The following is a 72,089-nucleotide window of genomic DNA, read 5'->3' on the forward strand; positions in this document are numbered from 1 at the left end:
GTATAGCAAAGTGATTAAGTTATACACGCTGTGTGCTGTGCTTAACCTTTCAGTCGCATCTGACTCTTTATGACCCCATGGACTGTAGCCGGCAGGCACCTCTGCCCATGGAATTCTCCAGACAAGAATACCGGAGTGAGTTACCATGCCCTCCTCCAGGTAATCTTCCCAACTCAGGGATTGAACCCAGGTCTCTCACATGGCAGGCGGATTCTTTACCATCTGAGACAGTTATATATATATGTATATATAAACATATACTTTTTCAGATTCTTTTCCATGATAGTTTATTACAAGATATACGCTATAGAATAGATCCTTGTTGTGTATCTGTTTTATACACAGTAGTGTCTGTTAATCCCAAACTCCTAATTTATCCTTCCCCCATCCCCTTCCCCTCCTTGGTAACTGTTTCTTTTTTTTTGCCTGTGAGTCTATTTCTGGTTTTTTGGCTAGGCTATTATTTATTTATTTATTTGAGACTGTGCTGGGTCTCGGTCGCTGCCCCAGCTTTCCTCTAGTTGTGGAGGGCCGGGGCTAATCTCTAGCTACGGAATGTGGGCTTCACGTTGCAGTGGCTTCTACTGTTGGGAAGCACAGGCTCTAGGGTGCACAGGCTTTAGTAGCTGTAACATCTGGGCTCAGGAGTTGTGCACGCAAGCCTAGATGCTCTTCGGCATGTGAGGTCTTCCGGGATCAGCAAACCTGTGTCTCTTGCCTTGGCTGGTAATGCTTCATTTCAATTATTCATGGTAGAATTTTGCAGGAAAGCAGCTAATATGCTCTAGGAAGCTGCGTTAAGGGGACACAAGGAGCCAAACGGCAGCCTGTGAGCTCACAGTTCCACACACAAAACCCTTCCCCGGGGTGAGATACGGAAAATGGGAGGGAAGGATGGAGTCCTTCGTGCAGTCAGGTAGTTGGCATCTTTTGTGTTAATCCTTTTAAAATTAGCCAAGGAGTATATTCTCTTCGCCTTCTTAATTTTTAATGTCTTTATATATGTCTTAACATATATAGAATTTTTTCCAGATGCATAAATGTGATTGTGCGTGGCTCCTCTTTTTCTTTTCCTTTTATTATTGGCTCCCCTTTCCCTCTCTTGTCCTCCCTTTACCACCCAGTTTCCACCCTTGACTTACTCTTCCCCAGAGCCTATGATTACAGCCAGGTGTGTCCATCTCTTTCTCTGTCCACACGTGTACTGGGTGAAGCCAGAGCCAGGCCTGCCCATGGAAAGCTCCTAGGGGGATCTAAAAAGTAAAGGCCTGGATCCTGCAAATGCAAGACATCACACAACCTGAGACGCAGGCACCAGGAAGGGGAGCCCCCTCAGAGCGGACCAGCGAGGGTCAGCTCCCAGGCCCTGGCCGCGCAGACAGGGCTTGTGGAGGAACAGAATTGCTGACTGATGCGTGTATGACATAAGAAGATGCTGGAGGGCTTTCAAGGGGGTAGAAAGCCAAAGCCCAGGAGAGCAACCTCTTCACCTGGATGGAGCCCTCTGCAGGAAGAAAAGAAAGTGACTCCAGAAACAGCCCTGTTTCAGATGTCCCCTCTGTCTGGGCTGTTCTCATATACTTTGTAGGCTCAGTGGAGCTTGTGAGTAGGACTAAGAGTATTCAAGGGTTTCATTCTGCCATCTTTTTTATTATTATTATTATTAATTTATTTATTTTTGAAAGTAAAAGTCTTAGTCGCTCAATCATTTCCAACTGTATGCAACCCCATGGACTGTAGCCCGCCAGGCTCCTCTGTCCATGGGATTCTCCAGGCAAGAATACTGGAGTGGATTGCCATGCCCTTCTCCAGGGGATCTTCCCAACCCAGGGATCAAGCCCCAGGCTCCGGCACTGCGGGCAGATTCTTTACTGTCTGGACTTCCCTTGTGGCTCAGCTGGTAAAGAATCCACCTGCAATGCGGGAGACCTGCGTTCGATCCCTGGGTTGAGAAAATCCCCTGGAGAACGGAAAGGCTACCCACTCCAGTATTCTGGCCTGGAGAATTCCATGGACGGTATAGTCCACGGGATCACAGAATCAGACACAGCTGAGCGACTCTCACTTCACTTCACTTCTTTCCTGTCTGAGCCACTAGGGAAGCCCCAACTGGAGGTTAATTGCTTCATGCTGTTGTGTTGGTTTCTGCCACACATCAACATGAATTCTTCTGCCATCTTTGAACTCAGTTTAGGTCTTCTCAGATTCAGTCATAAAGCATAAATTGAGAGTATTTTTAGAATTAATTTGCATATCAAAAAGTGCGTTAGAATATAATGTGTATTCTTTTGTATCTTCCTTTTTCTCACTTAAGCAATTCCCTCTGATGCAACTGGCCTGGCTCCCATGCATCCTTCTCTAGCTGTCGCATAATATTCCATGGTGTGTGTATTCTATTCCTGCTCATGAGTGTCTGCAGCATTTCCAATTTGTCTTTTTTAACGGTTATAAAAATTTCTACAATAAACGTTCTTGTACATCTGTCCTGAGGCACAAATGCTTTTATTGCCATGTAGTGGATTCCCAAGAATAAAATTACTGCACCATAGATTAACCTTGAAAAACACCATTCTAAGCGAAAGAAGCCAGTCACGAAGGACCACATGCCGAACAATTCCATTTACGTGAAATGTCCAAAAATAGGCAAATCCAAGGACACAGAAAGTAGATTGTTGGTGGTTGTCTAGGGGTGGGTGGGGAGAGTGGTGGTAGAGAGCTGGACTTTGATTGCTAATGGATTCGGTGTGGGGGGTTCTTTTGGAGTGATGAAACTTCTAAAATTGGTTGTGGTAATGGTTACAAACTGAATATACTGAAACCACTGGACTCTATACCTTAAAGGGACACGTGAACTATACGTGTGTTTTTCCTGTTTTGTTTTGTTGGGGTTTTTTAGTTGAACTGTGCAGCATGCAGAATCTTAGTTCCCTGACCAAGGATCAAACCCATGCCCCTGCAGTGGAAGCATGGAGGCTTAACCACTGGCTCGCCAGGTAAGTTCCAATGATGTGTTTTTATTGTAGTAGATGCCACCAGACTACTTTCCAAAAAGGCTATATAGCTTTTCCCATTTCTACTGAATGAGAATAAGCAAAGATAGTGCTAAGTGACTCTTGCAATCCCACAAACTGTAGCCTGCCAGGCTCCTCTGTCCATGGGATTCTCCATGCAAGAATACTGGAGTGGGTAGCCATTTCCATCTCCAGGGGAACTTCCTGACCCAGGAATTGAACCCAGGTCTTCTGAACCCAGGTCTTCCCATTGTGGGCAAATGTTTTAACAACTGAGCTACACAGAAAGCCCTGATACCCCCTCCCCTCTATTGCCACCAGCAAAATGTTTACACATTTTTCCAATTTCACTGATCTTGATTTATAAAGTGATATCTCATGTTTACTTCAATTTGTATCTCCTGGGTAGATTCTCATTATAAAAGTTCAAATAACACTTCAGTGCACAAAGAGAAGGCCATGGCACCCCACTCCAGTACTCTTGCCTGGAAAATCCCATGGACAGAGGAGCCTGGTTGGCTGCAGTCCATGGAGTCACGAAGAGTCAGACACGACTGAGAGACTTCACTTTCACTTTTCACTTTCATGCATTGGAGAAGGAAATGGCAACCCACTCCAGTGTTCTTGCCTGGAGAATCCCAGGGACGGGAGAGCCTGGTGGGCTGCCGTCTCTGGGGTTGCACAGAGTCGGACACTGAAGCGACTTGGCAACAGCAGCAGCACAAAGTAACAAGTACAAAACTCTTTTCATCTCTCAGGTCTCCCCTGAAATAATGCTTCTCAACAGTTAGTTGGGTTTCCAGGCAACTTTTGATTGCTTTTAGTGTATTTATAAATACACTAGACATATCATTGTATAATTGATAAGTTGACTCACACTATAATGCTATTCTATGACTTTTTTTTCATATAAGGGTATGTCTTGGGAGACCTTTCCAAATCAGGATGTATAGCTCTAGCTCATTCTCTGCAGTGGTTGAATGAGACAGCACGCTGAGGACAGTCCTAAAGGATTGCTCTCGTATCCTGCTCTGTCCCGCCAAGGCAGCCTCCCAGAGAAAAACTTCAGCGGAAACTTTCCACCTTGCCCTGACCTGGGCAGGAGAGAAGGCTGGGGGACTACAGCTGATGGTGTCCCTCCTGGATGACGGGCTGGGGCGCGTGCCCCGGGGCGGGAGGGAGACGGGCGCTGAGCCCAGGGCGCGCAGGGACCGCTGAGCGCCCGGCGTCTGTCGTCTGTTAGCAGAAGTGCGTCTGGCTGTGACCTCAGCGGCTCCACCGAGGCTGGAAGCCCCCAGGACGGGTGGGAGCCGGTGCACTTGCCCGCCCCTCGCCTGGGTCAGGAGAAACTTCTCCTGAGAGACCGAAGGCCCCACCAGCTCGGGTGGAAGTGGGGCGAGCCCCAGAGACGGCTTACCCCACTTAGAAGATCCCCCCGCGGGCCCTTAGTGGGTCAGCGCTGTGGGTTATTTTTGACCGTGGCTCGGGTTTCAGACGCCCTTTATCCCACGGTCGGAACAAGCCCGGCGGGCAGACGGCCTGGCGGGTGGAGCTGGCAGGAGAGGGCGGGCCAGCTGCGGCCGGGCCAGGCTGACACGCGGGGAGCCTCCAGCGCCTCTGGCTAAAGTGCAATTAGCGCCGGCAGGAACTTCAGAAACGACCAGGCCCTCCTCGGGGTCCCCTTTCTCCTCGGGAATTTCACTTTTAATAAGAAAGGCATCAGAGGGTTCGACTGCTGAAACGGGAAGGAGCAGGCGTCATCACACCTGCAGTGCAGGACAGGGGCGCACTAGGGCCAGATCTCAGGTGCTCCCTGGGGGCGGCCTCTGGCCCATCTCAGCAGACCCGGTCAGGGGCCGAAAGAGTTTATAAGCAAATAAGCAAAGGGCTGCGGAAGCAAGTGTGGTGTGTGGAATGGGGGCGGGGGAGGGACTTGTGGCTGGGAGACGCGAGAAAGGGGCTTGAAAGCTGGACCTTGGAGGGTGGGTAGAATCTGCCAGGCAGATAGTGAGCAAGAACGAAGGAAGAAACAGCCCGAACCAGAAATGGGAGGGATCAGGACCCCTGGGGGACAGTCAGAGTTTCCGTATGTTGTGTTTAAGGGAGTAGTCCTGGAGAAAATGCTGCAAGGGTAAATTATCAAGGAATTTAAGCCAAAGGCAAATGGAATCAAAGGGTTCTGAACAGGGAGTAATGTGATCTGAGTTATTCTTTTAAAATGTTTCTTGGATGACTGTGGATCAGGTTGGGCTGGAAGGGGAAAGCTGGATGCAGGGAGACCAAGCAGGAAGCTAGCAAGCGAAGAACAGCCCAACCCAAAGTTTTTATAAGCAGAAATGTAACTCACTAGCTCACCAAACTGTAAAGGCCAGGAGTTCTGGCTTCAGGCACTGTTTGATCAGGGGCTCCTGTTTTGTCTGTTCGAGCGTGCATGCCAAGTGGCTTCAGTGTGTCCGACTCTTTGTGACCCTGTGGACTGTAGCCCACCAGGCTCCTCTGTCCATGGGATTCTCCAGGCAAGAATACTGGAGTGGGTTGCCATTTCCTCCTCCAGGGGATCTTTCCAACCCAGGGATCGAACCCAGGCCTCCTCCATTGCAGGCAGATTCTTTACTATCTGAGCCACCAGGGCTCAATTTATGTAAAAATCCTTAGGAGGCTTACATAAATCAACATTTATGAAGTACTTAGAACAGGGCCGAGCTCAGGATATGCACCATGTACATATTTATTGAACAGATATGTTGACTGGGCCTGAGTCGCAAGTCTCCTGTGGCCACTCCCTTAGGCCACGGTGACTGTGGGGGAGGAATAGCAGGTGTGGGACAAAGGGGAAACAGACCCAAGGCAGGCAAGAGACTGTGTTCTCCAAAGGGCTGGAGAAAGGGGAAAGGAAGGACTCATGGTTGCATATCGTGGAAGGACAGATTAGGGAGGAGGAGTGGTGACTGTGATCAGACAGGGGTTGGAGGCCTTAATGTTCCCTGAAACTGGGCTCACCTCTCGGTGGGTGTCGAGCCAGTAGGCACAACCAAGCCAAAGCTCAGGAGAAGGGAGGATTTATTATTACTTTAAGCAAGTAAGAAGAGCACTGGGGATCTTGCCCAAAGAAACGTCTCCCCAGACGGCAAACTTGCAGAAACTTTAAGCTAAGGGTACCCATTCATGAAGGGCTTGAGCAGAAGAGAGTTCAACATAGAAATGGGGCAAAGGTCCAGAGTCCAAGCTTTAGTGGATTGAAGTCACAGACTTATTGTTGTGTAAATATATCCCTTGAGGAGGAACTAGGGCTCTGCACCAAGGTCTGACTGCTTTTTTTTCTTTTCCTGCATTCCTTTGTTCCTTTGAGATTATTCCTTTGTTCCTTTGAGATTATTCCTTTGTTCTGAGACTTGTTCAGAGGCAAGTACTTCGGCAAGGCTTAGATTACAGAATGGTGTGTGTGTGCTCAGTCACTTCAGTCGTGTCCGACTCTGCGACCCTATGGGCTGTAGCCCGCCAGGCTCCTCTGTCCTTGGGATTTTCCAGGCAAGAATACTGGAGTGGATTGTCGTACCCTCCTCCAGGGGATCTTTCTGATCCAGGAATTGAACCCGAGTCTGTTATGTCTCCTGCATTGGCGGGCGGCTTCTTTACCAGTAGCGCCACCTGGGAAGCCCTAGATCACAGAATGGCTTAGGCCAAAATGGATTCTCTTTTGTCGAGAAAGGCATTTCTGGTTCTTTTCCCCCTAACTTATCTGCTTAATGTTAATGATGTTGCAATTCCATGATGAAGAGGATGCAAGAGTGGAGATGTTTTGGGTTACAAAGCAGAGTTGGGAGGTAAAGACAGCCATAAAGCCAGGTTTTTGATGATTTAATCTGTGATAATCCCTGGGGAACTTTATCAACTCAGGCTGAATTTTGTTCTAAAAACGATATTTTCAAAGATTTTTTTTAATACTCTAGGTTCTAAATATAAATATTTGAGGTTAGGATTTAAATAGCTCAAAGTTTCTTTTTTTTGTTTTTTCTTTTGTAAGTGACCGGTCTTTCTATACTTTTTTCCCTCTAAATCAATTTCACAGAACTTTAGAGCCCAAAGATGTCTAAGAGCCCACATCCAGCTCCTTCAGGTCTTGAGAGTCAAGGGTTTTAATAGGATAGTGGCGGTGGTGGTTTAGTTGCTAAGTTGGGTCTTACTCTTGCGACGCCCTGGACTCCAGCCCACTAGGCTCCTCTGTTTTGGGGTGGTGGGGAGGATTTACTAGGGTGCTGGACCCAATCCCTGGCTGCTCACTCCCCTTCCTCTCCCACTTCTGGGCTTTGGCAGATAGACAGGAGGAACCACAACCAGCAAATTAAAACATCAGTTTCATTACAGGTGAAATGAAACCTAAGAACTCAGAGGATACTCGGAGTGGAATTGGGCTTCTTTGAACGTTTCCCTCCAGAGCAGATGCTGCAGGTGGGTCCGTGGCTCCAGGGCAGTGCAGGTAGGTCTATCTGGATTCTGTTTTGGTTTTGTTTTTAATATGTATTCATTTGGCTGTACTGAGTCTTAGTTGAGGCACACAGGAGCTTCAGTGTTCATTGCTGCTTGTGGGGTCTTTCACTGTGGCATGCAGGATCTAGTTCCCTGACCAGGGATCAAACCCAGGCCCCCTGCATCGGGAGCTGGAGTCTCAGCCCCTGGACCACAAGGGAAGTCCCAGGCCTATGTGGATTCTGAGGCAAGGCTGGAACCAGGAATAAAGTGATCACAGGACTGGGGATTGCCAGGAGAAATATCAATAACCTCAGGCAGACGACAGCCTTATGGCAGAGAGCAAAGAGGAACTAAAGAGCCTTTCGATGAAGGTGAAAGAGGAGAATGAAAAAACTGGCTTAAAACTCAACATTCAAAAAACTAAAATCATGGCGCCTGGTCCCATCACTGCATGGCAAATAGATGGGGAAAATATGAAAATAGTAACAGACTTCATTTTCTTGGGTTCTAAACTCCCTGTGGACGGTGACTGCAACCATGATGTTAAAAGATGCTTCCTCCTTGGAAGAAAAGCAACGACAAACCTAGACAGTGTGTTAAAAAGTAGAGACATTACTTTGATGACAAAGGTCTGTATAATCAAAGCTATGGTTTTGCCTGTAGTCATGTACAGATGTGAGAGTTGGACCATAAAGAAGGCTGAGCACCAAAGGATGGATGCTTTCGAACTGTGGTGTTGGAGAAGACTCTTCAGAGTCCCTTGGACAGCAAGGAGATTCAACCAGTCCATCCTAAAGGAAATCAACCTTGACTATTCAGTGGAAGGACTGATGCTGAAGCTGAAATTCCAACTTTCACATCTGTACATGACTATTGAAAAAACCATAGCTTTGACTATACAGACCTTTGGCCACCTGATTCAAAGTGCTGACCCATTGGAAAAGATCCTGATGGTGGGAAAGATTGAGGACGGGAGGAGAAGGGGGCAACAGAGGATGAGTTGGTTGGATGGCATCACAGACTCGATGGACATGAGTTTGAGCACACTCTGGGAGATGGTGAAGGACAGGGAAGCCTGTTGTGCTGCAGTCCACGGGGTCACAAAGAATTGGACTTGACTGAGCGACTGAACAACAACTATGAGGACTGGGGCACAGGCAGAACAGCTGCTCATCTCCAAGGGGAGCCAGAGGGAAGGAAGAGAAGGTTGAGTTTGCCAACTCAAGCATCCCAGCACTGCTGTATTTGTGGGTCTCATCCTCTTAAACCATGTATCTATGGAGAGTCCTTGGAAAACCCAGATTATTCTTTTGCTAAAGCATTGCAACTTTCTTGCATTTTGGTTTAGAAATCCGATTTGGGAGATTTCATCCTCCTTCCCACTTGTATTCCTGCTCTGCTTTCTCTCAGTGTTAAAACTTGACTAAAGGGGTAGGGCCAGGGAATTAGAAGCTGGGGCTTTGTCATTGCACACCCGGACTGAACCCTAGCTGCTCCCGAGCCTTGTGACTCGGGAGAGACTTTTCTGGGGAGAGATCCTCTGGTCATCAACTTCCCTATGTGTAAAATGGGGGTCCTGGCACCCCACTCCAGTACTCTTGCCTGGGAAATCCCATGGATGGAGGAGCCTGGTGGGCTGCAGTCCGTGGGGTCGCTAAGAGTCGGGCATGACTGAGTGACTTCACTTTCACGCATTGGAGAAGGAAATGGCAACCCACTCCAGTGTTCTTGCCTGGAGAATCCCAGGGACGAGGGAGCCTGGTGCACTGCTGTCTATGGGGTTGCACAGAGTCGGACACGACTGAAGCGACTTAGCAGCAGCAGCAGCAGTAGCAGCAGCAGCAGCAGTTACTTCATGGGGCTAGGCAGGGGGTGGAGGAATTGGGGGGTGGTTAGATGGAATAATATCTGCAAAGTGCCCCCAGTGGACCCCAGTATGTAGTAATTAGTCAATAAACGTGAGTGATCATTTTATTTCCTGGAAGATCTGTAAGAGATTCACACGGAGGGTTCCTCTTTGTTTCGGTCCTGCCCTCAGCCTCACTGGGAGCACTCTCCTGAAACCTGAATCTTTGTTTTGCAGAGAGTCCCGGTGGTTTAGTTCCCAAGTGAGCTCACAATTGTTGTGTATCCTCCAAACCACTTCCATAGCAATCTTGCTTGCCCTCGTTCATCCTGTTTTTAAGCAGTTGCCTCTAGTGATTAAAAAAGAAAAATATTGCAAGAGCAAATTGGAAAATACATGCTACATCAAAAGCTGTTTTGAGGTATAGTATTTCTTCTTGAAAATTATTTTTTCATTTTCACATTTCAAGATTTGATAGTTGGGACAATTTAATAATAAAAATGTCTGTGAAATAAAAGTGTAGTCACCATAATCCCATAATCCCTGATGGCTCAGAGGTTAAAGCGTCTGCCCGCAATGCGGGAAACCTGGGTTCGATCCCTGGGTCGGGAAGATCCCCTGGAGAAGGAAATGGCAACCCACTCTAGTATTCTTGTCTGGAGAATTCCATGGACAGAGAAGCCTGGCGGGCTACAGTCTGTGGGGCTGAACAGAGTCGGACATGAGTGAGGTGACAACATGCACACACGCTCTCTTAGTCTGCAGCTAGACTCAGCGCCATTCCACTACGTTGGTTTTTTGGCTATTTATTTAAAAAATAACCTTTCCTTTTTCTGACTGAAATATAATCAGTGCTTTTAAGGCAACTTGAAAAACAGCATTACCTCTCTCATTAAAAAATTTTGTATTGGAGTATAGTTGATTTACAGTGTTGCGTTAGTTTCAGGTGTATAGCAAAGTGGTTTAGTTCTACATGTGTCTATATTATTTTCCAGATCCTTTTCTCATATAGCTTATCACAGAATATTGAGTAGTTTTCCCGGACACGACTGAGTGACTTCACTTCACTTCACCATAATCCAGTATAATGTCCATAAGACAAATACACTTAGAACCTAAAAATAGAAACATTTAGAGGGCTATTTTCTTACTTGATTTCATTTTTAATCTGTCAAACCTGAATTTATTTTAGATTTTACCTTGTTTAAAATGTATTTTATGATGCTATAAATTTTAAAAAGTCCTATTTTGAGGCTTAAGATGGAAGTTTTTCCTGGGCGCAGATTACTAGGGAAACAGCTTATTTTACTTTGGCATTTTCTATGGCTATGAACTTAAATCTAGTAGCTGGCATCCACGTTCTAAAAACCAGAATATTCTTTCTACTTTATTTTATTTTTGAACTCAAACTATTTAACTTTTATACAAATGGAAAAAATAGTTCAAAAGCAACATCCCTTCTTTAGTGTTATATAACAGCAATTAACATCTAATTTACAGCTCTAAGTGGAAAGAAAAATCAATCCCTCCCTCAAATATTAGAGCCAGGTCTCTTATGCTGCAGGGGCTTCCCAGGTGGTCTCGTGGTAGAGAACCCACCTGCCAAAGCAGGAGACACTGGAGACACAGGTTCAATCCCTGGGTCGGGAAGATCCCCTGGAGGAGGGCATGGCAGCCCCCTCCAGTATTCTTGCCTGGAGAATCCCATGGATGGAGAAGCCTGGCGGGCTACAGTCCATGGGGCTGAACAGAGTCGGACATGAGTGAGGTGACAACATGCACACACGCTCTCTTAGTCTGCAGCTAGACTCAGCGCCATTCCACTACATTGGTTTTTTGGCTATTTATTTAAAACATAACCTTTCCTTTTTCTGACTGAAATATAATCAATGCTTTTAAGGCAACTTGAAAAACAGCATTATCTCTCTCATTAAAAAATTTTGTATTGGAGTATAGTTGATTTACAGTGTTGCGTTAGTTTCAGGTGTATAGCAAAGTGGTTTAGTTCTGCATGTGTATATATTATTTTCCAGATCCTTTTCTCATATAGCTTATCACAGAATATTGAGTAGTTTTCCCTGTTCTCTACAGGAGGCCCTTGTTGGTTATCTATCTTCTATGTAGTAGTGTGAATGTGTTCATCTCAAGCTCCTGATTTATCCCCCCGACCAAAAGCAGAGACGTTACTTTGCCGACTAAGGTCTGTCTAGTCAAGGCTATGGTTTTCCCTGTGGTCATGTATGGATGTGAGAGTTGGATTGTGAAGAAGGCTGAGTGCTGAAGAATTGATGCTTTTGAACTGTGGTGTTGGAGAAGGCTCTTGAGGGTCCCTTGGACTGCAAGGAGATCCAACCAGTCCATTCTGAAGGAGATGAGCCCTGGGATTTCTTTGGAAGGACTGATGCTAAAGCTGAAACTCCAATACTTTGGCCACCTCATGCGAAGAGTTGACTCATTGGAAAAGACTCTGATGCTGGGAGGGATTGGGGGCAGGAGGAGAAGGGGAAGACAGAGGATGAGATGGCTGGATGGCATCACTGACTCAATGGATGTGAGTCTGAGTGAACTCCGGGAGTTGGTGATGGACAGGGAGGCCTGGCGTGCTGCGATTCATGGGGTCACAAAGAGTTGGACACGACTGAGCGACTGAACTGAACTGAACTGATGTTTCCCCTTTTGTAACTGTAACTTTGTTTTCCATATCTGTAAGTCTGAAAAATAGCATTATCTCTTGATAATTTTGAAATAATTTGTCTTTTAAAAATCTTTCCTCTAAGTTGAGGACAAAAACAATATGTGGCTCCTAAAGCAATGATTTGAAACACAGGTAGAGATTTAATCCAAAGATATTGTTTCATTACAGCAAGATGATGGAATAAACACATTTTTCATTAATTGCGATGAAAAACTTCAAGCCACCTAGATGTTAGGAAAATATGGTCAATCCATGTAAAGTGTACCTACTAGAAGTAATTGTTGAACTCCAATACTTTGGTCACTTGATGCAAAGAGCTGACCTCATTGGAAAGAATTCTCAACCTGGGAAAGATTGAGGACAGGAGGAGAAGGGGTGACAAAGGATGAGAGTGGATGGCCTCACCAACTCAATGGACATGAGTTTGAGCAAACTCTTAGAGATAGTGAGGGACAGGGAAGCCTGGCATGTTGTAGTCCATGAGGTTGCAAAGAGTGGGACATGACTTAGTGATGAATAACAATATAAAAAATACAGTGTGTAGCATTTTTCCTTTTCATGAAAGCTTCTTTTTATTTATAAATTAATTCCATACAGTACACGAACAAGCTTCATAACACAAAGGCTGCAAAGAAAAACACATTTTTTAAGGACTTAGAGAAATGCTCACAATTCAAATGGAAAAATGAAAACATAAAATTCAACACACATCTTGATTTTAGTTACAGGCCTAGTGGTGATATACCATAAATAAGACAGGCTTTCTCTGGCTGGCAGAATTCAGATAATTTGTCATTTTCTTTCCTTATTTTACTATTTCACGTATTCCCACCCTTATGGCAGAAAGCAAAGAAGAATTAAAGAGACTGTTGATGAAAGTGAAAGAGGAGAGTGAAAAAGTTGGCTTAAAGCTCAACATTCAAAAACTAAGATAGTGGCATCTGGTCCCATCACTTCATGGCAAATAGATAGGAAAGCAATGGAAACAGTAAGAGACTTTATTTTGGGGGGCTCCAAAGTCACTGCAGATGGTGACTGCAACCATGGAATTAAAAGATGTTTGCTCCTTGGAAGAAAAGCTATGACCAACCTAGACAGCATATTAAAAAGCAGACATTACCAACAAAGGTCCGTCTAGTCAAAGCTATGGTTTTTCCAGTAGTCATGTATGGTTGTGAGAGCTGGACTATAAAGAAAGCTGAACACCAAAGAATTGATGCTTTTGAACTGTGGTGCTGGAGAAGACTCTTGAGAGTCCTTTGAACAGAAAGGAGCTCCAACCAGTCCATCCTAAAGGAAATCAGTCCTGAATATTCATTGGAAGGACTGATGCTGAAGCTGAAACTCCAGTACTTTGGCCACTTGAGCAAAGAACTGACTGAGTGAAAAAGACCCGGATGCTGGGAAAGATTGAAGGCAGGAGGAGAAGGGGAGGACAGATGTTGAGATGGTTGGATGGCAGCACTGACTCGATGGACATGAGTCTGAGGAAGCTCCGAGAGTTGGTGAAGAACAGGGAAGCCTGGCGTGCTGCAGTCCATGGGGTCACAAAGAGTCAGACATGACCGAGTGACTGAACTGAACTGATATTCCCAAATCTCTATAATAAGCAATGTATACTTTTATAATCAAAAGGTAAACTTTTTTAAAAAAGTGTATTATAAAAATGATAAAGAAAATACAGAAGCCAAAAAAATGTTTAGACATTAGGGCCACAGGCCACACCAGTTGATGAACATGTTTTGCACTACACGAACAAACCTCAGCCCAGGGATAGTTTCTGCTGTCAGTAACAAGCTTCATTCCACCAGTAATGTTGCTCACATCTTGGCCCAAGTACAGACATGCCTAGCTACTTCATCCTCAAGACCTCAGTTTCCTCTTCTGAAGGGTCCATATAGTGTTAAAGTCCTAAGATTCAATTTGATAGAATTTAATACTTATTTTTATAACACCATCTATTGAAAATATTTCCGTTTGGCTAAGAGGGTGGCATTCAGTGGAACAAACTTGCTGGGATGAGCTGGGAAGGAATATCCCTGCTTTAAAGACGTTTCCATCTGACAAGAGGGCTGGCTGTGAATAGGTGGCAGGACCTGTCAGAAATACTCAGGGAGCTGAGAGCATGGAGATGTGAGTCTTGACCAGCCCTGGGTTTGGAGAGTCAGGGGAATCAGAGACGTTCTCCTGGAAGGGAGGACACCCAAGTTCAGTTCTAAAGGGAAAAAAAGGTAGCCAGAACAGGGAAGGTACAGCATACTGGCAGTGCTTACAGAGTGAGAGTGATCAGTTTAAAATGTTAAGGAATTCGAGGCAAAAAGACTTTCCAGTGGTTGCCCAAAAAGAAAGCCACAGTGACCACAAATAACAAACGTTGTGAGGATATGTCAAAAAGTAGGAACCCTCATACACTATTGGTAGGAATGTAAATTGGTAGAGCCACTTTGGAAAACAGTATGGAGGCTCCTCAAAAGACTGAGAATAGAATTACCGTATGATCCAGCAATCCCAAGAGTAGAACATTCAGAAAAAAATGGAAGCTCTAATTTGAAAAGACACATGCACCCCAATGCTCACAGCAGCATTATTACAATAGCCAAGATATAGAGGTAACCAAAGTGTCCATCAACAAATGAGTGGATAAAGAAGATGCGATGCATGTCTAAAATGGAATACTGCTCCGCCATAAAAAATGATGTTTTGCCATTTGCAACAACACGGATAGGCTTGGAGGATGTTATGCTAAGTGAAAAAAGTCAGAAAAACAAAGACATACACAGTATGTTATCACTTATATAGAGAATCTAAAAAATAAACTAGTGAATATAACCTAGAGGGAACAGACTCAAAGATATAGAGTACAAACTAGTGGTTATAGGTGGGGGGAGGGAGAATATAGGGGTAGGGGATTAAGAGGTACAAACTTTGGGTATAAAATAAGCTGTGTGTGTTCATGCCCAGTCACTTAGTCGTGTCTGACTCTTTGCGACCCCATGGACTGTAGCCCACCAGGCTCCTCTGTCCATGGGATTTCCCAGGCAAGAATACTGAGGTGGGGTGCCATTTCCTCCTCCAGGAGCTCTTCTCCACCCAGGGATTGAACCTGAGTCTCCTGTGTCTCCTGCGTTTTCTGCACTGGCGAGTGGAATCTTTACCACTGAGCCACCTAGAAAGCCTGCCTCTTTATTCACCTCCAAATAAATTCAGATATGTCAAAGATTTTTCTTATTGCCTTGAAGTAGGGAGGGCCTTTCTAGAAATGATTCAAAACCCAGAATAATCAGTCTGATGACATAAAGATAAAACACATCTGCATGGGGAAAAAAAATAAGCATAGTGGAAGAGAAATGACAAGCTGAAACCATACCCAAAGAACTAATTTCCTTAATAAATAAAGAACTCCTATAAATCAATAAGAAAAAAAAAACCCTAACAAACTGAAATGGCCAAAGGCTACAAATAGTTTCCAGAGAAGAAAATACAAATGCCTTTCCTTTAAACATTGAAAAGATGCCTAACTCAGTTAAATATAAATTAAAACTATAGATACCAATTTAAAAGCTTTCAAATTGGCAAAGACCAGAAAGTGTGACGGCAGCATTAGTGAGGGCGTAGGGAAACAGACCTGTATATATATGTGTTGCTGATGGGAGTGAAACCAAGTTACCCTTTATGGAGAGTAATCTGGTAATTCTGTCAGAATTTAAATTTCCTGTACCCTTTGATATAGTAGTGCCCCTTTATGAATTTAAGGGGCACAAATAAAAGGATGGTTAGTTAAATTATGATAATGGCATATAAGTGAATACAGGGTCAACTTATATATGCTAATATGTAACATTTCCCAAAGTAGGAAAAAAAGGACTGTATGCATTTACAGTGTGCTCTTCTCTTTGTTTTTAAAGAGTAAGTTGTATCATTTCCATGGACTTTCCAGGTAGCTCAGTGGTAAAGAATCTGCCTGCCAAACAGGAGACTCGGGTTCCATCCCTGGGTTGGAAAGATCCCCTGGAGGAGGAAATGGCAACCCACTCCAGTACTCTGCCTGAGAAATCCCCTGGACAGAAGGAGCCTGGTGGGCCACAGTTCATGAGGTCACAAAGAGTCAGACACAACTAGTGAGTAAACAGGAGCAGCAGCGGTATCACCCCCATTTTACAATTGAAGAAAGTGAGGTTTGGAAGAGTTAGGTAGCTTGCCAGAGTCTGGGCCAGGCCAAGAATGTCTGGTCTCTTTGGCAATAAAATCCAGGTCTTTGGGGTTTTGTTTTGTTTTGCTTTTTTTTGGCTGTGCTGCTCGGCTTGCAGGATCTTAGTTCCTCAACCAGAGATGGAACCCGTGCCCTCTGCAGTGGAAGCGCAGAATCCTAAGCACTGAACTGCCAGGGAAGTCCTGAAATCCAGGTCTTTAACCACAAGCATTAGAGCCTCCCCTGTCGTAGTATGCAAGAAACTCTCCTACACCATTTTCTGCTTCTCCCCTTCACATACCTTTCCATAAGCTAACCTGAATTTTTCCACATTCCTCCACACATCTCTTTTCCCCAAACCTCTACATCTTGGTTCATGCTGCTTGAGCCAGATCAAATGCTACCTCCTCCAGGAAGCCTTCCTTTGTTCTCCCAGGCGAATTAATCTTGCCTCCTCCAAATGCTTGAGCACTTCATCTCTTTCAAGGAAATCTTTGGAGGGTAGAGTCTAGAGAGAATAAAAGAAAGGGAAGGAGGAAAGAAACAAGTATTTATCGTGGGCCTGTGCCCTTTGGACTGTAGCCCACCAGGCCCCTCTGTCCATACGATTTCCCAGGCATGAATACCAGAGTGGGTTGCAGTGCCCTTCTCTAGGGGACCTTCCCAACCTACGGATCGAACCTGCGTCTCTTGCGTCTCCTACGTTGGCAGGATGATGCCAAATTACCGCTAGCACCACCTGGGAACCCAATCATGGGCCTACTTTGTGTTAAGCATAATGCCACTGCTTTCACATGAGTCTTCTCATCTGGTATTTAAGTATTTATCATTGGGTCATATGTTATTGGTGGCAGGATCCATGTCTGATGAACGTGGATATCTCACTGAAGGCCTAGCACAGTTCCATTCCTCATGCAAACAGTTTTTTTTTTTTTTTTTTTTTACTTTTTTCTTTGGGGACTTCCCTGTTGGCTCAGATGGTAAAACTTCTTATTTTATATTGGGGTATAGCTGATTAACAGCACGGTGATAGTTTCAGGTGGACAACAAAGAGACTCAGCCATACACACACAAATATCCCTTCTCCTCCAAGCTCCTCTCCCATCCAGGCTACCACGCAACATACGCAGAGTTCCCTATGGTATACAGTAGGTCCCTGTGGGTTATCCATTTAAAATATAGCAGTGTGTACATGTCCATACCAAACTCCCTAACTGTCGCTCCAGCAGCCATAAATTTGTACCCTAAGTCTGCGAGTTTCTTTCCGTTTTGTAAGTTCATTTGTATCATTTCTTTTTAGAGTCCCCATATAGATGATGTCATATGATATTTCTCCTGTCTGACTTACTTCACTCAGTATGACAATCTCTAGGTTCATCCAAGTTGCTGCAAATGGCATTATTTCATATTCTTTTTAATGGCTGAGTGATATTCCATGGCGTAGACGTACCACATCTTCTTTATCTGTTCCTCTGTTGATGGACATTTAGGGTGCTTCCATGTCTTGGCTGTTGTAAACAGCATGCAGACAATTTTTGAGACGCTGCTATCAGGTACTGTGTGTAGTGCTGGGAATACCAAGATGAGTACGATGAGCAGAGCAGAGTCTCAACTGTCTGTCTAGGAGGGAAGCCAAAGTATGACCCAGTAAATCACATTTACTGTTAATAAGGTGGTGGAAGAGGTTTGTTGGATGAATGGATATGTGCTTTTGAATGCGCCCCGTCTTATCCCTCCTTTCACTTCAAAACTTGCTCAATTCATCTTGTATCCACCCTTTTCATGCACAGTCCTGGGGTTGTAAAGTGTTCACGTTGTCTCTCTAGAACTGTATGGTCCAATACCATAGCCAGTATCCACATAGGGCTGTTTAAACAATGACAACTTCAGAGAGCTGGAGAAGTCAAAGAGTTGGGTGGCAGCATCGCCCTTGTCTGTTTTCCAGCACACCCACAATCACAGAGAGCTGTAGCCACGGCCTAGAGTAGGGGGCAGGGCAGCAGGCTCTGGGGTCCCCCGGAGAAGCTCGCCTAACAGGAAAACATTGCCTCCGCTTGGGATTGCCCCGATCTTTCCTCCTTTCACCAGGAGGGAAACAGAGACTCATGAACGCAGGGCCTGCCAGCAGCCCAGCTGGGTGACCCCGTGAACGCGGGACATGCGGCCACAGAGGACTTTCCATTCTCATAGCATGCCCAGAGGCGTGCAGCAGGGTGAGGGCTGCCCTGAGGTCTCAGGGCCGCTATGTTCGTGTTCCACCTGCAGCATGGAACCTCGAGGCAAGGGAGTTTCCACACTGCCTCCCCGGTGTGCGCCAGCCTTCCCTTCCGACCTCCCCAGGGCTCAGGGCCCCCTGGTTTTTCTGTCTGGGAGTGGGGAGGGCACCAGAGGGGCTGGCACCCCGGTGGGAGGCATTTTCCTTTCTCCCTCTCCTTCAGCTCTGGGGACCTTCTTTCTCCCTCTCCCCTCTCTCTACTCCATGGCTTCTGCCAGCTACCGGGACCAGAGCCGGCCACTAGAGGGTAGCAAAACCCCTCTTTTTAATTCTGAACTCAGTGGTTGAGGACAGCTCCAGGGCGTTCATGGCTCCCCAGCCCTGCGGGAGTGAAAATAAAACAGCAAACATTTAAGGAAAGAAAAAAAAAAAAAAAGAATGCAAACCCTATTTTCATGTTTCACAGAAATTTCCAGGTAGACATGAATCAAAAGAAATCCCTGAGGAACCAAATAAGAAATCTCCTAAAGCAAGATGTTCTGTGTCCAATTATTATTGTGGGATCTACAGTAATAAATTCCTCTAATAACGGGTTCTCCAAAGCCCTGGCAACTTAATAACTGCGATATAATGCCGTGTGTACTTAGAAGGTATTTTACACAAGACCAACATGCAGGTTTTTCTTTCCCTTGGCATTCTGCAGTCTCTTTTATTATATTTGTCACTTAGTTTAAAAACTAAATTTAGAAATGAAAATTCAACACCTGCCTCAGCCTAGTTCTTGACAATTAGCTCTGTTCTGTCGCTTGGAACTTCTGCAGGGAAAGCAGAATCCCTTTGCAGTCCTGTGTTTTATTTCTGCAAACTGATGCCTCCTAGTGGCAACACCAAAGCCCAGATGTTGACATGACCTTTAACCTTTCACCTGGCAAAGTTGGTGTGTTTTTTTAATCAATAGAACTGAAAAATTCATCCAACTACTTTACTGTCTATCTTTTAGGTTATACTATGTATCCCTATTCCGGAGAGGGCAACGGCACCCTACTCCAGTACTCTTGCCTGGAAAATCCCAGGGGCAGGGGAGCCTGGTAGGCTGCAGTCCATAGGGTCGCTAAGAGTTGGATACGACTGAGCAGCTTCACTTTCACTTTTCACTTTCATGCATTGGAGAAGGAAATGGCAACCCACTCCAGTGTTCTTGCCTGGAGAATCCCAGGGATGGGGGAGCCTGGTGGGCTGCCGTCTATGGGGTCGCACAGAGTTGGACACGACTGAAGCAACTTAGCAGCAGCACCAGCATCTCCTGTTTGTTTGCAGATCTTTGTTGTTGTTTACCCAGTAAGTCACATCTGACTCTTTTGCACCCTATGGACTGTGGCCTGCCAGGCGCCTCTGTCCATGGGATTCTTCAGGCAAGAATACTGGAGTGGTTTGCCATTTCCTCCTCCAGGGGATCTTTCAACCCAGGGACTGAACTGGTGTCTCCTGAACTGCACGCAGATTCTTTACCACTGAGCTACCAGGGAGAGAAGTAAATTCTACCCCTTATGATGTGGTTCCATGTCTTCTTGACAGTCAAAGCAAAAGAAAAAAATCTTACTGTGTAAATCCTGTTAAAGAGAAAAACCATAGGCCCCAAACTGTGTTGCTTGTGCCCATGATACCAAACCTAGACCCACCTGCAGCTTCAACCTTTCCCAGGTACGTAGTCTTTTTTTTATAATTTTTATGGGGAATATGGTTAATTTACAGTGTTGTATTAGTTTCAGGTGTACAGCAAAGAGAATCAGTTAAAACTGGGCAGTCTGGAACCTTCTGGCCCACACCACAGAGGGCCCCACAGGACTTCTCCACCATCAGCACCAAGCCCCACTCCAAGGGAAGAAGAGGTAACCTGCATGGTAGACCCTGTCCTTCTTCCAAAACAAGGTGCCAGACCTGAAACAGTCCTTTTTTTCTCTTGCCAGTACCTTCCTTGCTGCACCCTCTTTCTTCCTATTGAAACCTCCCATTTTGTACTGCCCCTTGGAGTGCCCTTTACCACCATCACTGGATAAAGCTGGTCAGATCTTTGAATTTGCTTAGCTGAATTGTTGTTAACAATCCTAAGAGCTAGATTGTACTGCGTAATTTTCCAAAGGGCCCTGAAGGCACATATTATTCTCCCTCTTTTGTAGATGGAGAAATGGGTGCCTGGACATGTGTTGGCCAAGGCCATCCAGCTATTCCCCGGTGACATCCAGGTTTGAAACCTGATTGCTTTGCTCTCCACTCTGATGAACTCTTTGTAGGAAGAGTGTGTTGGGTCAGAATATCTGAAACCCATGGCACCTGGCCGCCCAGCTGGTACCTCCTAAGCCCTCAGAGCATGTGGATTAAGAGGAGGGCCTGGCCAGTATGGAATGAGGGAGAGAGATCAGAAATCACCAGAACCCTAGGGCCTTGCAGGACAGTCTGCTTTGGTGAGTGCACTGGTCGGGTAGAGTACGTGGTCTGCGGTCTGCGGCCCCTTCCGATGCTGATTTCATTTTGCAATTCTCAGCTCCAGCCTAGTCCTCAGAGAATGAAGGATATGAAACGATGCCCCAGTGTGGGCAGGGAAGAAGGCAGAGGAAGTCCAGGGACTTGCCTGGTCATGTCCCAGCTGATGCCAGCCCCACTGTACCTGGAGATACAGGGCTTTCTCACCTTCAGCCAGAACCAGCGTTTACTGAGGACCAGCTTGGTGTCTAAGGTGCTTAGCAGAGTTTGTTTAGCGCTTTCAAAACCCAGCAAGGTCGTATCCTTGTTACAGTAAGAAAAGGAACCCTCAGAGAAGCTAGTTGCTTGTCCAAGAAGTAGGGAAACTTTTTTATTTTAACACACGTTTTATTTAAATGTGCTACTTAAAAAGAAAAGCAAATGAGAGACAAGGAAATGGAGAAAATGTGGATGTTCTGTGGCTGAGAGGCAAAGGGTGGAGGAAGGAGCTGTTGTGGTTCTGTTAAATCAGAGCCTCTGGTCAGTGCACTGCTACAGCGAGAGAGGAAGGAGGACCCAGCCCGAGGCAGGCTGGGGGTTGTGGGCTGGCGAGCAGGAGAGGGGACAGACTCTGGTGCCTGGGAATCAGCTGGGCTCCGCAGGGTGCAGGCAGGAAGCCACTTACTTTTTTTTCTCCCAATTGCCTTTTTCACCCACACTGTAGGCAGTTCCTTCCAGGCCCTGAGTAAGGTCTCAGGCAGATCCCACGGCTTTTCAGCTTATCTTGGGTGGGGGGAAAAAAAAATCTTACTGTGTAAATCCTGTTAAAGAGAAAAACCATAGACCCAAACTGTGTTGCTTGTGCCCGTGATACCATGATACTGGTTTGTGTGCTCCAGTGCTCTTGTTTCTAAGGGTCACCTGCAGTAGAACATGGCCTCCAAAAATACATGCCTTTGTAGTAGAGAATGTCAGATTGTTGTCCAAAAGTTTTAGCAACTTACACTTTTACCAGCAAGAAATGAATGTGCCCTCTTAACCGCAAGGCAGAGTAAAATAGTGCAACTCTTTATGGTGTAAGCTAATTTGACGTGTGAAAAAGAGTATGCCGTTAATGGTTTAGTTAGCGTCTCTACAATGACCACAGGGGTCAGGGTGTTTTTGTTTTTTTTTCTTGTCCATTGACCACTTACATTGCCTCTTCTACAAATTGCCTTCTTTATTATTTTAAAATAAACTTTCTCTTTGACTGCACTATGTGGCCTGTGGGATCCTAGTTCCCTGACCAGGGACTGAACCCAGGCTCTGGGCAGTGAAAGTGTGGAGTCCTAACCTCTGGACCACCAGGGAATTCCCCAAATGAACTTTATTTTAGAGTACAGTTTTAGATTTACAGAAGAATTGTGAAGACAGTACAGAGGTTCCCACAGAGCTGCGCCCACTTTCCCCTGTTAGTAACATCTTGCATTACTTTGCTACATTTGTTATAGTCCGTGGACCATTACTAATACATTATTATTAATTAAAGACCTTCAAATGTCCTTAGTGTTTCACCTAGTGTCTCCTTTCTGTGCCAGAAAGTGAACTAAAACATTAACGGCATACTCTTTTTCACCACATTACACTTAGTTATTTCAGCTCCTTGGGCTCCTTCTGGCTTTGATGACTTGTCAGACACTGCTTATTTTCCATGACCTGGACAGTTTTGAATAGTGCTGGTCAGGCATTGTGTATAGTATGTCCCTATCTGGGTCTTGTCTTTTTCTCCTGACTAAACTGGTATTAAAGCCCAAATTATCAGCCTGGCCTTGGCATCAGCCTTGCGTGCCTGGCAAGGCGGTGTTTGTCAGATTCTCCCCTGCAAAATCACTCTCTCTCCACTTTTTCCATACTCTGCTCTTTGGAAAGTAGTTACTATGTATGAAAGTGAAAGTCGCTCAGTCCTGTCGGACTCTTTGCGACCCCATGGACTATACGGTCCATGGAATTCACCAGGCCAGAATACTGGAGTGGGTAGCCTTTCCCTTCTCCAGGGGATCTTCCGAACCCAGGGATCGTACCCAGGTCTCCCGCATTGCAGGCGGATTCTTTACCAGCTGAGGCACCAGGGAAGCCCAGGTCCTATGTATTACCCACACCTATGGAGTGGGGGTTGTGCCTCATCTCTTTTAGGGTAAAGTATTTACATGAATGATTTTGAACCCTTCTATATGAGAGAGTTGTCTGTTTCCCTTTGTTTACTTAATTATTCATTTACACGTATCCATTTGGATGCCTGGATATTTACCTTATACTTTAGGTTATGATCCAATACTACCTTACTTATTTTCTTGCTCAGATTGTTCCAGCTTGGACCATTTCAGATGATGCCCATGACCCTCTGACATACTACCATCAATGTGTGTGTGTGTGTGTATTTAGTTTATCTATTGTTTATTGGATTTTTGGCCACCCCCTGTATCATGTGAGATCTTAAGTTTCCCGACCAGGGACTGAATCCACCCCCTCTGCATAGGAAGGCTGCGTCTCAACCACTGGACTGAGACGGAAGTCTGGGTTTTGTTTTGTTGATCGCACCCTTGCTTTCTGGCATTTCAAGGTGCTCCAGGTTCTTCTTGTGTCCTAGAATCAGCTTGCCCTACCCTAGAATCAGCCTTTTCTCTAAATAGTTTTAGTTTCTTTTATGAGAGAATGGTATTAGAAAACAAGGTCTGGGTACAAGATTGCTCATTGCTATTGGGGTGTTATTGCTTCCAGTTTCTTTCAGCACACAGAGCAAGGGAATGTATGTGAACTTATTAACCAGTGTATCTACACACATTTACAAATATTTCTATATGAATATGAATTCATTCCTATATCCACAGCTCTATGACTGCATGGAATAGTCTCGCCTCCTTTCCGTTCTTGTTTGTAAATGCCCACTCCAACAGTGAGAATCCTGGCTCCCTACAATATTTGCTTCATTGTTGATTTTCAGTACACATGTATATCAGCATCAGAATCATTAACCCCACCCTGATGGGAAAAACTTCATCAAACAGAGAACAGTTTTATGTGCAGTTCTTTTTGCCTTTAGTCTTATAGCTCCATTCATTTCCAAGGTTCCCTCAGTCAGCACCTATCCCCTCACCTCCTGCAGGGAGGTGTTTTGTTACATTTCCAGTACAGATTACTTCATCGCAGTGTGCATTCAATCCTGGAGTCCCTTAATCGCCTAGGTGACTTACTTTAATGTGTATGCATTGGTTCACTATGTGCGCTGTGAAGGTCTATGGATTTTGACAAATACACAGTGTCCTATATTTACAAGTACTGTATCATACAGAATAGTTTCACCATCCGAAAACAAAAATTGCATGCTTCTTCTGTTCAACCCTCTACCCCACTCTTATCAAATTCCTGCCAATCACTGACGTTTTTACTGTCTCTATAGTTTTGCCTTCTCCAGATTCTCATATAGTTGGAATTATACAGTAGGTAACTTTTTTCAGATTAGTGTCTTTCATTTAACAATATGTATTTGAGGTTCACACGTGTCTTTTCCTGACTTGATAGCTTATTATTTTTTTAAATCACAGAATAATATCCCATTGTGAGGATGTACCACAGTTTATCCATTCTATGTTCTATTGAAGGACATCTTGGCCACTTTCAGTTTTTAGAGATTATGAATAAAGCTGCTATAAATATTCTTCTTGCCTATTTTTACATTGTCCTTTGCTTTTCAAATTGTTTGCTGAGGACTTTGAACTTCTTCAGGTTTCAACTATTTTTTTCCCTAGTCTATTATATCTCCACTGACTTCATGATTTTTGCCTCACAGTATTAAAAAATGTCATTGACTAGATCTGTAATTTTTGTTATGGCTTCTGGGTACCCTGACTTGCCCAGATTGTTTTTCTCCATCCCAAGGTTGAAAGATGTTTTCCGAATCTGTCTTCCATTATGTATTAAGGAAGAATGCCTAGGTTTAAACAGGAGATAGATGCTGGAGAGTTACAGAGGGCCTGGGGTACTGTGACTTGGGGCTGAGAAGCATTCTGCCTCTGAATTCCGAGTGGTCAATTACCTGGGCTTCCTAGGGTGATCCCCGAGAAAAGATTTTCATGGGGTCCCTTCAGACACACGTAGTTCTGGAAGCAAGAACCCATATGGCCTGACTTTGGCAAAGCAAAACCAGGCCCCAGAGTTCATTTCCTGAGCTCATTCACCCTTGTGTCCCCTTACTTTGTTTCCTTCCTAGATTGTAAGCACCATAAAGTCGAGGGCCAAGTCTGGCTTACTGATCATTCCTCAATGCCTGGCATGATGCCCTGTGGGTGAGAAGGTGAGAAGGAAGGAAAGAGTGTGGGTGATTTCCGTTAACTCTGAAGTTCCACACGAAGATCTGCTGTAGGCCTGGGGTGGCTAACCTCACTGGACCACTTCACAGGCCCCCTCACCTCCAGCTCCCCCACTGGGGGTGGCCAGTGGATACCCAGTCAGGGGTTTGGAGGCTTGGAGGGAGGGGAGGTGGGTACTGATCGCTGTCCCTCCTCACGGGCTGGGCAGGCCTGGCAGCAGTACGTTCTTTTTTTTTTTTTTTTTAGCAGTACGTTCTTATGTAGTCACAGCTCCCATCCTGCGGTCCTCCTCCCAGGATGCCAGCTTTTACCTGGGCACCCATACCATGCGTCTTCCTCAGCTTCTGCCGCTCAGGTGGGCGAGCCCCTTCCCTCGGTGGGCAGTGGCTGTGGGCATCAGCATCTCTTACTACTTAGAGGAAGCTTCCCACACCTCTGTAAATAGTCACTTCACTAAGAAGCGTTCTCATAACCCCCAACTGAGTGTGCTCTCTTTGCTGCCTGGACTCTGATGAGGCCTTAAAGGGGGAGAAAAATAGCGAAAGAAGCAAGAGGAGCCTGGAAGGATAAGAGGTTCCCTCAGAAGCACTTACACAGGCCCAGGAGAAGCAGTTCTTGTCATTCCCTGTGCTTACTCCACTGCGGGAAGAGAGGACTTAGGACCGTGCGAGGCAAAGCGATGGCCGGCCTGAGTCAGCCCAGCTCCCCCCGGCCCGTGGCTACTGGCTCTATCCTCTGTTCCCTCAGCGCTTGGTTCTATCTAGACAAGAAACCTTGATAAAGTGAAATTATAACTTACCCTTTTATAGGCCTATCTCCCTCACCGGACTGGAACTCCTCAGAGGCAAAGATTTGGGTTTTGGCCATTTCTGGATCCTGCCCATTTCTTGTTTTCTTTTTTTTAATGTTTATTTTTAAGGATAATCGCTTTACAGAATTTTGTTGTTTTCTGTCAAACCTCAGCATGAATCAGCCATAGGTATACATATATCCCCTCCCTTTGGAACCTACCTCCCATCTCCCTCCCCATCCCACCCCTCTAGGTTGACACAGAGCCCCTGTTTGGGTTTCCTGAGCCATAGGGCAAATTCCCATTGGCTATCTACTTTACATATGGTAATGTAAGTTTCCATGTTACTCTTTCCACACATCTCACCCTCTCCCCCCCTCTCCCCATGTCCATAAGTCTGTTCTCTATGTCTGTTTCTCCATTGCTGCCCTGTAAATAAATTCTTAAGTACCATTTTTCTAGATTCTGTATATATACATTAGAATACGGTATTTATCTTTCTCTTTCTGACTTATTTCACTCTGTATAATAGGTTCTAGGTTCATCCACCTCATTAGAACTGACTCAAAGATGTTCCTTCTTATGGCTGAGTAATATTCCATTGTGTATATGTACCACAACTTCTTTATCCATTCATCTGTTGATGGCCATCTAGATTGCTTCCATGTTCTAGCTCTTGTAAATAGTGCTACAGTGAACAATGGGATACATGTGTCTTTTTAAATTTTGGTTTCCTTAGGGTATATCTAGGAGTGGGATTGCTGGGTCATATGGTGGTTTTATTCCTAGTTTTTTAAGGAATCGCCATACCATCTTCCATAGTGGCTGTATCAGTTTACATTTCCACTAGTGGAAACATTTTTGATGCCGAATATCATCATTCATGTTGTTGTATTGTTTTCAATAAAAGCTGTTATTTATATGTATAATAAACTGTGACACTTTGTATACCATTGTAAGATTTTTCATCTGAAATCCCAGCCCAGCCCTGGAATCATCCCAGCCTGGTGCCAGATGGTGAAGAAGCCTCTAGAAGACTCCAGTCACCTAAGTTTTCCCAAATGGAGCAAAGACAAGGCATCCTACCACACCCTTCCTAAATTTCTGACCTACAAATTCATGAATGTTAGAAAAATGATTGTTTTATTTTTAAAAAATCACAAAGTAGACTAAAACTCTTCTCTGGTCATTTCTTTTTTTTTTGAACATTTTTCTTAGAGTATGAAAACTCAGTTTTCACTGAAGTTTTAGAAGAAAAGGAATATTGCCGCCCCCCGCCCCCGACCCCGAACCTTCCAGATTGAACTTTCAGATATTCTGATGCTTGGTGGTCCCTATTCCACCAAGAGCAAAAGTTATTCCAGCCACACAGGGTCATGCCTACATCCCTGGGGCACTCTCTATAGTGCAGAGAGAAAGATGACCTGCTGGAAGGAATTCTAAGTGGTAAGACCAGTTGTCTATACAACAGTGAATGCTGGATTTCACATGCCCTGTCTGGCATCCTGGCTCCAGGACCCTTGCTGTTACTGACTTGTCTGAAGCACACCTAAAGCCCTTGACAATTATATCATGGTGTTAGTCTTGCCTTCACTGAACAAAGCTCCTAGAAATGTACTTCTCATTGACAACAGCTCCTGGCACTATCATTGCAGGTACTCAATAGACAAACCCTTGCCTTTATATCAGTTTTCCCTGTGAGGATGATGAGCAGATTCAGGCAATTAACCCACCACCACAGGCCAGGCTTCCAGCTGAGGGGTGGCCTCTGGCTTCCCTGAGGGATCCTGCCAGGCGGTGATGTAAATCAATGCATTTTTCAGAAATACCCAAGTTGCATCCAGAATGCCCCTCCAGCCTCTCTTAGTCCTTGTAAATTCAGTTTCTTCAGAACTCCCTCCTCTCCCAATCTCTCCAAGCACCTTCTTGAATTTGAGGCATTGGTTAAGAGTGTATAGAACACAGTACCTGGTATTTAAATGGATAAGTCTGGCTTGGCATGTTAGTAAATGAATGAATCTGGACCAACAAGAGGGTGAGCAGGTGGGTAGGTGAATAAGAGCATGAACTGTCACCAGGCATGCCCTGGAATGGCACCCTCCAGAGGACAGGGATTCCCGCTTATTCAAGACCCCAGCCGGATTCCCCTGACCCAACAGCATGAAATTTTTTCAAAATCCATTTTAAAAACGTGTTACTTAGAAACTAGAATATTTATGAACATGTAATCAAAGCGTGGCAAGACACTTATAAAGGTAACTCTACCATTTGGTACACACAAACATTCATTTATACCTAGTTGCTAGGTAATAAATTTTTGAAATATTCAATATTTTATATCTACCACCTGTATTAGTGGGCCATTATGTCCCTCAACTAAAAGCAAACTATGTTTTCTATCACCACCAATATTCTTTAACCTTGAAGGAAACTTTTAAAGAAACAGGGATGGGAGAGCTTTAAGATCCCATCCAGGGTTTCTCAACCTTCCCTGTGTGATTCAAAGTCTTACCTGGGAAGACTTCTAAAAATCTCAGTGTATTTTTTTTTTCCTTTTTTAAAACATTTTCTTGATTTTTTTTCTTTTGTGCATTGTGTGTGTGTGGTTTGTCTTTTTTCTCTTTATGGTTTGGCATCCATGTTTTTAAAGGTTCCTAAGTGATTCCCATGTGGAACCAAGGCTTTAACCCACATGCAGCTGAGACTAGTAAAGAGACTTACTCTGCAAACGTGTAGGCTTTATGTTCCTTGTAAAAATCAGACGTGAAATCAGCCCATGTCCTCATTCTGAGCCTGCCTCGTCATCTCCCTCTGCTTTACACTTATTTCTGTCTTGGTGGTCGAGTGACTCATGGGCCGTGTCCGTGAGGATCCAAGTTCAGGTAAACTATGCTATCATTTTGTGAAAGCTGTACCTTCCACTCGTGAACGTTGGACTGAACTTCTGTGCCTTGAAGTAGTTTTAGGGACTGAGGAAAGCATAGTTGAAATAAATCCTGAGGAGTTTGCAAACCACCCCGAGCCACAGCTGGCCCTTCCCCCAAATCACAGGAATGTTGAGAAACAGCAGCTGTATGGCCACCCTACCCTCTCTCAGTGGGTTTTCTCCCCATACATTTGTACTCTGTTCGTTGCCCCCAGTCAAAACCCAACCACATGTCCCTTGGGGAGTCACTTTCTCTCCAATGCTCCCTACCATAGCAGCTTTGAAAAAGTGCTTGTCTTCAACCCTAACTAGTCTCCTTTTCTGCTTTGATTGTTTAATTTCTGGACGAGGTCATGTCACTGACTCATTTGGAAAAGCAACATGTGAGGATGCCCACCCACAAAATCTCTTTTCCCGGGCTTTGGCATTAGTGGGGTGTGAAGTAGCACACGGAAGGGCAGACTTCACCATTCACCTTCCATGCCCATCTCTTCATCCTTCTGATGCCCACTAACCAGGTGGGGCTCAGGAGTGGGGTTTGAACCAAAAGACTTGCACACGCCAGTGGGTTGCAGTTATGTATTCAGTTGCCTATGTTCTTGAATAACACGGGCCATGGGAAGGGGGAGAGAAACACTGGAAGAGCTGCCTGGCTGGATACATGACTTCTACTAAGTCCTAGGTTCCTATGCTTTACAAGATCATCTTCCTACAGGAAAACCGGCTCCCACAAGGAAAGCAGGGGTTGCAGGGGTTACAGGGGTTACAGGGGTCACAGGGGTTACAGGGGCTGCAGGGGCTACAGGGGCTGCAGGGGTTACAGGGGCTACAGGGGCTACAGGGGTTACAAGGGTTACAGGGAGACGTGCAAGGGTAGCAAGGAGACTCGATCTTCACGCAACTGCCGAGCCCGTAGGAGTACGTCACGTCCTTCTCGTCCACGCACGGCGGCAAGCTGAACTCTTTGCAGATGTTCATGTAGCTGTATTTTTTCGACCCCAGGCAGTCGTATCTGTTCTCGCGCTCGGCCGACACGCACACCTTTCCGTCCTTCACTCTAACCTTGACTTGATCTGGTTCAAAGCCGCACACGTTCACCGATCCTAAAATGTTACTGCTACAGCAAGAGGAGGCCAGAATTCTATTTGTTGTTCTTCTCAGTCTGGAGTTTAGGAAAAAGAAAGGGTGGGAGGGAGAAGCTCAGACGGTGGGGCTCAGACACAACTTGACAAGCAGCATTTTAACCTCTATTAAAAAAAAAAACCCAGCTGAAGTAAACACTAGTCACTGTGAGGAGTCAAACTTTACAGAAGGGTGTAAAGTAAGAAATGAGAGCCGGCCCATGGGAACCACACCCTCCCACAGGTAAACCCTTGTTAACTATATCAGTGAGTGTTTGGTCTTCCAGATCTCTCTGGAAGTTTATTTTTACTGTTTATTTTTAATTTTCTTCTTTTTCTTTCCAGTTTTATTGAGAGATAATTGACATACCGCATTGTAAATTTAAGGTGTATAGCATAATGATTTGACTTAACATACATCATGAAATGATTATCTCAGTAAGTTTAGTGATTATCTATCACTTCATATAGATACTGAATTAAACAGAAGGATCTTCTTCCTTGTGATGAGAACAGCTAGGATTTAGTCTCTTAACTTTCATATACACCCTACAGCACTGTTAATTAATCATATTGTATATTTCATGCCTAGTACTTATTTACCTTATAACTGGAAGTTTGTACCTTTCGACCACTTTTATCCAATCCTCCCCCTTCCTCATCCCTCTAGTAACCACAAATCTGATCTCTTTTTCTGTCTGGTTGGTTTGTTGGTTGGGTTTTTCTAAAGTATAATTGACCTACAACGTTCCTGGGGCACAACATAGTGATCTGATACTTTTGTCCATTACAAAATGATCAGCACTTTCTCTTGCATTTAAATCTCAACTCCTTGTCTTATCAGTTATGAAACCCTGGGCAGGCTTCTTAACCTCTCTTTGCCTCAGTTTCCTCATCTGTAAAACTGGGACAATACCAGTAACCCATTTCTAGGGGTTTCATGAGACAAATTAGTTAATGAATGAAAAGGACCTGTACCAGTGCTCCGAGCACGGTTAGCACGTTAGGCTTTTGTCTGTGTGTGTGTGTCCCACAATGTGCCATGGAAAGTCCTAAGCCATTGGAGGCATTGTTTCGTTTGACCTGCATGAGAACCCTGTCTCGCAGGCGGAATTGTCACTGTTTTATAGATGGGGAGATGCGGAAGGTGGTGAGTGCAGAGCCTAGATTCAAATCCAGGCCTGTTCAATGCCAAGGTCATGATTTTAACCATCACTTAGACTGAGCTCTCAGCTTGAGGACCCAGACACTCAGTCTTGGGGGCCTGGCATCAGCCCTGCCTGCTCTGGGCCTCCTCAGGGACCACTTTCTTTCTAATTGCCTGAGCCTTCCAAAGACCACCTAATGCTCTGAAATGCTCTTCTGTTTACTCCCTAACATTAAAGAAAAAAAAAAATCTGTATTCTAAGAGCCACTCCTGGCAAATCTTGCATCTTTGGCCTCCAAAGAGAGGCCTTGGCATGTGTGCTTTTTAGAACGTCTTCTGGTTTGAGGAGTCTGGACTGTGATTGGGTGATTAACCTGAGATATATTTTTTATTCTGACTTTTATGCTGAATTTTGTTTATACACTTACTGCTTTTTGTTTCATACGTTACACAAGTTCACTGTAGAAAACTCAAAATGTGCTGTGCTCGGTCGCTTCAGTCACGGCCGACTCTGTGACCCCGTGGACTGCAGCCCACCCGGCTCCTCTGTCCATGGGATTCTCTAGGCAATAACACTGGCGTGGGTAGCCATTCCCTTCTTCAGGGGATCTTCCTAACCCAGGAATCGAACCTGAGTCTCACGTCTCCTAAATTGGCAGATGGGTTTTTTACCACTAGCGCCACCTGGTAAGCCCAGAAAACTCAAAGTACAAATAAACAAAGAGATGGACTATTTTTTCTTTTTTAACAGACCACAAAAGCCCTCTTGCCTTCTGTAGGAGATGGATCTGGGAGCCCGATCTACAAGCCAAAGCCAGCTCCCAGATCCATCCCCTCCTCTCAGCAATCTGAGTCTTGGGGTATAAATTCATATTTACTTTGGGTTTTGCTTAGATGTCCCCCTCTTCCACTATTCCTGTCACTCTGGCCCCCTCTCCACTGCAGCAGGTGCACGGGGGCCTCACGAAATTGCCCCGGAAGTCTTGGCTGGATCAGGTTTCTCCTTTCTTGTGCTGCTAGGTCAGGTGTGACCTGTGGGGATGTGTGGGTTTAGGAGCAATTGCAGAAGCCTCAGTTTACTCATTAGATTCAGCTCGGACTTGCAACCTGACTCCTGCCTGGCAATGTACCTTCACCCTACATGAGATTTTCCTTGGCTCTATGAGGTTCTGGGTAAAGGGAGATGGCCTGCTTTACTGTGACCATGAGGGCGGAGGTTAGTCACGGTCAACAGAGGCAAGTCAGCCTCTTTGGTGGCTGGCAGAAGCCTCTTAGGAAAACTGGGGAAGAGCGAGTGGGCAGCACTGTTTGCCTGCCACTCTGGGGTGTCACCTCCCCTCCCGACTGAAACTGGATTTCACCTGAAGGTATGACCACGCTCCTGTATGTGATTCTGCCCAGAGCAAAGGGGAGTGATACCGCCAGCCATCTTCACAAAGAGATGAATCAGTTTTCTGCCGAGTGACGAATAAGGTGTGAAGAGGATGACGAGAAGGCCAGTCTCTACACTGAACCAGAGGATGACTGCCCTTCCTCTAGTTACTTTTTCTCCTTAGACCCCTTTCAGCTTACTTGTTCCTTTCCAACACATCTTTCCCTCTTCTTTTGCCTCTTCCTGTCTCCTTGCCTTGTCTCTCTCCTGATTTTGGATGATACTGGAGAAGTATGACTCTCAGCGGGAGCAGGGTGGCACCACACAGTTGCATCTGAACACCTGTGGCACTTGTTCAAACACAGGTGCCTGGGCCTCACCCCCGGAGTTTCTGATTCAGCTGGTCTGAGGAGGGAACCAAGATTTTGCATTTCTAACAAGTTCCAGGGGATGCTGGCTGCTGGGTTCAGACAGCAGATCACTCCGACCATTGCTGACCAGGCCGTTTAAGCACATTGATTCCAGAACTCAGGCAAACCTGACCTCAAGACCCGGCTTCCCGTATCCTGAGGATCAAGAACGTTGCCCTGACTCTGTCTCATCATCTCTAAGTTGGCCAAGATGTTGCAAGAATTAAATGAAGACGATGTGCTAGGCACTTGATTTTCACTCGATAAAGGTAAGTCTCTTTATCAGTCTCTGCCTTACACAGACTTCCCCGAAATATGAGGCTTTAAGTGGCCAAGCCCCAAGTCCTGTGTCATTAAACACTAAGGCTAAATAATGGACATGCCCTTGGCCTGCAGGGGCAGCAACTCCTACTCCTGCTGCCCTGGGTGCCTGGGCCCTGAGACCTATGGGTACAAAGAGATTGCGGTGAGAGGGGACAAGGGGCTCAGCTTGCTTCCAGCTCTGCAAGGTCACAGAGGGAAAGAGTGAGCTCTCCGCTCCTTGGGAGAGTCAGCCTACCGCCAGCTGTAAGGTAAAGCCGCAGAGTCCCTGGGTTCCTCTCTGCTGGCTTCCCACAGTGTGACTATGCCCTGATCTTTGGGTCAAAGAATGAGGTGGGTGGGGGGAGCGGAGTGATTTGCCTGCGGGCTTAAAACCCAGGGAGGCACTGCTAAACCACAAAAAATGCACTCTGGGGGCTGACAGTCATCAGCCTCCCCCAAGGAGGGTGATGCAGGGAGAACTTCATACTCAGAGTGTGAGGGGTAAAAGGAAATGAGAAGGCTGGTTTCAAAGTTCTCAGAAGATGATGCCTCTGACGTGGGGGGTTTTTTAAGGGAACTTCTTGAGCTGCAGATCAGCCAAGGATACTTGGATGAGTGAACGGAAGCAGTCTCAGGATGAATTTCCAGGTACCTGCAAAGGGCTCAGCATTGAGCCTAGGGCGTTCCTAGGCGCAGCTGCAAATCAAGGTTCATTTGCCCATGAACACTAGAGCCTGGTGTTGGAGCCACTCCAATATGAGCTATAATTAGATAATGAACTGCTAAGGGCAGGATGGCTCTTACCCAGAGGGTAAAGTGTCTGCCTGCAATGTGGGAGACCTGGGTTCAGTTCCCGGGTTGGGAAGATCCCCTGGAGAAGGAAATGGCAAGCCATTCTAGTACTCTTGCCTGGAAAATTCCATGGAAGGAGGAGCCTGGTAAACTACAGTCCATGGGATTGCAAACAGTCACACGCGACTGAGCAACTTCACTTCTAAGGGCAGGATTGAGGAGGGGCTGGCTTTGTTTCTACGATTTGTGTACAGAGGACAGGAAGCCCACGAAATGCAGGGGCAATTCAAGTGCAAACTTACATCAGGCTGGTCGCATGGTTTCTTACAAGAGAAATCAAACTCGGTAACTTCAGTCTCTCTCAGTTCAGAAGAGGAAGGAAGGGTCAGGGAAAAGGCTGGTGCTTAGAGTACAAAAGTAATTGGGGGAGAAGAAAAGAATTTCAAAGAAGCTAATGAAATGGAAGTGCTTACTTGGGTCTCCACTATTGGAGATACTGCCAAGGTGTCTTTAGAAGTAGCTGCTTAGTAAACCATGAAAAGAATTTGGACCTTCTGTACCCAGACTACAAATACACACACACAATCAAATACACACCAATCACATACACAGGAAGGCTCAAATGACTTTTGGGGAAAATTATATGGCCTGCCAAAACTTCTTGCCCATTATTAATGGAACACCCAAAGACGGAGCACACAGACTCTCACACAGAAAAACAATTCCAGTGGGGCCATGGCAACTATAGACCAAGGAATCTTCTGCATTGGGCAAAGAAGCTTCTGGACAACATGTCCTGGCACCTAAGAGGACATGTCATATCTAACCAAACTGCTAGCTTTTGCTTTAAAGGGTAAAAGGTCACATGCATATGTTTTCTAGATTCTAAAAGCCTTGGGAAGGTTTCACACCCAAGATTGTTTTTTAAAAATCGAATCAACATGATATTTCTGAATCCATTCAGTCATGGGTTGGGAGCGGAGAGATAAGAAGAGGCATTTCACTGAAAAAAAAATGATAGTGGGAGTCCTCTGGGACTAGAGCTGGACCAAGCTTTAACATTTTCATTCATATTCAGAAATTTGAATATTTAGGTTTGCAGGTAACTCGAAGCTTTTCAGGACAGTGAAATGTCAAGCTGTTAGAGCATAGGAGAGTTTCTCAAGGTGGTCTGAATAGGAAGAAAAGTAGCGGGGAAGAGGGCAGACCTGAGGTCATTTCTGAAATGAACTCAGGATATCAGTTCAGAGATCTCAGAAGACAGCAGCAGCTTCGTATACTGCTGCAGGCCACAGTGTGAAAAAAGCGAAAAATCCAGACATCGTCAGGTAAAGTATCACAAACCATAGCAAGTGTTACCTCTTCTATAAACCACACTGCTGGGATTTAAGCTTGAAGTCATGTCTACTGCAGATCATTAAGAAGAGACTCCCAGAGTAGGCGGAGAGTGCCCAGCTGGTGAAGAGCTCACCTGGAGAGTCCGGAGAGTAAGACAGCCTGGAGACAGACTGAGCAGACTTGGAGCAAGTATTTGAATAGTCAGAGGCACGGGGAGGTAGACACAGGCTACTCACAAGTAGCCCTTCATTCAGACCAAATATTTTTTTAAAAGGACCCTTGCATGAAATTTATGTAACTTGATACTTGATGGGATAAAAATTAAAATTGGCTCAGATTGAGTGTAGATGAGTTTATTTGGCAATGGTCCCATCTCAGACTATTGAAGGAAGTTCATTACTGACCTTTGGTGACCAATGACCTAGACAGTAATTGTTCTATTGCCCTTTCCAGGGAATCATCTCTGTCCCTGTTGTCAAGGGCTTCATTCTCTTTCTGTCTTCATCCATCCATCCATCGTCATCTTTCTTTTTCTTTCTTCCTCTCTCTCCCTTTCCTCTCTCCGCTTCCTTCCTTGTTCCCTTCCCTCCTTTTTCTTTCTTTCTATCTATTCATCTGTTAATATATCTGTCTGTCTAATCTATCATCTAATCTGTTAATCTTATCACTGGGATAAGAAGGACATTGTTTAAGGATACAAACTGGCAATGAGTAGTAAGTCCTAGAGATCTAATGCACAGTATAGTAAATGTAGACAAAAGAAACATTGTATTATAATCATCAAACTGGATAAGAGGCTAGGGCTTAATCAATCCAGTCACTAAAAGGAAATATGTAACACAGTTTGTTGTTGTTGTTTAGACTTCAGTCGTGTCTGACTCTGTGCAGCCCACCAGGCTCCCCTGTCCCTGGAATTCTCCAGGCAAGAACACTGGAGTGGGTTGCCATTTCCTTCTCCAATGCATGAAAGTGAAAAGTGAAAGTGAAGTCGCTCAGTCGTGTCTGACTCTTAGCAACCCCATGGACCGAAGCTTTCCAGGCTCCTCCGTCCATGGGATTTTCCAGGCAAGAGTACTGGAGTGGGGTGCCATTGCCTCCTCCATGTTTAGTCACTAAGTCCTAACTCTTTGTGACCCCATGGACTGTAGCCCACCAGGCTCCTCTATCCCTGGGATTTCCCAGGCAAGAATACTGGCGTGTGTTGCTATTTCCTTCTCCAGGGAATCTTCCCAACCCAGGGATCAAACCCTCATTTCCTGCATTGGCAGAAGGATTCTTTACCACTGAGCCACTAGGGAAGCCCCTGTGTAGCACAATAGAGATAGCTAATTATTGCTACGATGGCAATCATAATATATAAATGTATGAAATTTGCAACATTGTACACCTTAAATTCATACAATATTATGTCAAATATAATTAAATAAAAAGATCATCTATTTGTGCCATCTTTTAAAAAATAGTAGCATATTAAGTAGTTTTTCTGCACCTTTTTTCACTTAGTATGACAATACTTAAAATGCTTCATCAGTTCTTTTTACAGCTACATATTATCCCAATGCATGAATGTACCATAATTTGTTTAACCAGGTGACAATGCTTTCAACTATTTTTTCTATCATAGTTACAGATTAAATGGCATAAGTAGACAGAAAAAGAAAGTTTTCTCAGGCCAAAAAGTAAAATGTGATGAAAACCAAAAAAACTTGTAAAGTAAATTTAAAATTATCCAGTTCAATTAAAACCTTTGCAACTGTATTCTGAACACTGTGGCTTCAGTTCTGTAATTTCTTTACACAATCTTTACTATAGCTGAAGGGGGAGGCAGACAATAAGCCCAATACCAGATGAATTTGAAGTCATCAAGAGTTGGAGAATAGGAGAAAGGATTTCCTATAAAACCAAATAAATGCCTCTCTTGTTCAATTTTCTCCCCTGCTCTTAAAGCCTCTGGCAAATGTTTGACTTGATCAATTATTATTACTTCTCCCATAGTCATTTCTGTAAGCCGAAATACACTCAAATCACTTTACTCATAACCAGAAAAAATGTTTCGTTTGCTGCTCCCAATAGCTTTTTAATGACAACCCCCTGTTTCCTTTCCCCCATTAAAGCCACATTATCTATCACGTTGGCGCTCCTGCCATAAGCCGAAAACAACCTTGCCAATCGACATCATTACACTGTCTTTGGAGAATCTTACAGTTCCCATTATGGACCCGTTTCCTCTTCTTTTCTTAAATCTTTTCTGTGTCACCAGAGTCATTATCGTGAACCCGGTTCATCTTTGTTCGAGTATCGATTGTCACCCTCTCCTCCCTGATTCCAACCTAGGAGGCTAATGCACCTGAAGGTGTTGTCTTACTTGGCAAGCTCTCTCTTCTCATCCTCTATCGCTCTAATGGCTTTCCTCTCCAGACTTCTGAGAGACGGGCGAAGACAGTACAGCTTCACGTCACACAGGCAGCACGGGTAGAGGTCGCACAGGCCGCAGGAGCGCGGCCGCTTCGTGTAGCACAGGCAGTAGGGGTAGGGGTGCAGGTCACAGCAGCAGTAGGGGTGCGTGTACAAGTCGCAGAGGCACCGCGCGCTGAGCTCGTCAATGCATCGCAGCTGCCTCAGCTCTCTGTCCACCTTCTTGATGTCCCTCCTCACACTGTCCAAAAGACAACTCAGTGCAGCCATTACAGTCACACCTGATTGTTCCGTGAGTACCTTTGGGAAATGGCACTCGGGGGGGAAAAAATTGTTCTAAGCTCTTCTCAGAGGTTTCTTTTAAAAAATAAATGAGGCACACATGGTGCACTTACTTTATAAAGCTTGGGTTCTATGACCTCACCACCCTCTTAAGCATGTCATAGTCTTTCAGTTACCATGAGAACTGTACACAGCCAAGGTCTCCAGAGGCCCTCCTTAGAGTTACAGAGCTACTCTCAGAACCACCCTAATGTTAAGATTTCATTCACCTTGAAGTGGGATGGGCCCCCCAAGTCATCACAGCTCCTTGGGGTTTATTGGGCTAAATCGTCCCGCTCTTGACTTGTGTGTGTCCTGTGGATTAGCCACAGCAATGAAGATCTTAGTGTGCAGGGTAGAAGCAGCTGCCTGGCTCCTTCCTTCAGGACCTTCTCGCTCCAGCCTCAACATCTAGCCTTGCCCCTTATACTCTAGGATTCATTCTGGCTTCTATTCCTTTATAGGTAGACTATTAAGAGCTCCCCAGGGCTTCTCCTTACCAAGCTAACCTGGAGTCAGCCTTTGTCCTTGACCTTCTGAGCCTCCCATCTCTGGGCAAGCCTTTGTCCTTGACCTTCTGAGCCTCCCATCTCTGGGTCCTGCCCGTTCTTTATCAGCTGGCATCCTGGCTATCCTAGGGCCTCTGTTCTCCTGTGACCAGGGTCCTGCTCTTAAGCTCCCATCTCTCAAAGCTCAGAGTCTTGTCCCCGTCACCACTTCCCAGCATCTATGCCTCTGGTCTTACATCCCAGCTGCCAGAGGCCCTGTTCCCAAGTGCTTCCCGGGTGTGGGTCCCTGATACTCAGAGCCAACTGCCTGACGTTGCCTGAGACCCTGACTTGGGCCAGTTTCCTGTGTTCTTAGCTGGGTCAACACGCTGGACCTGGGACTCAACCCTCAGCCTTGGCTTGGTTGCTTCTGCTCCTCTGGGCCATTCCCCTCAAACTGCTCTCCGCCTCTCAAATTCCCTTTTAGTGGACCAAGGCATAGGGTACTTGAGGACTAGTGGTTGGAGGTGGCATTGGAGAGGGAGACAAGGGCTGGGTTTAAAGGGACTTGTGGCCACTTAGGGCATTTGAACTTTATTTTGAGCGCAGTGTAGACTCACTGGGTTTCCTTTCTGTTGAGAGAAATTGGCAGGTAAGCCACACTGAAGGTGGAGCCTGAGGGGGGGAACAGTAGCAATGTCTTCTGCTGGAAGGCAGGAGACAGACAAATTCAGGGCTGGGGACCGTGGCCACAGGAGCGGCAGGAAGGAAGCCAATGGGCCGTCTTCCTCTACCCTCCCACGTCCGCTCAGGCCCTACCTAATCCACTCTCCACGTTGTAGCCAGAGTGATGTTCATACATAGATCTATTACCCTTTGACTCTACCCTCCCCTCAAAGTCTTCAGACTCTTCTCTGTCCTCAGGAGAAGGCCCAGCATCCTCACAAGGTGGTGAACGGTGGGGCCTCTGCCTGCCTCTCCAGTCTCTTCTGTTATCATTACCCTGCAACTTCTTCTGCATGAACCGCGAAGGCTTCCTGGAAGTCTCTTTCACTCCACCTCCTGGACAGTGTTGTCTGCTTAGAAGTTGAACGCCCCACCCCAGCCCTTGATCTAGTTAACTCTAAGGCATTCTTTAGCTCTTCTCTTAAATGTCCTTCCTTCAAGGGCTTCCCTGTTCCCCAGGTACATGCTGAAGAGTCCACATATGTCTTTCATAACATCGTTTATCTGTTTCCCCAACTGGACTGTAAGCTCCATGAGGGCAGGGACCAATTATTTTTGCTCACCATTAGATCCTCAACACGATGTCTGGCACAGAATAGGAGGTTAAAATTGATTCACCAAATGAGTAAAATTAAATAGCATGTGGTGAACAGAATGAGGAGAGAGTGAGGGAGGTGTAATGACTCGTAAGTTTCTAGCTTGACCGAGTCGTGGTGCCATTGACTGAGATCAGAAACACGGGAAGAAGAGTAAGCTTGGAGGACATGCTGAGTTTGAGGTGCTGGTGACAACTTTAAGGTAGAAATGTGGAGTGCCGTGTGGGTAACTGGGTCTGGAACTTGAAAGAAAGCTGGGTCAGAGGTATAAAATTCAGGATCTTGAGTGGGCTAGATCACTCAAGAGGAGAAATAGATTGAAAAAATGAAGAGGACTAAAGCAGACTCCTGAAGAACAATGATAAGAAATGAGAGAATTAAAGGAGCTCATGAAAGTCTCATAGAAGAAATACGAGAAGAAAGAATTCCCACTGCCGAAGTCCTTTGTGTATCACTATACCAAGTCCAGTAGTCCCCAGTCTTGACCTAGGAACTCCCTTTCTGTAGAGATGAAGCATTTTAGTAAAGAAAGCACATTCCCTGAAGATATTAGAATGAGGGAGGCTGGAGTCTGAGACACACGAGATGAGTTATAAGAACAAAGAGGGGTAGTACTCTTCTGTGGACAAAGGGTGAAGTCTTTCTTTCAAGAGTGATTCCATCCAATTCTGAAGGTAGACTCTGTTAATAGGAATGTGGCCTGTTCTCCTCCTGAGGGTTCATTGTGGAACTGTTCAGATTTCTCTAGTTCCAAGGGATGGACTTTGAACTTTTACAGCACCACAAATTCCATCCCTTAGCAAATGTCAGCAAAGGTCAAAACAAGCAAGCTCTCAGTTTTAAATTCATAAATATATAGGTTCAGGAATTTAAGCACGCACACATCTGTATTATACATAACACATTATGAAGACAGTTGTAGCTTTATTTTAACTAGGATTGCCCCATGATTCCATCCTCCTAGTAACTGTACTCTTTATCGTGATGCATATTCTTGACATCATTGCAAGTGACTTAACAAAGGTAGTGACCCCTTTAAAGATCAGAGGGAAATGTGATCTATTCACGTCAGAGGGCAATATAGAATTCATTAGAACCTGCAGAAACCCACAGGAACAATCTAGAGTCACAGCTCCCTGCACATAAACACAAGAAGTTTCCTTGGACGTTTGTACAATGGACATGAGAGGCTTTCCTTATATAGGACCATGTCTGGGGAAGCGTCTGCCACTTTAGCTGGTGTCCAGATTGAGCCTTCTGTGGGATGGAGGGCAGGTGGATGCTTGGTCCCCAGTATAGGTAGAGCTAAGTGCCCAAAGGGGTCTCTTCTGTCTCTTTCACTGGGTGCGACAGCTAAGTCATTTATTAGGCCAATGGCACAAAAATATTCCTCTAGCAGTTACTGGTGCTTAAACATCAGGTTCAAAGTCACCCTCAAGGATTAAGTGTGGTCATATCTCAGTAGTGGAATTAAAGATGGTTTTAAAAATCCTCTCCCTAGACTTTTCTGTCAGGAGCAGGGTTCAGGATTGGGAACTCATGTACACCCGTGGCGGATTCATGTCAATGTATTTGGCAAAACCAATACAGTATTGTAAAACAAAATAAAGTAAAAAAAAAAAGAATATCACCAATTTTTTAATGAAACAATTTCTGATAGTATGCTGTCTGCCACACTATCAGTTTTGCCCTGAATTGCTAAGCCCACCTCCGGCCTCCTCTTCTATAATCCAGGTGGGCTCCAGGGCCATCTCTCTGAGCAGATTTGCCACTGGGTCTTGCTGTAAGGGACATCTAATACTTTTCCTACCCATCATCCATGGCATCCTCTCCTGATAAAATAACTCTCTCTTCTCCTCCCCTGCCCTCTGCCATTCAGTTCAGTTCAGTTGCTCAGTCGTGTCCGACTCTTTGCGACCCCGTGAATTGCAGCACGCCAGGCCTCCCTGTCCATCACCAACTCCTGGAGTTCACTTAAACTCATGTCCATGGAGTCAGTGATGCCATCCAGCCATCTCATCCTTTGCCGTCCCTGTTTCCTCCTGCCCCCAATCCCTCCCAGCATCAGAGTCTTTTCCAATGAGTCAACTCTTCCCATGAGGTGGCCAAAGTACTGGAGTTTCAGCTTCAGCATCAATCCTTCCAAAGAACACGCAGGACTGATCTCCTTTAGGATGGACTGGTTGGAGCTCCTTGCAGTCCAAGGGACTCTCAAGAGTCTTCTCCAACACCACAGTTCAAAAGCATCAATTCTTCGGTGCTCAGCCTTCTTCACAGTCCAACTCTCACATCCATACATGACTACTGGAAAAACCATAGCCTTGACTAGACAGATCTTTGTTGGCAAAGTAATGTCTCTGCTTTTGAATATGCTATCTAGGTTGGTCATAACTTTCCTTCCAAGGAGTAAGCGTGTTTTAATTTCATGGCTGCAATCACCATCTGCAGTGATTTTGGAGCCCCCCAAAATAAAGTCTGCCACTGTTTCCACTGTTTCCCCATCTATTTCCTGTGAAGTGATGGGACCAGATGCCATGATCTTCGTTTTCTGAATGTTAAGCTTTAAGCCAACTTTTTCACTCTCCTCTTTCACTTTCATCAAGAGGCTTTTTAGTTCCTCTTTACTTTCTGCCATAAGGGTGGTGTCATCTGCGTATCTGAAGTTATTGATACTTCTCCTGAGAATCTTGATTCCAGCTTGTGCTTCTTCCAGCCCAGCGTTTCTCATGATGTACTCTGCATAGAAGTCTGCCATTAGGTACCATCAGTAATGTTGCCCAGTAAAGGGGCAGACATGTAACAACAGCTGGCCTATCCGACTTTCCTCTGGGGATTTGATCTTTCACAGAGAGACTGAAGATGTTTGGAGCTGATTCACGCGGACAGCGTGACACATTCGTTACGGCCTTGTTCTGCTGTTTTCAAGTTGGTTCTCTGGCTTTGCTCTGAGTCTCTGAATCTTCCATGTCCTTCCAATACATTCCTGCTTCTCTTCAGTTATCCAGTTAGATTCAGGTACCTGTAACTGAAGACCACAACTGACATGACAAGGCTATTCCCTGGACTTGTCCAAGAGGGCCACTCCAGGCCAAACGTGTGGGTCTACCTTTGCTCCAGTGGATGTTGTCTGGTGCTAGTCTAGCTCCTCCCTCTATATTCAGAGCTAGCTGCATCACGGCAGCCACCAATCCTGAAGGCCCTGAAGGTACCAGGCAATGGGGATGACTCAAACTAAGGAAAGTGTCTGGAAACACCCACAAAGGCTCATCTGTGGACACTATCCCTGGGGCAAGAGAGACTTTCCTGGCATTTGGAGCCTCAGAACTTTAGCTTTGGAAAACCTAAGTCATCCAGACCACTTCCTACCCAGCAGGGAATCTCTGCTGGAGCACCCCAGGCAGATAAGGATGGAAGAGCTGGGGGGCTTGTATAAGTGATGGAGTGCTCCCTCACTGGGCGAGTGCTCCCTCATCAGGGGTCCTATGGCCAGCCATATTGGTCCACATCGTTTATCTCCCTCCTCCTCCCCACCTCCACAAAGGGCTTTGACAAATATCTTCCTGCTAAGTCAGGGAAGAGATACGGAGGAGGAGGATGTTGGTAAGTTACTCTTACAACTGCTCCCAACGGGTGAACTCAGGTCCAAGCGGCTGCAGCACAGAGGATGTTCTTGGTTAGCAGGATCTAAAAGAGCATCTCATGAAGTGTTTTCCTTTTTTCCCCAGCAAATATGACCATTCAGGCATTACTGAGAAGGAGTCATGAGAATTTGGGGGCTTCCTAGGTGATGCTAGTGGTAAAGAACCTGCCTGCCCTGCAGGAGACATAAGAGATCTGGGTTTGATCCCTGGGTTGGGAATATCCCCTGGAGGAGGGCATGGCAACCTACTCCAGTATTCTTATCTGAAGAACCCCATGGACAGAGGAGCCTGGTGGGGTACAATCCATGGAGTTGCAAAGAGTCAGACACAGCTGAAGTGATTTAGCACGCACGTACGTGAATGAAGTTCCTCGTTAATATTTAAGGAGTGGATAGGGATTTTTGTGATCATCATCCTGGTTTGTCTGGGATGCAGACTTTGGTGGTGCCAAAACTGGGGCAGGAGATGCAGGTTGGAAATGAGGTGGAAATGCCAAGTGCCCATGGCAGTCCATCCAATTTGTCCCGTTTAAGTGATGCAGCTAGACTCAGTGGGGTGCAAACCTGTATGTCAACCCCTGGTCTTGAAGGTGGTATTGTTGTTTAGTCGGTAAGTCATGTCTGACTCTTGCCACCCCATGGACTGCAGCCCACCAGGCTCCTCTGTCCATGGGATTTTCCAGGGAAAAATACTGGAGTGGGTTGCCGTTTCCTCCTCCAGGGGATTTTCATGAACTAGGGATTGAACCTGGGTCTCCTGCATTGGCAGGCAGATTCTTTACCACTGAGCCACCAGAGAAGCCCAGCTTTGAAGGTACAGTCATATGATGAGTCTGGATTCTCCATGACAACGATAGTCTCTAACTCCTTTCTCCCACCCTCTCAGATCTCCAAATGTTCCTTCTCCCCCTGCTTGCCTCCAGCCTCCTGGATTCACCAAACAAAAATTGGTAACTACAATTTGGCTTGTTCTTGAAGACAGAGACCAAAAAGCTTCCTTGAACTCCACACTGGAATCATTCAAACATGAAAGGGTACGTCTGTGTCCTCCTAGAAACAGAAGGACTTGCTTCTGCTGCAGATGGTGGCCTGATGACTTCGGGGGTGGGGGGTGAGAATTTTCATGTCCCTACCACCACCATAGCTGCCTACCTCTTAATAGAGACTTACTTGAATAATATTTCACATGTAAAGAGTGCTCAAGTTGTGGGGCTATTTATCCCCATTTTACAGATAGGGAGACTGAGGAATGGGGAGTTCACACAGCAAGTGACAGAACTAGGGTTCCAACCAGGTGGCCAGCCTCCTCTCTCTGTCTTCAAGTCTAACAAATCTTGAGAAGAAAATTTCTCTTTATGCTCACCTGAAAGATGAAGGAGGAATTAGATTTGAACACTGGGACTTCTGGGTCACCTGCATCTGTCATTATCCACACACCTACAGCTTGATTCGCTGCACATGTTGCTGTTCAAATGGAGTAACGTGCTTTTATGCTCTGGGCCCCACCCCACCCCGTGTCCCCGCTGCAGAGGTGAGGCTGCTTCACACTGGCCTCGACCTCCGTAGTGATCACGTCCCGACTCTCCCCTCAACCACAGGGGTCCTCCTGTCTCCTAAAGTAATGTTTTTCTTACCAAGAATTCTTTCCTTCCCATAGCATGGGTGGCTTGTTTTGTGGAAAGGTAAGAACTTTCGTTTTCAATTATTAGCAAAGAAGATGTAATCAGAACAAAACACTCCCACAGAAGACTCCCAAGTCTTCCCGCCTGGGTTCTTGGTGCAGGCGGTAGACTGTCTGCCTCCAGCAGTGCGTGCGTGCTAGTGCTAAGTTGCTTATGCTGCTGCTGCTGCTGCTGCTAAGTCGCTTCAGTTGTGTCCGACTCTGTGCGACCCCATAGACAGCAGCCCACCAGGCTTCCCCATCCCTGGGATTCTCCAGGCAAGAACACTGGAGTGGGTTGTCATTTCCTTCTCCAACGCGTGAAAGTAAAAAGTGAAAGTAAAGTCGCTCAGTCGTGTCCGACTCTTAGCGACCCCATGGACTGCAGCCTACCAGGCTCCTCTGTCCATGGGATTTTCCAGGCAAGAGTACTGGAGTGGGGTGCCATTGCCTTCTCCCCTTCAGTTGTGTCCAATTCTTTGCAACTCTATGGACTTCAGCCTGCCACGCCCCTCTGTCCATGGGATTCTCCAGGCAAGAATATTGGAGTGGGTTGCCATTTCCTCCTCCAGGGGATCTTCCCCACTCAGGGATCAAACCGGCATCTCCTGTGTCTCCTGCACAGCAGGTGGATTCTTTATTGCTGAGCCACCAGGGATGCCTCCAGCAGGTGTTGCTCTTAACCCCAGAATGTGAAATGCAAAGCCCTCTTCTTACTTCATGTTCTGTCTGACTCAGCTTTCCAGGGAACTGAGAAGAGGTGGCAAGAATACACAGAAGAACTGTACGAAAAAGATCTTCACGATCCAGATAATCATGATGGTGTGATCACTCACCTAGAGCCAGACATCTTGGAATGTGAAGTCAGGTGGGCCTTAGAAAGCATCACTACAAACAAAGCTAGTGGAAGTAATAGAATTCCAGTTGAGCTATTTCAAATACTAAAAGATGATGCTGTGAAAGTGCTGCACTCAATATGCCAGCAAATTTGGAAAACTCAGCAGTGACCACAGGACTGGAAAAAGTCAGTTTTCATTGCAATCCCAAAGAAAGGCAATGCCAAAGGATGCTCAAACTACCGCACAATTGCACTCATCTCACATGCTAGTAAAGTAATGCTCAAAATTCTCCAAGCCAGCCTTCAGCAATACATGAACTGTGAACTCCCTGATGTTCAAGCTGGTTTTAGAAAAGGCAGAGGAACCAGAGATCAAATTGCCAACATCTGCTGGATCATGGAAAAAGCAAGAGAGTTCCAGAAAAACATCTATTTCTGCTTTATTGACTATGCCAAAGCCTTTGACTCTGTGGATCACAATAAACTGTGGAAAATTCTTCAAGAGATGGGAATACCAGACCACCTAACCTGCCTCTTGAGAAATCTGTATGCAGGTCAGGAAGCAACAGTTAGAACTGGACATGGAACAACAGACTGGTTCCAAATAGGAAAAGGAGTACGTCAAGGCTGTATACCGTCACCCTGCTTATTTAACTTCTATGCAGAGTACATCATGAGAAACGCTGGGCTGGAAGAAACACAAGCTGGAATCAAGATTGTCGGAGAAATATCAATAACCTCAGATATGCAGATGACACCATCCTTATGGCAGAAAGTAAAGAGGAACTAAAAAGCCTCTTGATGAAAGTGAAAGAGGAGAGTGAAAAAGTTGGCTTAAAGCTCAACATTCAGAAAACGAAGATCATGGCATCTGGTCCCATCACTTCATGGCAAATAGATGGGGAAACAGTGGAAACAGTAGCAGACTTTATTTCTGGGGGCTCCAAAATCACTGCAGATGGTGACTGCAGCCATGAAATGAAAAGACGCTTACTCCTTGGAAGGAAAGTTATGACCAACCTAGATAGCATATTCAAAAGCAGAGACATTACCTTGCCGACTAAGGTCCGTCTAGTCAAGGCTATGGTTTTTCCAGTAGTCATGTATGGATGTGAGAGTTGAACTGTGAAGAAGGCTGAGTGCCAAAGAATTGATGCTTTTGAACTGTGGTGTTGGAGAAGACTCTTGAGAGTCCCTTGGACTGCAAGGAGATCCCTCCTAAAGGAGATGAGCCCTGGGATTTCTTTGGAAGGAATGATGCTAAAGCTGAAACTCCAGTACTTTGGCCACCTCATGGGAAGAGTTGACTCATTGGAAAAGACTCTGATGCTGGGAGGGATTGAGGGCAGGAGGAGAAGGGGATGACCGAGGATGAGATGGCTGGATGGCATCACGGACTCGATGGCTCTGAGTCTGAGTGAACTCCGGGAGTTGGTGATGGACAGGGAGGCGTGGCGTGCCGCGATTCATGGGGTCGCAAAGAGTCAGACACGACTGAGCGACTGAACTGAACTGAACTGAGATACATTCAGATTCCCCAAGCCTTTCTCAAGTCCCTGCAGAAGCCCAGCAGAAGGAGATCAGTGCAGGGCTCTGGAAGCAAAAGCTAGAGACAAGCCATAGCCAGAGTCCCTTCAAGCTGTGGGACAGGAGGCCCAGGAGGAGGGGAACAGAAGAGGGGAGGGAGAGAGGGAGTGTAGTACCATCTTCCTGCTCTCGTTCAGTGGCTCTCAAACTTCTTGGCCCCAGGACCACCTCACACTCAGAATATGTAAGCATTTAAAAATAACAATAGTAGGACTTCCCTGGCGGTCCAATGCTTACAAATCTGCCTGTCAATTTAGGGGACACGGATTCAGTCCCTGGTCCAGGAAGATCTCACCTACCTTGGGGCAACTGAGCCCAGCCACCGCAACTACTGAGCCCATGTGCTCTAGAGCCTGCGCTCCGCAAGAGAAGTTATGGTACTGAGAAGCCCAGGCTCCGAATCGAAGTATAGTCCCCGCTTGCTGCAACTGGAGAAGTCTGTGCAAACAGCAACCAAGACCCAGGACAGCCCAAAGTTAAAAATCCAGTTGTGAATAAAGTGTGTGTGCATGCTTGTGGGTGTGTAAAATAAAGAAGGAAGAAATTGATCGGTTGTAAGTGATATTTTTAAAGAACCTACACAGCAATGTCCTGGCTTCAGCTAATTTGGAACCCCTTCAAGGAATTTAGTTGGGTCTGGACCAGCTCGTGGACTGGAATGGTGAGTCCAGCTAGGCTCCATTTGCTTCTGGAGAAAGAACTAGAGGAGGAGGGGGTATAAAGCTCAGATTGGAGGCAGGCCTGGACTTCAAGTGCAGCCTGGTGCCTGTGGCTTGATTCTATTCTCAGCCTCTATTATATCCAGCTCCTCCGCTGCATGGACCCGTACTGGAGTCTGAAGTTGGTCAGGATGTATGACATCAAAAGAAAAACCCAAAATGGAGCTCTTTTCATTGGATACTCTATAAAACGAGGGGTTCAGAGCCACAGCGATGGCTACACATCCAGGTGGTAGTCTGGGTGCTGGTCACGTGTTTGTCCACTTGATCCTGTCACTCAGTCCTTTGAGGTTGGTGCTAACGTTGTCACTTTTTCACAGGAGAGGAGACTACGGCCAAGAGCAGCCAAGTCACTTTTTTACAGCTGCCAGTTGGCAAGCCCCGGAGGCCAAAGGTGTGCTGGTGATGACCTGGAGCTCCAGGCAGAGCCACCACGCAGCACTGCCAGGCCGTGGGCCCCTCCCCAAGCCCGCCTAACCCTTCCAGGTGGGGGAAATTATATTCTTAAAGGCTGGTGCAGGAACTTGTCTTGGAGACAAATATCTCTTTGTGCCAAGAGAGTAGGAGAAGGGGAGAGGGAGAAACCCAGAAGAGTGAACCCTCAGGGGGCAGGAGCCAGGGCAGCGAGACACTCGTGTCCTGTGCCTTAGAGACCTACAAACAGCCCTGGTGAGTTGCCACCAGGTGACTCTACGTGTCACCAGCACCTCCATCGAGAAACAGAACCTTCTGAGTACCCCCTTCATGCCTCCTTCCGTCTTTAACAACCCCTCCTGCTCTCAAGCAGCCAAACTCATTTTGCCTGGTTTTGTATAAATGGAAATATAAGAAATCCATCTACTCTTTGGTGTCTCACTTCTCCCAGTCAGCATAAGAGCTGTGAGTTTCATTGTTGCCTGTTATTTGTATTTCACTCCTTTCTGCTGTAGGGCATTCTCTTGTATAAATACACTACAACCTACATATGCTTTCTATGTGCTTAGACATTAGTAGACAGACATTTGGGCATTTTTTCATTTGAGGCTATTGTTGGGACTATGGCCATAGGGTCATTCTCCTACACGTCTTGGTGAATATTCATAGCATGCCTGTGGGATGGAATTGCTGGGTCAAGGTATAGTATGCAAGTTTCAGCTGGGCTAGACATTGCTGAACAGTTTTGCAAAGCCTGTGTACCCAGGTACAATCGCTAGTGGGTTACTTTTAAGATGCAGGGAAGTCCAATCTCCTTATGAGTTTATGCTGCTGTGATAAGGGTTTCCCAGGTGGTGCCAGTGGTAAAGAAGCCACCTGCAAATGCAGGAGGCATGCGAGTTCAATCCCTGGGTTGGGAAGATCCCCTGGAGGAGGGCGTGGCAACCCACTCCAGTATTCTTGCCTGGAGAATCCCATAGACAGTGGAGCCTGGCGGGCTACAGTCCATGGGGTCACAAAGAGTCAGACATGACTGAAGCAACTTAGCACACACACATGCTGCCATGATATAAACCTCTCTCGGCCCCCTAAGTGTTTAGTAATGCCTAGCACATCTCACTGATCACTAATATGAATGGCAGGTCTTTTTGTTTTTAATAAAAATCAGAGTGAGCTGAGGTTCATGGCAGGGCCAAGAATGTGTGAAACAGAAAATGGCATGTGTGAGATGGTGAGGGACCCACACGCTGAGCTGACTGTGACACCAGGAGCTTTGGCCCCGAGGTGACGGTGAGAGTGCCAGCCTCCCCTGGGGACCTTGGAGAGTGCCTCGGGCTTGTACAGGGGGGTCCAGGCTGTGAGTCGCCAAGGCCAGAGGGACCCTAGCTGACTTTCAGATCATGAAGAAGACAAGATCACACAGTCTCCCCTCTGTGACTTGAAGCAGGGGATGACTTCTGTGTGTCAGAGTTTCCAGAACACAGAGCAAAGCTCTGTCCTCTTCCAGGCTTCAGTACACTAACACAGGTGCCCAGAGCCAACCAGGACGAGGTCCCTGCAGGACTAAGCAGAGGGACCCAGGAGCAGTGTCCTTCCAAGAAACTGCAAGAGGTGGCACCAGTGAGGAAGCCCCAGGACACGGCACCCTTGGCCATGATGCCAGAGTCCTCAAGATAGAACAGCCCTGGGGAAGGTGACATCTGGGCCACACGACCAGGACCCTCCATAGAATGAGCTGGAGCGGGATGTGGGCAGAGCGGTGGGACTCCCAGTGGGGCCAGAGAGGGCTGTTGTGAGCTTCTAGAGACACTTGTGCAAAGCTCCCAGAAACAAGTTGAGAAACACCAGGCAGAAGGCTGGGTGCTCAGCCATGGTGGGCGCCAGCCAAGAACATGTGGTTTGTTACTGTTTAAGTTCTGCCTCTGGGGGTGCCTCTGGGTGGCTGGGAAACCGGGGTACAGTCAATACTAGCAATGCCTGAGTTTATGTTTCTCTTTTTTTATCCCATGTACTCCTAGTTTTGCAAACAAATATTTATCTCTTACATAAATCAATCTGGAGTGTTGTTTTCCCGATGTTTGTCACAGTTCAGTCCCCAAACCCTGGCCTTTACCACAGTCCTAGCTACGTTCCCCTGCCAACAGCAGCACCACTGGAGGCAGCAAAACAGGAAGGAGTGGGGTCAGAGGCTGCAAAGCCCCCCTCGAACTTTCCTACATGCTCAGCTGGTACCGGCAGTGGTCCTGTCATCTCCACTGGGGTCTTTCCTGCAGCTCTTCTGCCCTCTCCTCGTATATTCCAACTGACTCCCAGGCTGGCCTCCCTCCAGGCTCTTCCTTTCTTGAATTGCTTGCCTTCAGTGACCTTCACCTCAGCACCCTCCCTGTAGGCCATAGGTCCCTTCAGCCTCCATCATCTCCAAGAAGTGCTTCACTCTCGACTCTTGATGCTGGAAGTTCTACTCTCTCTGGTCGTGGTCTCTCACCCAACAAGGTTCTCCTTCTCTTAATAATCACTGAAGATTTAAAAAAACTCAACGAGGGCTCTAGCCTCTTAACAAGCTCCCCAGCCCTCATGCCACCTTCTCCCAGTCTATGTTTTCTCTTGCTGCCTCTCCACCAAGCAAGACTCATCAGAGTGGGGGCTGGGGGTGGTGGTGGCAGGAGAAGTTTCCAAGGGAGCCCTGCCTGAAGACAGCAGAACACGCCTCGCCCTTTCTGCCTCAGTGCCTTTGCACGGCTGCTTGCTCTGTGTCACCCACGCTTAACTCTTCTCCACTCAGCTAACCCTACTCAGTGGTTCAGATCTCAGCTCAAATAGCTCTTCCCCAGGGTCAGCCCACTCTGTCCTCTCACGGCCGGCCCTTGTCTCAAGGAGGCGTGACAGCTGTCGTGGCTTGAGTGTGTGCAGGGACCAGGCTGCCACGTGCACCACACCCGTGCCACTAGCACAGTGCCTGTCGCACTGATGGATGAGCGGGCTGACGGGAGAACAGGTAGGAGGCAGCCGACGGTGCAGACGCCAAGGGTGGTGTGGGACGGCCGAGGTGAGCTGTCTGTGTCAGAAAGGAAGACTCACGCTCGAGGAGCGCTGACCAGAGGCACCTCAAGCCAGAGCACCCAGTGTGATTGTACTTGGACACTGGACCTTTAAGGAAGTAATTAAGGTCAAATGAGGTCATACTGCTACTGCTGCTAAGTCACTTCAGTTGTGTCCGACTCTGTGCGACCCCATAGACGGCAGCCCACCAGGCTCTCCGGTCCCTGGGATTCTCCAGGCAAGAACACTGGAGTGGGTTGCCATTTCCTTCTCCAATGCGTGAAAGTGAAAAGTGAAAGAGAAGTCGCTCAGTCGTGTCCTACCCTCAGTGACCCCATGGACTGAAGCCTTCCAGGCTCCTCTGTCCATGGGATTTTCCAGGCAAGAGTACTGGAGTGGGGTGCCACTGCCTTCTCCGAGGTCATACTAGTAAGCTCTAATTCAGCCTGACTGGTGTCCTTATAAGAAGAGGAAGGGATGCCAGGGACGGGCAGGCACAGAGGAAGGGCCACGTGGGGATGCAGTGAAAAGGCAGCCACCTGCAAGCCAGGGACAGGAGCCTCAGCAGAAACCAACCCTGCTGACATCTTGCCTTTGGACTTCTAGTCTCCAGGACTATAAGAAAAGAAATGTCTGTTGTTTCAGCTACCCAGTCTGTGGTATTTTGTGATGGTGGCCTGAGCAGACTCAGTGACACAGTTATGATCCAACCTTCCATTAGAGTAACTTGCCTGCAGTGATATGGCAGTAGGTCTCAACAACTGGCCCTCCAGGGACAAACGACCCGATTTGTAGAATCTGCCAGTTACTGCAGTGCCAGTCCTGCCCCTGCCGATTTCAGGCTGGTGGTGTCATGTCACTGACGTCAAGCTGGGAAGAGATGTGCACACATGGCTCGAGCCCGGCAGTGCCCTGGGGCTGGCTCCAGCGCCTCGCTGTTTGTCAGCCAATCCCTCCAGCAAATATTTATAGCAGCTCATTGTACGGCAGGATCTTGCTTGCTTTTTTTTTTTCTTTAGTAAACTAGGATATTGGATTTCCTTTACTCCCATCCCAAACATGACACACAAGGGCACCCACATGCTCCAGGCTTGCCTTCTTACAACAGGAGTGGCTTGAAAATAAAACAGTCCTTGCATTCAGCCAACAAAGGTCCATCTAGTCAAAGCTTTGGTTTTTCCAGTAGCCATGTATGGATGTGAGAGTTGAACTATAAAGAAAGCTGAGTGCCGAAGAATTGATGCTTTTGAACTGTGATGTTGGAGAAGACTCTTGGGAGTCCCTTGGACTGCAAGGAGATCCAATTAGTCCATCCTAAAGGAAATCAGTCCTGAATATTCATTGGAAGGACTGATGCTGAAGCTAAAACTCCAATACTTTGGCTACTTGATGCAAAGAGCTGACTCATTTGAAAAGACCCTGATGCTGGGAAAGAGTGAGGGCAGGAGGAGCAGGGGATGACAGAGGATGAGATGTTGGATGGCATCACTGACTCAGTGGACATGGGTTTGAGTGGACTCCGGGAGTTGGTGATGGATAGGGAGGCCTGGCGTGCTGCAGTCCATGGGGTCGCAAAGAGTCAGACACGACAGAGCGACTGAACTGAACTGCATTCAGCTGTCCTTTACCCCTTGTCTTTCGTGTTGGATCTGCCCAACACATTGGTGGAACATGGGAACAGAGCAGAGCTGTACGCCGTTGTTTGCTTTTGTTTCAGGACCAACCAACTCTCCCTGAGGACCACAAACACAAAAGATATTTCCCATCGGATCTGGGATCTGCCTTGTTCTCTCCTCCCACCCCGCCTCATTCTTTCTTCACGCAAGCAAACAAGGTAATTCCCAGAAACCTCTGCTTTCTTTCCTATTATTTACCTAGCACATTTTCACCTACCTGGGAAAATATGTGCTAATTTTACATCCATCATGGGTTTCACACCTCTCTCCAGAGCAGGTTTTAAGAGGTACTTTAAAATGCATAACTGAGTATCATGGTTCCTTAGACACAAATTTGAATGATTAATTGGATCGTTTCCACTCCAGTTCGTGTTGTGCAGGCTCTGTCATCCTAAGCTCTTCCCCCTAATATTGCAGAATCTGCTTGTCCAGTTGGGCACCCAACTACAGCTCCATTTCCTTTTTCATGAACCCTGTCTGTAGTGAGTGATTATGAACAGAATTCGAAGAGAAAGAACCTCTGCCCCCACCTGAAGTTCTTCGTTCCTGTTTCCACTGCCTGTCCCCACTTCCTTAGGGAACCGGCTCTGCCTTAGGTGGGCTGCCGGCTCCTTGACAAGGGACGTTGCGCTTGCTAAAGCATTGCTTGTGGCTCCCGGCATAGTACCCGGTGACGTCCACGTGCCTGGTGGGGAGAAGCCTGCCCTCAACCACGCAGTGTTTCTCTGCCTGTCTCCATCCCACAGGGATTCCAGCATGGTGACATTTGTGGCAGATACTGCTGAATTTGTTTCAGGAAGGTCTCCTTTGAATTTGAGGACCATCTTGAGGTGTGTTGGAATGGGTTCCTACCAGCAGAGAAGAGCCAGCTGCATGTATCTCTTCTCAGTTTCATGCTCGGTGACATCATGTTAGCTTGCAAAAGGCCACGGAAGGAGGATTTACTCCAGGGAAATCAGTCAACGGTAAGTATCATGGCTTTTTCTTTCTTTTTTCCCTGTAAGCACCCACTTAAAACACACCACTGGAAATACTCCTTTAAAAGAAAGAAAGAAATCCCCTCACAGGAGCCAGCAGCCCATGCAATTAAAATCTTCATCCCACCCTCCCTATCATTTTGCAAGCTCCCGCTGCTAAAAGGGAGCAAAACAAATTCAAATTACACAACCTCTTTTAATGGGCTGTCTTTCTTTACAGTCCTCATCACTCGCCTTCCCCCTGTTAGGAGAATCTGGTAGAATCTAGGGGTACAAGATCCTGGTTCCCCTGCCATCTGATGTCTAGTTTCTTTTCTTTACATTGACTTCTCTGTAGGTTTATTTCTAATAATTTCATAATCCAACAAGCAGTGCTCTCTGTTCTCAGTGGTTCCTGATTCCCCAGGAAGGATTGCCATGAATAGAGATTTCAGGGCCCAGCCTCCAGACACTCTCCCTCAATGGCTCAGGGCCAGGCTCCAGAAATCTGTATTTTTAATAAGTTCTCTGGATGACCCTGGGTTGAGTTGACTTTTGGGAACCCCTACTGGGCTTCCCTGGAGGCTCAGTGGTAAAAAATCCTCCTGCCAATGCAGGAGACGTGAATTCAAATTCGTGGGTTGGAGAAGATCCCCTGGAGGAGGAAATGGCAACCCACCCCAGTATTCTTGGAGAATCTGGAGAATCCCAAGGACAGAGGAACCTGGCGGGCTACAGTCCATGAGGGTTGCAGAGTCCAGCACGACTTAGCAACTACAGCACACACAAAAACGTCTGCGGGTACTCGGGGCTCCTCAGCAGCTCCTGAGACCAGAGCAGGACTCACAGCCTGTTCTGTGTTCAGGTCGACAGGCAGGTCTGGCCTGCTATCCTCCCATCCACACAACAGAGGGAGTCTAGTGATTTTCCTGATTACCGAGGGACACAAAGGCTGGCTCTGAGGTACGAGATGGGGTGAACCGATGAACTGTGCCTCGTGAAAAGCTTAATTGCACATCATTTTCTAATTTGTCTTCCAAATGGAGCACAGAGGGTGTCAGGTGAGCACATCGCTCTCCCAGTGACTCACTGTTGTATCCCAACCCAGCGCTGATGATAAGTGCGTGTCCCCTCCCTCCCCGTGTTCCTCCAACCCCCGCCCCCCTAGGGACTCCCAAACTTCAGGATGCAAATGAATCACCTAGGAGCTTGTTAAAAGCCGGATCATGGGCCCCTGCCCAGGTTCCTGTTTCAGGAGGGCCAGGGTGGACCTGGGAATCCCCTTGTTTAACAAGCTCCCCAGGTGAATTTATTTGACACGCAGCTCGTTTTATTTAAACCATAAAGGTTTTCAGGAAATGTCGACTCTTAAGGGTATTATCTTCCCTTAAGGAATTCCTCTGGAGTAACAATGAATCAGCTGTTTCTTTAAAGCCCTTTTAAAAAATAAATACTGTATTTCAGAAATCCAACCATGCATTTCAGCTGAGGCAAGTTGAGTACTGCTGGGGGCCATCTGGCCAGCCACACTTCCACTCGGAGAACTGGTCTCTAGTGAGTGAGAAGGGAGCACCCCCAAGCGGGTGGGCTCCTCCCTCGAAGGGAGGAGGGCGGAGGGCGGAGGGGACAGGCCGCCCTGGTTCTAACAGCTGGATGGAATGTCCCCCCACCAGGGTTACTCTAAGTGGTTTCTTTTTGTGAAGATAATCACCAAATTAAATGTTTTAATTACTGGAATTATATATGCATTTCTTCCGAGAAAAAAGCATCCTCTGGACACGGCATCCACTCCCCAGAGGGTCAAGGGGCTTTGCTTGGAGGGGAGGAGTGTGTGTGGAGGAGTCCATTTTAATTTCATTATAGAACCAGCTTGAGAAATAAAGGCATAGATTGACATGTATTCCCAGCCAGCTGTGACTTAATGAGCTCAATTCAGAGCTTGGAAGCTGCTAGCCACATCCATATTAATATGTCTGTGGAAAAAAACAACAACAGAGAAAGTGACAAACTGCTATTCCTAGTATTGGAAATGAATTTTAAAAGACGGTAAAATGGCTAACGCGGGTGAGCTTGACTCTGAGGCAGCCCAGCTGGCTGCCACCCCCTACCCCCATGCCTGTCAATAACACCCTCACTGCAGAGGCAGACGTGGCCCTTGGAAGGAAGGAGCTGTTTTCAGCCCAGATCAGCAAACCCTGGGGCCTGGGGACAGGGTCTACGGCAGTCCCCCCCCACACCCTCCCCCGAGGCTTTTTATCTTGAATTGTTTGTTGCATAACCATCTAAGTCATCAGGATTACAGAGTCTTTGTGATCCTGGTTTCCCAGTCATGAGCACAGCAACATAATACAAATGTCTTGTTCGAACATTTCGAGATCCTAAAAATAAAAGGTGCTGGGTAAGCCTGCCGAGTTAATAAGCACAAGGGGAGAGGGAGGGTGTAGGTGGGGGAGGGCAAAGGAAATGCACCAGAGAAACCTCGGTTGGTGAATTCTGAAGTTCAACTGCAAAATAGCTACCTGGTTCGGTGAGAAGAGGGCCCCTGGGCTGCTAAACCATTCCTGTAGTACCACATGGGAGGGGGAAAGCCCCTTTTGCAGGTCTGGAGAGAGGGTGTGAGCACTCTCCTGGGTAGGTCTTTGCATTCCCTTGAACTTGAACTCTGCTGAGTTTTTTGGTGGTGGGTGTGTGTGTGCCTGACAGGGGAACAGTCAAGATTCAAAGCATAGCCTTTCGAATCAGACAAAGCCTGCCTCTCTCACTTACAAAAGATTCAACTGGACCATCAGTTTTCATTATTTTTTAATCTGAAAATGGGGCTAAAATATTACTACCAATCCCATCGGGCGTTTTCGGATAATTAAATGAGAAAATACACGCTTAGACTCGATTTGACAGAGGGTAAGCCCTGGATGATTCTTGCCACCATCTCTGACACACGTCTCAGTGGCATGGAGTTTCCAGGTTATTCTTCATTTAAAAACAGCTCTCAGTTACTCCCCTGGTGATGCAGTGGCTGTTTTCACTTTCGTCTCAGGTTCAAAGGATTTGTTAACAAAATAAGCCACTTGTTATATACAAATAAATAACAGATATTTATTAGAGAATTATCTAGATTACGCTCAATATGCTAGCATTAAAAGAAAAGTAGAAAGAGCAGAGAATACATCACCAAATTGGGTTTATGACCAACATCCAGACTTAATCAGCGCTGAGAATCCCGTGTCACAGCTCATCTGGAGTCCCAATTGGGAAAGGGTCCCAGGCAGCACATCCGCTCCGCTGGTGAGACTTCACAGATTGCAGTTCAGGGGTTCCCACTTATAATCCCAGGATGGACGTAAACTGATATCATCATCAATCTGTGACCAAACTGCAAGCCTGTTTTCCTATTAATGCCGTCTGTCTTGTGTAAAACTGAGAATGTAGTGAAGCCTGGGGCTTGGTTGGCCAGGCCCCCTCCAGGGGCTCAACAATCTCAAGATTTCTCCCCCATCTTATCTACGGTGCTGCAAGCCTTGCACTCACAGCAGACAGTCAATCCCGGTCAGGACAGTGTCCAGGCAGGTTAGAAGCAAGGTCAGAGGCCTGCTGTGCTTTGTATCTGAAGCCTAAACAAGACTATTCATTTAATTTCCCTAACAGTGGCTAAGACTCTGCATTCCCAATGCAGGGGGGTCTGGTTTAGGATCCGTGGTCCCGGGAACTAGATCTCACATGCTGTAACTAAAATTTAGTTCATATACCACAACTAAAGATTCTGCATGTGGCAACTGAGACCCAGCACAACCAAATAAATAAATGTTAAAAAAAAATCTTACAGGGAAATCCCCTGGCAGTCCAGTGATTAAGATGCAAGCTTCCAGTGCAGGGGCCTGGGTTCAATCCTTCGTCAGGGAACTGAGATCCCATACACTGTGGAACACAGTGAAAAAATAATAATAAGCTACTGTATGTGGTGATTATGAGAATTTTTATGATGATTTTTATGATTTATTATGAGGCAACAACCCCCCCCCCCCCAACATACACACATCTTTCAACACATGTTACAGGGAAGTCGCTCAGTCGGGTCCGACTCTTTGCGACCCCATTGACTGTAGCCTAGCAGGTTCCACCATCCATGGGATTTTCCAGGTAAGAATACTGGAGTGGGTTGCTATTTCCTTCTCCAGGAGATCTTCCCAACCCAGGGGCTGAACCCGGGTCTCCCACATGGTAGGCAGACGCTTTATCATCTGAGCCACCACGTTAGGCACTTTGAAATCAGTGTTTCAACTCAGTGCCTAGTCAAAAATCTCAGACAGTTGTGACACCTTCGGGAAAAAGGACAAAATATTTCACTTCTGCTTTCACACGATGCTCATGGTTAAATCAAGATAAAAGATGTGACCCAGTGAGTCATTCCTAAAACCAGGAGAGGGGACTGTCACCATAACCACTGACTAGATTCTAAGCCCACTGGGAATAAAATGGGAATGGAAGTGACGGAGTCACCAGCACGAACAGCAAACCCCACTTTCTCCAGTAGATCACAGCCAGAAACCCAAAGGAATCGAGTAGTCTATTGACTTCATCAGGCCTCAGGTTCCTCATCTGTGACATGGTCATAATAACACCTGGCTCACAAGAGGATAATGTAAATTGAACAGGTGGTGTCTGCAAACAGGTGGTGTTTGCGATGTGCTTGAGACGGCACCATGAGCTAACAGTGGGCACCACACGCTCGCTCCTCCTCCAGCTAGGTGCAGGGACTCGGGTCTTTCCAGAGCCCTTAGGCCTGTCCAGTCCCCTGGGGACACCCAGGTTCAGCAGTCATCCAAACCCTAGCACTGTGGACACGCTTAGTTGTCATCAGTTATGCGTTATATCTTCCCCCCCAAAATAGATTGAAGTTCTACCCCCAGTATTTCAGAATGTATTCTTAACTGGTGACAGGGTCTTTGCAGAGGTAATCAAATTAAAATGAGCTCATTAGGGTGGGCCTAATCCAGTCGGGGTGGTGGATATGAAAACACAGCGATGCATCTATAAACCAAGGATGACAGAGAGTGCTGGCGAAACATCAGAAGCTAGGGTGAGAGGAGGAAGGATTCCTCACAGGTTTCAGAGGGAGTGTAGCCCGGGCAAATCTCGATTTCAGACTTCTGGCTTCCAGAACTGTGACAGAATAAATTTCAGTTGTTTTAAGCCATCTGGTGGGACTTCCCTGGTGGCTCAGACGGTAAAGTGTCTGTTTACAATGCAGGAGACCCAGGTTCGATCCCTGTGTTGGGAAGATCTCTGGAGGAGGAAATGGCAACCCACTCCACTACTCTTGCCTGGAGAATCCTGTGGACAGAGAAGCCTGGTGGGCTACAGTCTGTGGGGTCGCAAAGAGTTGGACATGACTGAGCGACTTTCACTCACTCACTCAACACAGTAGTGAGCTGATGATAACTGGCACTTTCAGATGGTAAATATACTGCGTTGTGCTCAGTTGTGTCTGACTCTTTGCGACCCTGTGGACTGTAGCCCGCCAGGAACCTCTGTCCATGGGATTTTTTGGCAAGAATACTGGGTAGCCTTGTGGGTAGCCTTGCCTTCTTCAGGGGATCGAACCTGCAGCTCTTGTGGCTCCTGCTTTACAGGCAGATTCTTTACCACTGAGCCACAGGGGAAGCCCAAGACATACTGTATTTATATTCATTTTAATATTTACTTAATGTTATTAATATTAAATATATTAAAAACTATTCATTTTAACATTCATTATAGTTTTGGGTGCTACTTGATTGGCTTTTATACTGATGATAAGAAATACTGGCAGTTGGAAGAGAATGTTAGTGATTCCATTTTTAAGACAAACATTTTCTATTTTCTTTCAAGCTTTTAGATCAGTTTAATTGAAGGTCATCCCGGGGTTGCAAAGCAAGCAGTTAAAAGCTGTTAGTGCTTGCCATCACATGTGTATGGGATTCAGGATTTTATTGAATTCATGTAACAGAAATATAACTCAGGACAAACTTGATGCTGAGACCAGTCTAAAGCTAATTTTAAAAATGTTCTTTTATTTATTTTTATTTTTGGCTGTCCTAGGTCTTCATTGCTGTGCCTGGGCTTTCTCCAGTTGCAGCGACCAGGAGCTGTTCTCTAGTTGTGATGTGCGGGCTTCTCGCTGTGGTGGCTTCTCCTATTGCAGGGGATGGGTTCCAGGGCACAGGGGCTTAAGAGTTGTTGTGCACAGGCTTAGTCTCCCTGAGACATGTGGAATCTGCCCAGACTAGGGATGGAACCTGTTTGTCCCCTGCATTGGCGGGTGGATTCTTAACCACTGGACCACCGGGGAAGTTCCCTAAATCTAACTTTAATTTGTATCTGAACAGCCTCATTTCCCTTGCGTGATTACCATTAAGTGGTAAATATTGCCACTTGAAATTATAAAATAAATTTATACAGATAAAAATGGATTTATACCTATTGGAATTCAGTGTAAAGTTGCTTCTGAAAACAGATACAAGATTTGGACATCACCATACCTGACTAATACCACCATCACAGGTTGTTGCTGGATGAGTTGGACAGAGCTCATTTCCCACCCCTTCAGCTGCCCTGATCTTCTCTAACCTGTGAGCATGGATCAGTTTGGGGATGGTTACTTCCAATCAAACGTGCAACCTGCTACAGAGCATCTCAAGAGGTGGGATGTCAGATGCTGTGTTGGAAGGAGACTCCACAGGCCACCATTCTGCCTGCTCCTCATAAACCTGCACAGGGCTTCTGAAAAGTCTGATTCAGCCTGTGGCAGATGAAAGTGACCTCCTGAAAATTCTCTGCTTTGATGTGGCTCCGAGGAAGACACAAGGACTTTTCTTATAGAAATCTTCAGTTTGATTGCAACTTTCTTCTCCTGAAGAGAAAGACAATGAATTGCATAGAAGTGAGTCTGCTTTATGGAATGGAGAACTTTTATTAGTGATACATATATCAACTTGATTGGAGGATTAATTTTTTTTATGGAACTGGTTTTAAAAATAGCTGATTTTCTTTATTACATGATTAATACATGTTCATTGCTGATAAATGAGAAAATGCAAGTAGAAAGAATAAGAAGTAAATGAAAATATTCATAATCTAAATACTTGGGAAAAACCACAGTTGACATTTTGATATACATACTCTAAATCCAAGGTCAGCAAACTTTCTCTGTTAAGGATGAGATAGTAAATATTATAGGCTTTGTGGGCCAAGAGGTGGGCTTCCCAGATGGCTCAGCAGTAAAGAATTCGCCTGCAATGCAGGGGACTCAGATGTGGGTTCAGTTCCTGGGTCGGGAAGATCCTCTGGAGGAGGAAGTGGCAAATCACTCTGGTATTCTTGACAGAAAAATCCTGTGGACAGAGGAGCCTGGTAAGGCTACAATCCAAAGGGTCTCCAAGAGTCAGACACAACTGAGCACAGCACAGGCCAAGAGGTTAAACTGAGAATATTATGTAGGCACTTATATTAGTACAACAGAGAATACCAATTGCCATAAAATTCAAAATATAATATAATAATGATAAATGAGTTCAATTTTTTGTAATAAAGGTCCACTTACAGTAAAAACGGAATTTTGGGGGGAGGGATATGGGAGGGGAGTTCAAGATGGGGAACACATGTATACCCATGGCAGATTCATATTGATGTATGGCAAAACCAATACAATATTGTAAAGTAATTAGCATCCAATTAAAATAAATAAATTTATATTTAAAAGAAAAAATTCAATAAACAGTAAACTTAAAAAAAAGAATGGAATTTTTGGGGGTGAGGATCACATTTTGCTCAATTGGGGTTCAAAGTTAGTGTTCCCACTAGTGGACACTGAAATCTCTTGCAAACATTTATTGTTATTACTGATACATAATGGAATTTCATGTATTTTATCTTGGATAATGTCTTTTTACACAGCAAGGTGCTACCAAATACTGATACCAGTTTTCAACCATACAATTTTAATTGAGCATATTCATTATTTGGAAGGCATTTTTAGGATTCTATTCCTTCTGTTTGTATCTGAATGGCTAAAAATTTCATTCAGGTTTTCCATGAAATGGTATAGAAAAACCTGAAAGAGTTTTTTGGTCAACCCAATATTTGTCTTGGAGAACATCATTGTCTTTCTTCCCTAGTGGCTCAGACAGTAAAGAATCTGCCTGCAATTCGGGAGACCCAGGTTCGATCCCTGGGTTGCGAAGATCCCCTGGAGAAAGGAATGGCAACCCACTCCAGTATTCTTGCCTGGAAAATCCCATGGACAGAGGAGCCTGGTGGGCCCCAATCTATGGGGTCGCAAAGAGTTGCACACAACTGAGCAACTAACACACTCACACTCATGTCTTTATAATGCAGATTAATCACGTCCAATTGAAGATAAGGTGGAAGCTCCTCAATACAGATAAGTGGATTCTGAAATATAGAAATTCCCTTTATACTTGCATGGAACTTCAAAAAATACTGCTGAAACTGTAGTATGAGCTAAGTATATAAATATACCCACTGAAAATTTGTGTGGGAATAGAGATCTCAATTATCACTTTAATTTTTAAAAGCACAGAAACTGTGTAAAGCAGTATGACATTACTTGTGATCCAAAGTAATGTTAGTTACCATCAAGATGATCTCATTACAGTACATAAGTTTTGTACATAAACACTGTTTTGTCTCTTAATTTTAGATTGAATTCATTAAGCATTATCAAGTCTGCAATAGAAGTTAATTTTCAAAGCCATTCAGTGTTGAATAATCATGACTGCTTAATAAATAAATAAACAAATAAATGAAAATAATCAAGGGAAGTAGTTCTCACTCAGAAACATTTCAATCTTAGGCTCAAGTTCAAAAGTTGCAATAAAACTTTACAACTGCTAAGCCACAGAACTGTGGTAATGGCTGTGAAATACAGGATATTTAGCTTCAATCTGTGACAAAAATTCACATAACCGACAATGGTTAAGTCCACAGCAATAAATAGCAGTATAGATTCAATAATACACAATGGATTCAAGTATTTTCTGCCAACTACTTTTGATATATAATGTGGTAAAGAACCATAGATTTTTAATACCCTCCATTTTCACAAGCTTTGTAAAGTTTTCTGACTGACACTTTCTTTTTCTGCTCCACACATATACTTTTTTTAACCACTATCAGTTGTTTGGTAGTCAGTACTAGTTAGTTAGAAGTTAAGAATTAGAGGTTAAAAAGAAACTGTAAAATACACTTTAAGGTCTATTTATGTAATCTTATTGAAATTGGCATCATTGTAAAACATACAGGCAAAGATGAAAAGATCTGACTACATAAAAAATTTAAGTTCCATTATATCAAAACACCAAAGTCACCTATAAAAAGTAACAAACCTACTAAAATGTTTTGGAAACAAACCAACAGTTGGTATGCTTATGATACAAAGCACTCCACAAACCAGACAGGAAAAGATGAATCTCTTCTTTGGCAAAGCCAATTCTACAAAAGAAAACTAAATATGTAAAAAGTATTTGACCTCACAAGCAACAAGAGAAATACAGAAAGTGAAGCAACAATAAAATATCTCCTACTCCCTAACCCCATGACTAACATGGCGAAAAAAGCAATGTATTATTTTCCTATGCTGCTGCTGCTAAGTCACTTCAGTCATGTCCGACTCTGTTTGACCCCATAAACAGCAGCCCACCAGGCTCCCCCATCTCTGGGATTCTCCAGGCAAGAACACTGGGGTGTGTTGCCATTTCCTTCTCTAACGCATGAAAGTGAAAAGTGAAAGTGAAGTTGCTCAGTCGTGCCCGACTCAGTGACTCCATGGACTGCAGCCTACCAGGCTCCACCGTCCATGGGATTTTCCAGGCAAGAGTACTGGAGTAGGTTGCCATTGCCTTCTCCGTATTTTCCTACGACTGCTATAAAAAGTTATCACAAACTCAGTTATTCAGTGGACTGAAATCAAAGTGCTGGCAGGGCCATACTCACTCTGGAGACTCAAGGGACAATCCACTCCTTGCCTCTTTGAGCTTCTGATGGCCATTGGCATTCCTGTGGCCACTTGACTCCCATCTCTGCTCTCTGTCAAATATCCCTCTGCTTTTGTCTTATACAAACACTCATGGTGCCCACTTGAATAATTCAGAATAATCTCTCCATCTCCAAATGCTTAAGGTAATCATATCTGCACATACCTTTCTTCTATATAAGGTAAAGGCTTAGATGTTTCAGGGATTCGGACCTGATATTGTTTTGTTTTTTTTAGATTATTTGTTTTTCTATTTATTTATTTATGGGCTTTTATGGACCACAGCCTTGTCTAACTCAATGAAACTAAGCCATGCCGTGTGGGGTCACCCAAGACGGACGGGTCATGTTGGAGAGGTCTGACAGAATGTGGTCCACTGGAGAAGGGAATGGCAAACTACTTCAGTATTCTTGCCTTGAAATCCCCATGAACAGTATGAAAAAGCAAAAAGATAGGACACTGAAAGATGAACTCCCTAGGTCACTAGGTACCCAGTATGCTACTGGAGATCAGTGGAGAAATAACTCCAGAAAGAATGAAGGGATGGAGCCAAAGCAAAAACAACACCCAGTTGTGGATATGACTGGTGATAGAAGCAAGATCTGATGCTGTAAAGAGCAATATTGCATAGGAACCTGGAATGTCAGGTCCATGAATCAAGGCAAATTGGAAGTGGTCAAACAGGAGATGGCAAGAGTGAATATTGACATTCTAGGAATCAGCGAACTAAAATGGACTGGAATGGGTGAATTTAACTCAGATGACCATTATATCTACTACTGTGGGCAAGAATCCCTTAGAAGAAATGGAATAGCCATCATAGTCTACAAAAGAGTCCGAAATGCACTCAGTTCAGTTCAGTTCAGTCGCTCAGTCGTGTCCGACTCTTTTACTTGGATGCAATCTCAAAAGCGACAGAATGATCTCTGTTGGTTTCCAAGATCACTCACCATTCAATATCACGGTAATCCAAGTCTATGCCCCACCCAGTAATGCTGAAGAAGCTGAAGTTGAATGGTTCTGTGAAGACCTACAAGACCTTTTAGAACTAACATCCAAAAAAGATGTCCTTTTCATTATAGGGAACTGGAATGCAAAAGTAGGAAGTCAAGAAACACCTGGAGTATAGGCAAATTTGGCCTTGGAGTACAGAATGAAGCAGGGCAAAGGCTAATAGAATTTTGCCAAGAGAACACACTGGTCATAGCAAACATCCTCTTCCAACAACACAAGAGAAGACTCTACACATGGACATCACCAGATGGCCAACACCGAAATCAGCTTGATTATATTCTTTACAGCCAAAGATGGAGAAGTTCTATACAGTCAGCAAAAACAAGACTGGGAGCTGACTGTGGCTCAGATCATGAACTCCTTATTGCCAAATTCAGACTTAAATTGAAGAAAGTGAGGAAAACCACGAGACCATTCAGGTATGACCTAAATCAAATCCCGTATGATTATACAGTGGAAGTGAGAAATAGATTTAAGGGACTAGATCTGATAGACAGAGTGCCTGATGAACTATGGACAGAGGTTTGTGACATTGTACAGGAGACAGGGATCAAACCATTCCCAAGACAAAGAAATGCAAAAAAGCAAAATGGCTGTCTGGGGAGGCCTTACAAATAGATATGAAAAGAAGAGAAGCAAAAAGCAAAGGAGAAAAGGAAAGATATACCCATTTGAATGCAGAGTTCCAAAGAATAGCAAGGAGAGATAAGAAAGCCTTCCTCAGCAATCAGTGCAAAGAAGTAGAGAAAAACAATAGAATGGGAAAGACTAGCGATCTCTTCAAGAAAATTAGAGATACCAAGGGAACATTTCATGCAAAGATGGGCTATAGAGGACAGAAATGGTATGGACCTAACAGAAGCAGAAGATATTAAGAAGAGGTGGCAAGAATACACCGAAGAACTATACAAAAAAGATCTTCAAGACCCAGATAATCATGATGGTGTGATCACTCACCTAGAGCCAGACATCTTGGAATGTGAAGTCAAGCGGGCCTTAGAAAGCATCACTATGAACAAAGCTAGTGGAAGTGATGGAATTCCAGTTGAGCTGTTTCAAATCCTAAAAGATGATACTATGAAAGTGCTACACTCAATATGCCAGCAAATTTGGAAAACTCAGCAGTGACCACAGGACTGGAAAAGGTCAGTTTTCATTCCAATCCCAAAGAAAGGCAATGCCAAAGAATGCTCAAACTACCGCACAATTGCACTCATCTCACATGCTAGTAAAGTAATGCTCAAAATTCTCCAAGCCAGGCTTCAGCAATACGTGAACCGTGAACTTCCAGATGCTCAAGCTGGTTTTAGAAAAGGCAGAGAAACCAGAGATCAAATTGCCAATATCTGCTGGATCATGGAGAAAGCAAGAGAGTTCCAGAAAAACATCTATTTCTGCTTTATTGACTATGCCAAAGCCTTTGACTCTGGATCACAGTGAACTGGAAAATTCTGGAAGAGATGGGAATACCAGACCACCTGACCTGCCTCTTGAGAAACCTGTATACAGGTTAGGAAGCAACAGTTAGAACTGGTCATGGAACAACAGACTGGTTTCAAATAGTAAACGGAGTGTGTCAAGACTGTAAATTGTCACCCTGCTTATTTAACTTCTATGCAGAGTACATCATGAGAAACGCTGGGCTGGATGAAGCACAAGCTGGAATCAAGATTGCCGGGAGAAATATCAATAACCTCAGATATGCAAATGACACCACCCTTATGGCAGAAAGTGAAGAAGAACTAAAAAGCCTCTTGAAAGTGAAAGAGGAGAGTGAAAAAGTTGGCCTAAAGCTCAACATTCAGAAAACGAAGATCATGGCATCTGGTCCCATCACTTCATGGCAAATAGATGGGGAAACAGTGGAAACAGTGGCTGACTCTATTTTTTTGACTCCAAAATGACTGCAGATGGTGATTGCAGCCATGAAATTAAAAGATGCTTACTCCTTGGAAGAAAAGTTATGATCAACCTAGATAGCATATTCAAAAGCAGAGACATTATTTGTCAACAAAGGTCCATCTAGTCAAGGCTATGGTTTTTCCAGTAGGCATGTATGGATGTGAGAGTTGGACTATAAAGAAAGCTGAGTGCCAAAGAATTGATGCTTTTGAACTGTGGTGTTGGAGAAGACTCTTGAGAGTCCCTTGGACTGCAAGGAGATCCAACCAGTCCATCCTAAAGGAGATCAGTCCTGGGTGTTCATTGGAAGGACTGATGTTGAAGCTGAAACTCCAATTCTTTGGCCACCTGATGCAAAGAGCTGACTCATTTGAAAAGACCCTGATGTTGGGAAAGATTGACGGCAGTAGGAGAAGGGGACGACAGAGGATGAGATGGTTGGATGGTGTCACCAACTCAATGCACATGAGTCTGGGTAAACTCTGGGAGTTGGTGATGGACAGGGAGGTCTGGCATGCTTCAGTTCATGGGGTCACAAAGAGTTGGACACAACTGAGCGACTGAACTGAGCTGAACTGAATGGTAAAGAATCTGCCTGCCAATGCAGGAGATGTAAAAAACTCAGGTTTGATCCCTGGGTTAAGAAGATCCCCCGGAGAAGGGAATGGTAACCCACTCCAGTATTCTTGCCTGGAGAATTCCATGGACAGAGGAGCCTGGTGGGCTACACACAGTCCATGGGATTGCAAAGAGCTGGACACAACTGAGCTACTGAGCACACAGATGTAAGGTAACACTAAGAAGTTTCAGGGATTTGGACCTGATATTGTTTTGTTGTTTGTTTTTAAATTATTTAGTTGTTTGTTTATTTATTTTAGTTGCACTGGGTCTTTTTTGCTGTACAAGGGCTTTCTCTGGTTGCAGCAAGCGGGGGCTACTCTACAGTGCACCGGCTTTTCACTACAGCGGCTTCTCCTGTTACCAAGTATGGGGCTCTAGACACACGGGTCTAGGTGTCTTGAGTAGTTCCAGGGCTCTAGCTCAGTAGTTGAGGTGCGTGTGTTTCGTTGCTTCGTGGCATGTAGAATCTTCCCAGACCAGGGATTGAACCTGTGTCCCCTGCATTGGCAGGTGGATTCCTATCCTCCAGGGAAGTCCAGGGACTTCCCCTTATAAGTGGTAATTATTGTTGACAGCCCCCTACAAGTGGTAATGCCCAGTAGCTACAAGGGTATTATGGAGAAATAGGTGCTTTCTACACTGCTCAGTTCAGTTCAGTTCAGTCGCTCAGTCATGTCCGACTCTTTGCGACCCCATGAATAGCAGCACGCCAGGCCTCCCTGTCCATCACCAACTCCCGGAGTTCACTCAGACTCGCGTCCATCGAGTCAGTGATGCCATCCAGCCATCTCATCCTCTGTCGTCCCCTTCTTCTGCCCCCAATCCCTCCCAGCATCAAAGTCTTTTCCAATGAGTCAACTCTTCACATGAGGTAGCCAAAGTATTGGAGTTTCAGCCTCAGCATCATTCCTTCCAAAGAAATCCCAGGGCTGATCTCCTTCAGAATGGACTGGTTGGATCTCCATGCAGTCCAAGGGACTCTCAAGAGTCTTCTCCAACATCACAGTTCAAAAGCATCAATTCTTCAGCACTCAGCCTTCTTCACAGTCCAATTCTCACATCCATACATGCCTACTGGAAAAACCATAGCCTTGACTAGATGGACCTTAGTTGGTAAAGTAATGTCTCTTCTTTTGAATATGCTATCTAGGTTGGTCATAACTTTCCTTCCAAGGAGTAAGCGTCTTTTAATTTCATGGCTGCAGTCACCATCTGCAGTGATTTTGGAGCCCCCCCAAAATAAAGTCTGACACTGTTTCCACTGTTCTGCATCTATTTCCCATAAAGTGATGGGACCGGATGCCATGATCTTCGTTTTGAATATTGAGCTTTAAGCCAACTTTTTCGCTCTCATCTTTCACTTTCATCAAGAGGCTTTTTAGTTCCTCTTCACTTTCTGCCATAAGGATGGTGTCATCTGCATATCTGAGGTTGTTGATATTTCTCCCGGCAATCTTGATTCCAGCTTGTGTTTCTTCCAGTCCAGCGTTTCTCATGATGTACTCTGCATAGAAGTTAAATAAGCAGGGTGACAACATACAGCCTTGACGTACTCCTATTCCTATTTGGCACCAGTCTGTTGTTCCATGTCCAGTTCTAACTGTTGCTTCCTGACCTGCATACAGATTTCTCAAGAGGCAGGTTAGGTGGTCTGGGTACGGAATTGTTATCATATATTTCTTTATGGCATATTAACCTCAGTTTGCTTCTCCAGATCCACTGTCTACTCTTGTCCATCCTTCTGTGGCTGACTTGTGTGGACTGGCCTCTGGCTAGGTGGTGCTAGTTAGAGTCATGGGAAGGAGTTGGGAAGAAAGTGAGGGTACTATTTCTTAGGCTTCTGCGGTTGCCTGGGCTTGCTGCATCTCTGCACCAAGGCCACACTCCCTATCACATGACCCTCCCCAAACACCCACCTCTGCAGGTTCTGGTAACTGCTCCCTCCCCGCCCCCTCTGGCCTGGGGGTGGTAATATTCCCCCAGCACTGCACCATCCCTGGCAGGTTTCACACATTTGTACGTCGTTATTTTATTAGACCTCCCTCAGTTACCCAGTTTTGGCATGCCACCTGTTTCCTGTCAGGCCCTAACTGGTACAGGTGCTACACATCAAATCAAAGGTCTATTTAGGAGAAATTAGCAGCATTATTTATTATAACAGAAACTCAGAAGAGCCCAAAGAACCAAACTGGAGACTGGCTAAGCAAATTATAATGCCTTCACATAGCATGTAAAAGTATATAACAATCATATTATAAAAGAATATTAATGAGAAAATGGTCATAGTGTATTCCCACAAAATTGTATATATAATAATGCCCCATTTCTACAAAAAGAAAATTTTAATGGGAAAGATTAAAAGCATATATAATATTAAATTTTAGTAAAAATTATATCAATATGTGTTTGTATATCTAATGTATAAAATGTGTGTGTTTTGTGTAGCTTTTATATGTGTATATAATGCAATTATCTCACTATATATATCTGTATATATATATATTACATTATGTGTGATGGCACTTTTTGTAAATTATTTACATATCTACTCATACATGCTTTGTGTCATATATGTAGTATATAACATACACATGTTCAGAGAGCATGTCTGTATATGCATGGATGAAAGAATATCTCTTTTTCAGATGTTGGCTGAGATCATTCAGCCCCTTGAGCTTGAGACAGAACAGGTTGTATCCTCTAGTCCTTGTCTGTGAAAACGACAATGTGCACTGTCCTGTAAAGACTGATCCCGATGCCCAGGAGCTCACAGCTGCCTGCGGCCTCTCTCTCAGCGCGCCCCGGCGCAGACGTGGGATTCACTCATGTCCCTGAATTTCTCCAAAAAACTAGGCAAATGAGTGTGTGGCAGACTTTTCTTAAGATCCAGAGTGCTGCATGGCTAACTGTCCTACTGCAAGCATCTCGGGCACCTCCAGCCCAAGCTCTGACCGCGGAGGGCCGCTCTTGGCCGTGGGCGTGGCTGTGGGCGTGGCCGCGGGCGTGGGCTGCCGATCACAGGGCGGCACCGGATCAGGGCCCGCCCCTCCTCTAGGCGCTCTTTGCTTCAATTTCCCCACCCTCTCCGTATCGTGCGCTCCCCACCCCAATATTACCAACAGAGACTCCTTGGTGACTCCGGCAGACGTCAGTCTGGGACGAAAGATACCAACGAATCTTGACTCTGAACCGTGAGTCCCTCCCGACTGCCGGTCTCTAAGAGGAAGGAAGCAGTGAATGATGCTGGCTCTCTGGGTAGGCAGGAAAAATCCCGCCCCGCCGCTCACCTGGCAGCTCTGACCTTTGGGGCACTCGTCTCCACGTGCCTCAGTTTCCTTATATACAAAATGGGGGTGGCGCTAACATTTAAGAGGGTCGCTGAGAATTAAATGAATTAAATACTGAAGAGTATGTTTGGACTTGGTCGTAGGCAGAAGTTTCTTAGATTTAATATGTTCAAAGTGCTTAGAATATTTGGCACAAAGTAAATACTATTAAATATTAGCTGTTTTTCTCCGTAAATATGCATACACCCTCACCTTCATCTCCTCACCCCACCCCACCTCATGAACATGTAGGAGCAGCTGTGGTCCACTTGGTTTTGAATTATATATTTTTATCTGTTGTTGTTGAGTGGCTGGTGGTGGTGATTTAATTGCTAAGCTGTGTCCGACTCTTTCGACCCCATGGACTGCAGCACTCCAGGCTTACCTGTCCATCACCAACTCCTGGAGCTTGCTCAAACTCATGTCCATTGAGTCAGTGAAGCCTTCGAACCATCTCATCCTCTGTCCTCCCCTTCTTCGCCTGCCTTCAATCTTTCCCAGCATCAGGATCTTTTCCAATGAGTCAGTTCTTTGCATCAGGTGGCCAAAGTATTGAAGTTTCTGTTTCAGCATCAGTCCTTCTGATGAATATTCAGGACTGATTTCCTGACTCTCTCTCAAGAGTCTTCTTCAACACCATAGTTCAAAAGCATAAATTCTTTGGAGCTCAGCTTTCTTCATAGTCCAGCT

At 45.6% G+C, this 72,089-nt stretch overlaps 1 protein-coding gene across 1 annotated transcript; it reads right to left on the bottom strand.

Annotated features, from left to right (window-relative positions):
- Positions 1 to 29,538: 29,538 nt before the first annotated feature.
- On the bottom strand, positions 29,539 to 38,116 carry ODF1 (outer dense fiber of sperm tails 1). The gene is made up of 2 exons (XM_040261970.1): positions 37,797 to 38,116; positions 29,539 to 30,110 (listed from the first exon to the last, which is right to left on the bottom strand). Exons 1-2 carry the CDS (start codon positions 38,114 to 38,116, stop codon positions 29,642 to 29,644), a joined length of 789 nt encoding a protein of 262 aa, XP_040117904.1. The 3' UTR covers positions 29,539 to 29,641.
- Between the last annotated feature and the right edge of the window lie 33,973 nt (positions 38,117 to 72,089).

The sequence above is a fragment of the Oryx dammah genome, unplaced genomic scaffold, assembly GCF_014754425.2.
Source record: "Oryx dammah isolate SB20612 unplaced genomic scaffold, SCBI_Odam_1.1 HiC_scaffold_19, whole genome shotgun sequence".
NCBI classification, from domain to species: Eukaryota; Metazoa; Chordata; class Mammalia; order Artiodactyla; family Bovidae; genus Oryx; species Oryx dammah.

Coding starts and splice junctions, on each gene's coding strand:
- ODF1 (XM_040261970.1), bottom strand. CDS start 38,116: ATGGCTGCACTGAGTTGTCTTTTGGACAGTGTGAGGAGGGACATCAAG. Junction 30,111..37,796: donor GAGAAGAGAGAGCTTGCCAA/GTAAGACAACAC, acceptor CCTAAACTCCAG/ACTGAGAAGAACAACAAATA.